This window comes from Corvus brachyrhynchos, unplaced genomic scaffold, assembly GCF_000691975.1.
Source record: "Corvus brachyrhynchos isolate BGI_N302 unplaced genomic scaffold, ASM69197v1 scaffold18, whole genome shotgun sequence".
Taxonomy (NCBI): Eukaryota; Metazoa; Chordata; class Aves; order Passeriformes; family Corvidae; genus Corvus; species Corvus brachyrhynchos.
The window spans coordinates 2,499,138-2,571,226 of NW_008246064.1; the positions used below are offsets into that span (position 1 = coordinate 2,499,138).

Here is a 72,089-nt window from a genome sequence, read left to right on the forward strand (position 1 = left end):
TGAAATTGCATCTACAGTTGGGAATGTCTGTGGGGATGAAGCCTCCAGGACTTGGTTGTAGGTTGGGTCTGGGAGGGAACTGGGCATATCCAATGCAAGAAAGTGTCATCGGAGAGCTGAAGTTGGCAAGTTTTCCTTGCAGTGTGTGCTTAAGGGTTTATTTCCTTTTCCCCTAAAGCCTTATACTTTGCCTTAATTATGCAAGCTTTCAAAGGCTTGTCTAAAACAAAATTGGAGCTGTGTTCCTGTCACTTTTAATCAGCTCATTGCAGAGGATGAAGCTCTAGACTGGTAAACGAACACTTGTAAATGTATTTATCATGGGCAAATCTCATACTTTTTCCTAAACTCATTTCAGAAGCTACAGAATCTCAAGAACTGCAAGATTTCCCTGCAGAGGTGTGACATGGAAAAATTTCACCCCGTACTGTTAAATCTACTTTTTCAGTCCGTAAAGTTATGAAAAAAAGCTGGTAAGAGAAATTAAACCTACAAAGTTTTAATTCACCATCACACATACCTTCAAAATAATGTTTGGTGACAGGATTCAGTTCTTACCTGCATTTTCTTGATTACCTTGTTGTCCCATTTGAGGAGAGTGTAAATATTCAGGTTGTGCTGAATTTAAAGTGCTTTCAGTAGTGAAACTACAACAGGGAGTTTTAGCTGTCTTACAAACATTTAATATTGTTATTACCCTTGAAAATTTTATAAAACCATCGTGACCAGTGCTGTCATCACAAGCTTGTGCTTCAGATACATTCAGATACAATCAGATAAATTCAGATACATTCTCTCTCCCCTCCCTCCCAAAGAGATTGCATATTTAAGAAAAAATTTTGGCTGAGCATCTGTCAGGTTTTTTTATCAGTGCTTAAAGGTTAATAACCTTTAGGCTGTCCCACAAATTGTCTACTGATCATGCACCCCACAGCCATTCCCACTGGTGTTTGACAAAGGATCATAAACAGATCCCGTTCCAGAGGAGCAACACCTCCCATTCCACAGGGATGAACTTTTTTGGTCCATGTATTAGAAAAATAACCTGCCTCTGAGTAAGCTTCTGGTGTCCACATTAGAATTTTCCATTTCAGCCACCACATCTGAACCTTCCATGTGTTTATTCAGTGCTGTTGAAGTCATGCCTATACAAACCTCAGAAGGCACTGCCTGCCACTTTTCATCCTACCAGGGAACACAAAGCCCAGTGTAAGATATCTCAAAAGGTTTTCATTTTTCAGGCAGAGTGAATATTGGTATGAAGGGGTCTTATGCTGAAATCCACCATATAGGAACTCTGATCACCATGGATCATTTTGGAAAATCTGGCTTTTCTGTATTTTCAGCCTTATTCTGCCACTCTCCAGAGCAGACATTCCATTAAAATGAGTTCCTTCCTACTGTCGCTGTTGTGTGCAAATTTCCAGCTGTTTGTGGTTAAGGAGAAGGACACATCTAAAAGAAAATAATGGGCTTATGGGTCCTTTTTTTTATTATTATTCCATCAAAATTACTTTTTTTTTTTTTACATTTAAACAAAAAAGTTTCCACAATAACCAACAGGACTTTGAGCTGCTTAGTTTCACCATAAAAGCACATCTGAAGGACCAGTTTTCCACAGGCACAAACTTCTCACTTCCTACCAGTCCTTGAATACCACCACCTCTGCAAGCCTGCTCCCACACTCCTCCTGAGCAGAGGCAGGCACGTAGTAGATCAGTAAGTACTACATCTTCTCTCCGCTCATCACCTCCACCATCAACACACTCCCTGTTCCAGCAGCTCCTCTGCCAAGTTTTCTAGTGGTGGCAGTTTGCCTTCAGGATGGCAGAGCTGCAGAGGAGACACTGGATATGCAGTAAAAGGAGCTGCTTTTCCTGCCATGAGCTTTCCAAAGGTGAAAACCTGACATTTTCACAGCTCTCTCAAGGATTCTCTTGCAGCTTTTTGAGGAATGGTTTTAGATTGTGTTAAAAGTTTGTGTAGTTTATGAGACACCGGCTGATTTCACAACAACTTGTTGCTTCCTCCCAGCCCTGCCACCCTTGTTTCTTCACTCTTCTCCTTACACATGGAGCAGCATCCCAAAATTTATAGAAACCTCTTGAGTTTTTTCTGCCACTTTTTCTCCCTCTATAAGACCCCTCCATTGTCATAGACTCACAGAAAGGTTTGGCTTGGAAGGGACCTTAGAGATCACCAGGTTGCTGCAAGCCCCATCTAAGGTGGACTTCAATACTTCCAGGAATGGGTTTTCCAGAATTTCTCTGGGGAAGCTCTTGTACTTACAAAGGTATTTACACATAGATTAATCCACAGTTGAAATGTTCAAGGCCAGGCTGAACAGGGCTTGGAGCAAGCTGGGATAGTGGAAGGTGTCCCTGCCCATGGCAGGGGATGGAAATGGATGGTCTTTTAGGTTCCTTTGAATCTAAACCAGTCCATGATTCATTATTTTAGTTGTATTATGATGATGGAAAGATGGAGGAAACCTTAATACTCTAAATTATTATTTCACAATTTAACTAAAAAAGGCATTAACAACTTATTTCATTGACATATAAACCCCATGGATCTTCCAAAGCTAAAAGCAAACAATTTGAGTTAAATAGTTATAGCTTCTGAGATGACATTGCTGCAGCTTCATATTTCCCAAGGAACATGCCCCAAAAAAGGTATTAGAATTCAACATTGAGAAAAAAAGCTACAGGTGGCGTTTTTCTTGAAGTCATTAATTCAACTAGCAGAGTCCAAAGTGAGAATGGAGCCAGGAATGCTTCTGTGGGCTACCAAGGTCACCCCCATGGGCACAGACTGCTGTGGTGAAATTTGTAACACTGGGGGCAAATCTACAGAGAAATAAAATGAAATGTCAGTCTCCACCATTGTCTTACAGAGCCTCTTATTGCCATGACAGCTCTTTAATACTATTGAAATTTAGAGGGAAGGTGTGGGAGGGGAGGGGAGGAGGAAGGCTGGACCTAAGTCATTTAACCACAGCTCCAAGAATAGGCAGTTTTGTTGTGCAGACGTGACAGATGAATGTTTCATTTCTGAGGAAAAAAGGAAATGTTTGAAACTTTACACAACCCAGAGCTTAAAGAAGTTTTATAAATGAGGCCTTGAATTACCATTTTTAAGTTTAAAAATATGCATAGTGGTAATCAAACAGTCAAATTAATTCTTCATTTCAGTGTAAGAGTTGATCGTTTTACTCATATCATGTATGAAATGAGCTAATGGATTTCAACTGAAGCTGTCCAAACAGTGCAAAACGTAGAGCATTAACTCTTTATCAAGTGAAATTAAATCTCTTTAAGCACTTGTACATTGGGGGTTTGTACCAGTGTGCTTGACTGATTTTATTTCCACTGGGATAATTTTCCACTTTGGCAGCAAGGCTATAGCACAGCCACTTGACCACACAGCGCTCTAGCAATTCTTCCCCCTACCATTTCAACTTCTTTTGGGCTGCTTTCTCCCTGCCACAGCTATTTGTGGGCATTGCTGGGAACTGGAGCAGGGAGCTGATCCAGACTAGAAATAAACCTTCATTTTCCCCAGTAGAACCAGTTCCCCAGGACACCTTGTAAGTGCAGGCATTGGAAGAGAGAAGGCAGCCCCTGGTAGGGGAGAGGGGCCAGTCTTAGGAGAGGGCAGGTGCCCATCAGGTGATGTTTCCAGACACACGACTTTGGCATTTGAGTTCTTCATTTAACACTTCTCTTAAGGGGGTAAAGAAAAAACCAGAAGTTTTTGGATGCAGAAATATTGGAAGATGATTACTGTGTGGTCCAAAATCTTTCTCTCTGTTCTCTTTTAATTAGTTGTTCATTAGGACCTTGCAAGTTCTAAAAATGGTCCTTAAATTCATAAATCATCATTATCTGCTAGTCATCCTCAACCAGTGCTTTACATCAGAGAAAGAAAGTAATTCACTTTCTACATTAATAATTTCAGGATAAACTATGACAGAAACAGCTGCAAAAATCAACAGGCCTCCAAAAAAGCACCCAATGGTTGAGGTGGCTACACAAGGTGACTAAATGATGTCAGTGCTGTCTCAATACTAGAGAAAGGAAGGACAAAATTATTGGGTGTATAAATGAGGGAATTAATTATTTCCTGCATAAAGCAATACTTATGATGGTAAGCTGTTGGAGTGCTAGGTTTAGCTTAGCAAGATGCAGCTTTCTCTGAGAGCTCAGCGGAGTTGCTCAGAGCAGTGCGGCCATTTCACCCTCCCGTAGGCCATTTTGGACGGCTCCGTGGTTTTACTCTGGCAGCCAGCAGTGCCACAACACAGTGACAGAGAAGGAGGCGAGAAGGGTCTCCCCATGAGGGTTTCAGAGGACCTTTTATGGTTACATCTTGTCCTGGTGACCCCCAGAGGCAGAGAGACCTCCTTATCTGGGAACAGGGAGGTTTTGTCAGGGGCTCAGGGGCGGTACATGGGCGGAGTTGGGGTACAGGAACCAATAGGGAGAGCCCGAGGGAGTGGCCAGGGCTAGGGGCAGGGGAAAGTGGGGGGGAACCATGTGGGATAAGAAAAGCAATGGGCAAACAGTTCACCACAGTAAGCGCTCAAACTACCAGAGCAACTTGACCAGTCTAAGACGGCGTCTATTTAGGAAGTGGTTTTCAAGAAAGCTTTGGATCTACTGGAAATAATCCAGAGGCAAGCAGAGAGTTTGAGGAGATGCCAGGAAAATGCAGAGTAAGGGGAAAGGTCGTAAGGAAAGCGATGGTTTTGCCAAAAGAGATGAAGGAGCTACATCACAGAACCACAAGGTCATGGAATGCTTTGGGTTGGAAGGGACATTAAAGATCATCTAGTTCCAACCCCCTGCAGCGGCAGGGACACCTTCCACTACACCACAGTGTCATGACACCTCTTGTATTATAGAAGACTTTTGGAAAGGAAACAGGAATAATTTTGCTGTGTCAGATCGGGCAAAAAAGACACTGGCTAAAGGCGCAAGAGGAAAGTTGTGGATCAGATGTCTGGAAAAATCTTTGTGTCAGTAAAAATTGTTAAAACCTTTAATAAATTAAGAGAAGAAAGTGTAGAATCTCCGTCACTGGATGGGTATTTAAAAATATCAGACAAACACCATAGGAGTGATGACTGAGACTGCCTTGGGGCTGGAGAGTGGATTGGTTGATGTCTTGAAGTCTCTTCGAGCCATGTTCCTGTATTTTGTTGGATTTCCATCAGTCACAGAGGATCTGTCCTTGAAGTGCACTGCCAACAGAACTGTCTTCAGGTGTGGGCAAAGCAAGTAGCCTTTGAAACAAAGGAGAATTTGAGAGGAGAAAAGAGTTTATAAAAGTGTCGTATTTTCTCTTCCATCCAGGTATTCATTTCCTAGTCAAACTGGCAAGAAAAACAGATCTAATTCTTACACTATATTTTTAAGAAGTTCAGAAACTAATCAAAGAGAAGACAATTTTTCTGCCCATTTTTCTTCTAGAAAACCGATTGAAACTGTCACTACCTCTCATGTCTCGGAGATTAACTTCAGGATGAGCTCCACTGTGCAAATGTTCCAAACCTTGTAAAATCACAAAACATTTTTACTGAAGGAATGAGTAGGAATAAGATATAAAAGAGATATTATTTTTCTAAATTAATGGAACCATTCCTGGCAAAAAAAGGTATTAGTCAGTGGAAACAGGAATTTGCCATGCTTTCAGTGAGGAGCAAACCCATGTGTGCTTGATACACCATACAGAAAATCACATTTAGCACTAGAATATTAATAATAAACTAAAGAGACCCACTGAAGCAGTGATTAGGTGCCTTTATCTTTACATTGAATAGGGTAGGAACGAGGGGTTTTTTCCGAACTGTTCTCTAATAAACTGCTTCTATCCTGACCAGGGACTAAGCAAAATTCACTCATGAAGCAACATTTGTATTTAATTAAGCAGGTGGATAGCAATTTCATTGCTTAAATTATAACCCTGTTCTTTTACAAAATTACATTTATTTCTTTCGAGCCATTGCACTGCCAAATTTTACTTTGGGAAGGGCACTGATTGTTCTTTTAATAATATTATTGGCCAAAGGTTAAGATAATCAGTAAATCCCTGAACATCACAATCATGGGAGAGGTTGAGAAAAAGTGGACTGATGACAGACACCACTGAGACATTTTTTTGGTATTTTTTTCCACCTGACTAAAGGCAAAACTTGACTACTATGCGTTCAAAAATGGAATTGATTAACCGTGGATGCTGGAGAAGTCAGGACTCTGTGGTTCTGCTTCACTCTCTGTGCTGCCCATTAACAAATCCAATTCTTTTTAATGCAAGAACACAGAGTGCTGCTGTCTCATGACCTGAGGTGAGCAGCAGTGTGATAGGACCTATAAGGGATGGGATGAATATCTTTCTTTTGGCAGCAACGTTTTTTTACCTTCCTAATGGAAAATTGCCTCCTGGTCCTTGTGGACTTCAATGTGCATCCAGACATCTGGAACAGGATTCAATTACCTGAACATTTGTGGCTGTTGATACCTGAACTGTTCTGGTTCATCCTGCTTTGCTTCCAGATGGTCAGGAATAGCTCAGGTGTTCCCTGAATCCATCAACATGGGTGTCTTCAATAACCTGGCATTTCTCAAATGTCCACAGGGACATGTTAGGACAAGGACATTAAGTGCCTAGGTCATAAATTTCTCACTCAGCATACATATGTTTAGATGCTGAAAATAAGGTGTCCAGATTTCAGTCTGGATCTTGTCCCTGACTCTCCTGGGTCTGGCTGAGGTGGAATTAATTTTCCACAGAGCAGCTGAGCTGTGTGTTGGTGGCTAGAAAGGTGTTAGGGACACGAGTATTTTGGCCACTGCTGAGCATCAACATGTTGGAGTGAGTCCAGAGGAGGCACCAGGATGATCAGAGGGATGGAGCAGCTCTGCTGGGAGGAAAGGCTGTGAGAAATGGGATTGTTCAGCCTGGAAAAGAGAAGCTTCAGGGTGACCTAACTGTGGCCTTTCAGTACCTGCAGGGAGCCTGCAGGAAAGATGGAGAGAGCTTATGTACAAAATCATGAAGTGACAGGACAAGGGGGAATGGCTTCAAACTGATAGAGGAAAGGTTTAGATTGGATTTTAGGAAGAAAATCTTCCCTGTGAGGGTAGTGAGTGACTAGAAAATGTTGTCCAAGAATGCTGTGGCTACCCCATCCCTGGAAGTGTCCAAGGCCAGGCTGGACAGGGTTTTGAGCAACCTGGGATAGTGGAAGGTGTCCCTGCCCATGGCAGGGGGTTTGGAATTAGATGAACTTTAAGCTCTCTTTAACCCAAACCATTCTGTGATTCTGTGATTTTCTCCAACATTTCTCTCTCACCACTAGGCTGGGTTTGGGCAAGATCTTGGGAAAGGACACAGTCAGGACAACTGATCCAAACCTTACTTACAGGATATTCTGGGATGGAAAGGACCCACAAGAATCATCAAGTCCAACTTTGAAAATAATGGCCCATACGGGGATTGAATCCACAACCTTGGTGTTACTAGCACCTGAGCAGAGGGATGTTCCACACCATCACATGTGCTCAGCAATAAAAGTTAAGAGAAGGGGCTGGGAGGGGCATTTGTTATCACAGAGTTTGTCTTCCAGAGCAGCCACTGAGCACACTGCAGCCCTGCTTCCCAGGAAGTGGCTGAACAGCCCCTTCTGACATGGAGTAGAGAATAAATCTTTTTGTTTTCCTTTGCTTCTGCATGAGGCCTTTGCTTTCATGAGCAGACTTTATCTTGACCCGTAAGATTTATCCATTTTATTTCCTTCCCTTTCCTATCCTGCTGAGGAGGGAAGTGATAGGGTGGCTTGGTGGGAACCTCACATCCAGACAGGGTTGACCCATCACATTAATTTAAGAGTTCTTGTGACATGCTGCTTCTAGAAAAACTGGACCGAAGAAGGGTCAAAATTTGGGTAAGTGACCAACCTCTTGCTCAGAGATCTTAATTTCTACAGACTCAGTAATTATCAGACACGTTCACACAACACCCATCAGAATGGGAGCTCAGCCTGGAAGGAAGACAAGCCCGATAATGTGATCGTGGCATTAATTACGAGTGGCACGAGATGAGTTAAGTCAGCTCTTCACTCTTGGTGGCCTGTGGGCCACAGATAAACCCATGCCTGTGGTTATTCTGCAGATGGTTTCACACTGTCACATTCTGGGTTCTGCTTGCACTGGTTACAGTAGTGATGAGGAAAGTAAGAAACATATTATTATTTTGATTGCACAGTAGTAGCTGTGTAATTACACAACGTGTTGATTCAGGAATGACTAAGGAGAAAAGAGAACCCTAATTAACTCCTCTACCTTGCAACACAGACCCTTATTTGAGGAAATGACATAATAACGTGGAAGTGCTCTCTCCTTACAAACTTAAGGGCCATAGAAATAGTTCTCAGCTTAGACAAATTGTTCACCTTAGGAAAAAACTGCAATAAAAGCTTCTGAAGGGAAACAGCAAGAATTATGTACAAATGAAAGTATAGATGAGTGTTTACATGGCTAAACCCTGATTATTCTGATACATTTTCAAGTTTGGGGGAAGAATAAATTCTGACTCTTTTCCAACAAGTTACCAGATTCAATGTCTTTTCATGCACGGGTTTGAACTGCCCTTCTAGAAAGATCAGGCAATATTTTAATTTTGAAGACTGCAACTTGTACTTGTGAACAAAAGCACCTGCACTGAGATAGGCAAATGCTGAAGCAGCTGTAATTTAATGAGAAGTTTGAACAGGGAGAGATGGAAGCGATGAGGACTCTTACTCCACATGGAAAGGGGAAGACCTCAGTTCCTAGAGATGCTCCCAGAGATAGTCCTAAAGATGAAGATGAGGAGGACCCTTTGCTCCCAGAGAAGGAGGAGGGCCTCTGTTCTTAGAGATGAAATGCTCCCAGAGATGGGTGAAGAGAACTTTTATTTCTGAACGGCTCAACCTTAAAATTGTACCCCAGTAGCTCAAGATTGGACCCTCAAAAGCAGTTGTGGGGAAAGCTGCAAGTCGGGGAAGGGACTCACATGATGCGAGCAGAGAACCAACCCGGGCGGCTGCCTCGTTGTGATAATGTTTTCATAGCATGGACAACAGAGACTCCTCTTCCTAAATGGACTGAACAAGGTTATTATGGAAGTGATAAACAGACTGAACATCTCAAGGGTTGTCTTTTTACATTGTCAGTGGGAGAAGGGAGAAAGGTGGGGGGAGGAGAACTGTTCTGAAGGTGTGGTATGATTTTATTTTTCCTTTTTCCTTATTTTAGGTCTATTAATAAACTTCTTTATATTCTTTCAAGTTTGGTGCTTGCTTTGCTTTTCTCCTAATTCTTATCTCACAGAAGGTAAACAGTAATGAGTGTTTTGGACCAAACCACTACAATTTCAAATCCTGGAACCATCTTCAGGGCTTAGTAGAAAGAAAAAAGATGAGATTAACCCAATAAGCCAAGCTTCTGTTTTAGCCCTTCCAGCCTCTTCAAAGAGATCAGGATATCCATGATTGCTATATTTTAGCTGACCCTTGAGTAGCTCCATAATTTAGCAGGAGTTTACAAAGACTCAAGGTCTTTCTCTATGAGAAATTCTGGGTTTTTTTCCACAAATTCTTTATTGTCCCAGTCTTAAGCACTATCTTTAAAAATCAGAATTGATCACTCTCTTTTTGCTTACTCCCCAAACTTCTGGTACCCTCCACAAGTTTGTATCTTCCTGAACTAAAGCCATGTGTAAGGGTAAAAACCATCAAAGCTTGCAGCAGAGAAGAAAGGAAGAGACAGCTTTCAAATTTTAATATAATTTAATGATTCTATGATAAACAGAGAAGGGGCAGCTCACCATGAGTTTTTTTTCCACTGCCATTTAGACTAAGGCATATCTGCACCTCCTCTCCTTACAATCGGGTATCAGCTTATTCACCTTCCTGCAATGCAAACAGATTTTGGTGGTTTACTGAAAGAACCACGAGGTACGTTCCCCACCTATCCCATTATATTTGCCATATTTTGATGATTTCCTGTGATGGATAAATAGGAGGAAAAGCAAAGCAAAATGTAGCAGTTGTTTTATTACACAATCCTTCATAGACATAGGGTATAGCAAAAGGGGGGAAGAAAAACAAAACCTGAAAATAACACGAAAAAAACAGGTTTTAATTGGATTATCCATAATTATGAATAAGTATGAATAGTTATGCAAGACTCTCTCTAGCTCCAATAACAGCAACAACTACGTATTTTAACCTTAATCTAACACTACAAAGGAGATTTAATTCTGCAACAGATGGCTGTTCAACTACAAAGATCTTCACTGACAGTGATTCACATCCTCCCCTTGGCAACCAAATCCACTGCCTGGTTTTCCTTGTAGTTATGAAGATTCTTTTTGTAGTTGTGATGTTTTCCCTAATATTTGATCTAATTCCTCCCTGCTGTCTTGTAAACCCATTTCTCCCACCCATAATGATGAGAAGGAATAACTGATGCTTGTCTCTTATGTAACATCTATTTTAGCCATCCTCAGTTAATCACGAATCTTCCTTGCCCTCTGGAATCACACTCCCAGTTCTTTAAGGTTTCTTCTGGATCTTACTCAGCTTCTCCATTCTTGCAGCTTTGTCTGAGCTCACTCTGGTCCCTCTGCTTTATTTAATAGCAGAGTTGCAGTGTTTATAAGTATATTGTGACAAGAAAAAAGAAAATATAACAAAATTTTAAAGATTCTTTTGAATACTTCTTCATGTAAAAGCTAATGCTGTGCCAAAGGCTTTACTTCCAACCTTAATGTGACCAAAAGGACCACGACAATTCTGGCAAAGACTGGCTAAAGAGAGTAAGAAATAACTTGGAGAATTTTCCACCTATTCTGCATCTTCCCAGTCCCTCCTGCTCACAGAATTGGACAGTTTTCACAGAACTATGGGATTTCCACATCAATGGGTTGTCTGAAGGGTTTGACATTTTCATTGTAAAGAAAGTGGCTCTACCCTTATTTTCTCCCAGCTGATCACAAGCCTGCAGGAAGTTAAACTGCAGGGAGCATCTCAGGTTTTGTGGTTTTCTGAGCTTTGTTCCTCATAAAGACAAAAGGAGAGGGTTGAGAATGACTGGGCCATCACACTGGAAATGGACAGTGTGACCCACTGACTTCTGAAACAGCAAAAGTCATCAAGCTTCCCGTTTGTTCTCTGCTCAGAACAGGGGAAGTGTAGTAATTTCCCACTCTCATTCCCCTCTTGCTGTGTCAGGACAGCCACATACTATCAAATCACCATTTCCATGCCTGGGTGGGGAGAGGCTTGTTACAGGAAGAAATCAACTGCAAACAAAGCCGAGTTGTAAACTTATCCAAGAAGCCTTGTCAGAAGCAGGAAAGCATTTATAAATCTGCTTCACTTCTGGGAAGTTGGTGGTATGGGATGGAGGGAGGGCAGAACCTGTGCAACAGCAGTTCTCCTCTGGCATGCTCCTGGAGGATGAGCAAGTAGGCTCAAAAACTTCCTTATTTTTCATATGACAGGTAGCAATGAGGTGTAGTGATCAGTGTGAACGTGCATTCCTTGTGTAAGAGCAATACAAATGAGCAGTGAAATGTATTGTTTTGCCTTGATGAGTGCAAAGAAACACCCCTTTTCCCCCTTCCCCCATGAACAGTAAGAAAAAAGCAGCAATCTGCCTCCCAAACTGATTCAGCATTTCAGCCAATGCCCCTGTTCGGAGCTCACTTCCCAGGAAGTTCCAAGCAGTGAAATCATTCCTGACACCTTGGCCCTGCCCAAGAACTACGTGGGATTTTCACACCAAAGTGACTCCACAATGTGAAGTTTGGATGAGGATAAGAGCAAAGTGTCGGGAACAGCTTGATTTGTGTGACACAGGACACAAGAATGTCCCAGCTGGAATTTCTGTCTCCGGAGCTGCAGCCTTGATGTTGACAGCAGGCATCTCACCATGGTTGTTAGATCACTGCTTGCCTCTGATCACACCCATCAATGTGGGGTTCCTGAAACTCTGAATATCAGTCCAGAAAGAAGTGGTGTCCTGTGGATAAAACCCAGAATATATATTTTTATCAAGATTTAACTCTGGTTGACAAATAAATACAACACAGCCCTTCTATCTCTTTCCTTCCTCCAATGGATTGGAGAGGACAATCAAGAAAGAAAAGAATGTAGAACTCATGGTTTAAGATAAGAACATTTCAATAATTAAGTAAAAGATAATGATAATGATAATTATTATAAAAAGGAGAGGGAGAGAGTGCCATAAAACCCAAAAAGACAAGTGATGCACAATGCAGTTGCTCACCACCCAGTGATTGATGCCAAACCCATCCCCTGGCTGTGATTAGCCCCACCTTCCCCCAGTTTATACACTGGGCATGGTTTCCCATGTTATGGAACATCCCTTTGGCCAGTTCAGGTCAGTGTCCTGGCCATGCTTCCCTCCAGCTTCTCATGTAGCTTCTCACTAGCAGAGCATGAGGCACTGAAAAGTCCTTGATTTAGGGTGAGCACAGCTTAGCAACAACCAAAACATCAGTGTGGTGTCAACATTGTCCTCCTGCTAAATCCAAAACACAGCACTGAACCAGCCACTAAAAAGAAAATTAGCTCTATTGGAGCCAAACCCAGGAGATTTTTGAAAACCTTTTAGATGAAGAATTTGTTTTTGATTTTGGTGTTGTGTTGTTTCTCCCCTTTCGGTACACATATAATCACTTTTATTTAGGTCATGAGGGATGACTTTTGATTATTTTTTTTTTTTAAGGAAATATTTTATTTTCCCTGAGTGTTACTATTGTGTGCATTGTCCATACTCCTATATAAACCTTTTTCCAAAAATTTTGTGACTAATTTTGGTTGGGGTTTTTTGTTTTCAGGTCAGTTTTCTTCTTGCTATAGAATAAACATCTTTTTCCTTTTCCTTTTTTTTTAGATTTTTCTTGTCTCTTCTAGAACCTCATTTGACCAGAAAGACCCAGCTATGAGTGTGAGGTAACTCACATCTCTGTGAGCATCTCATTCACACTGACAGAGCATGTACAGGTCATCCATCACCACTGGTTGGGTGACGATTTTGCAGCCCTGGAAGTTTCACAGGAACTGTGTCTGATTGTGAGTAAGTCCCTTACTACTGGGTCTATCTTCTGTGAGTTTGAAAAGGTCAGCAGTTCATTCCACTTGACCCGGACAAAAAGGCAGGCTTGTGGCTAAAGATGAGAGTTTGAGCAATAATTCTGCAGAGGGTGAAGAGGAACAGTTATGAAGGAAGAGAGGGAGCTGTTTATAAAACAATTTTATTTGTAAACCATCAGTGACATCAGAGAAGTATCAGCAAACAAAGTGCACAAGTGAGTTGAAAACTGTATTAAAAAATAACAAAACTTCATCCAGTAGCACCTTCATCTCCTCTGAAGCAAATGTAAAATAAAAAAAAAGAGTGATTAAAAAATCTTCAAAAGGCTCCAAGAAGGCAGAAGTACCAGATCACAGTGTTATCAGAGACAGTCAGGCTCTAAATAGTGAAAATATAGTGTTTATTGGTGTTTATTTATTTTCTATCCTTCCAGCTTGGACAAGAAAATTGGAATAACTCATCTCAAAGCAAGATTTTCTTGTTTCTTCTTTTTTCTTCCTTAATAGCTCTCTAGAGAAGAGCTGGTACAATATTCAGAGAGTACATGTTGTGGTGCTTTATTTATAGTCACTACAAGGAACATATTTTGAGTAATGAAAAAGTAAAGGACATCTGAATTAAAAAAAAATAATAATTCTGCACAATGTGGAGAAGAAAGAAAAAATACCAAATCTAGTGGGACACCAGAGTATACTTTTAACTACTCACACATTTTATTGTTTGATGTAGATCTTTATTTTTTGATGTAGATCTTGCTAAGGCCTTGCCCTCCCTTTTTAAAATATTAAAAAAACCCCACTCTTAGCACTACAGTGCAGCAAGGACCAGATTTAAACCCTCAAACCCAAACAAATAGTTATTAAGCTAGAAATATTTGCTATAACTTCATCCTGTGTAATTATGTCCATTAAAAAAATGGCAATAAATATATGAAAACTGTAACTCAGAGTATTTGCAAGTCTTAAGTAATTAAAGTTCACAGGAACTTTGTCTGGTACTAAAATGTCACTTTTGCAGTTTTAATATTAAAATACTGAGACAGAGCTTGCTGCTAGTGATAGAGTTGATGCAAAAATACAATTAATTTTCACACACAACCCCTGTTTCAGAACAGAAGTTCTGTCCCAGTCAGAGGTAGGAAAACAGAGGCAACAACATCGCAGGCATTCAGAAATGTGAGTGAATTAGACCAGAAGTACCCAGAAAATAATGTTGAGATCTGAGTTCCTAATTCAGTCCAATATCTTCAAAAATCTCACCTAAGAGGAAGAAAAGGACTATTTGTGTGTTTGTCATCTACGTCATTTTAGGTGCAGGTTACCTGAATACTCTGAAGTCCTGCAAACATCCTGGGAGTTTTTGGGGGGTTGTTACCAGCTTTTACTTGGACATTGCTTCTCTTTTCTTCAGGATAACAAATATTGCCTAATATGATTTGTCTGAGACATGAATGGAATTGGTGGCTGGACCAGGAGCAAAGTCCTTCCTCCACTCTCATTTTCTAGACATTAGCTCATGTTCTTTGAAAGCTGCATGCTGCAACTTCACTGCTATCACAGTCTGCACTCAGCTTCAATTTGGGATGACTTGGCTTCTGCTGTGCTTAACTTGACCTCTTATCACAACCCAAGGAGGAGCTCTCGTTGTGTGTTTTCCCAGAACACAACAATATTGGCCCAGCCCCAAGCTGGCACTCTGCACCCTAGGCCCTGGCTAGGAAATGAGATCTGTAACACCCCCACACAAACACTCCTGTGTGCACACTCACACCCGTGCTCTGCTTCAGGCTCCGAGATGTGACAGTGACAGAGACACTGGAAAATCTCCAGAAGAGCTGCAAATTTATTTGAGATGTAAAAAAATCCCACCTTGATCCAGTGGGAAACATCAGTTCCCACTCTTGGTGGTTGTGAGGTCATTGAAGCCTTTCAGAAACCAGTGTTTGGTGAGTCCATATGGAAGAGTTGCTCCAAATTTTTAAATAAAGTTTAAGAAATCACTATTTTTCCTTTAACTGGACAGCATCCCTGGTGGTACCCCTTCCTTTCCCAGCTCCTTTCATTGCTGGCTATATTTATTAAAGGCAGACACCCAAGTCTTTGTGAGTAGGGATGGAGAAAACACACTGGGCATCCCACCCATCTGAACCTCCTGGCAAGACACTTGGGTCTCACTGTCTCCTTATTCTGCTGGTTTGAAGGATCTATTTTTCTTTTTCTTTAAAGAGCAGAGTCCTTCAGACTGGTCAGTAACAAGCCCTGTCTCTGGATGCCAAGGGGACAACACAGAGCCACTTTGTGAAGAAGAGAGAGTGGTCTAACTAAGAAGTGCACTTGGACGGTGCTGAAAGACATCTGTCAAGCTGTCAAAGGGTCCCTGCATCTCATTGGAGCCAGCCTTGGGAGAGAGAGCAGGGAAATCTCCATCCCCAAACTGTCTCTGTCACACTGGGAGGTTAAGAATTGGCCTTTGTCCTTGGTAAGAGCCAGGCAGGGGACAGGCAGCTCCTGGGAGAAACCTCTCTGTGTGCAATGTACTTGGGCCAAAATCGTGGCGATTTCCCTTGGCAAGCTGCACTGATCTTATCACCTCCCAGTATCTTCAGGCTGTGTTTTGATTGTCTTCAAAGGGCATTTCTCTTGCTAAATCATGGTGTGTTCTGTTCATCCCTCTTTCCCAGTCAGTGAAAAGGATGCTGTGCAAGAAGCACCCAAAGGAACTCAATGTATTAACTCCCTGTGGCACAGGAGGGCTCTGATATGGCTGAGAACCCTGAAGACAATGTGCTTTCCACTACAGCAGGCCTTGGCTTGGCAAAGCTTTTCCATCAAGTGACTTATCTGCGTGGGCAGCAACACTTCCCTCTCCCACCTCAGCCATTGTCAACCTTCCAGTCACAACTGTAACCCAGTCTAGCAGCCGTCATTTATTTTGGCCCCCCCTCAGACTGTTTTAAGCTGTCTGACAAAGCCTTGAAATGACTTAATCCATGGAGAAAATGCTTAAAGATTACATTTGCTGGAGTAAATGCTGGGTTTAGATTTCCTGTCTCTCCCTTGCATCAGGGGAGGAGGTGTGTTCCTTGGTGACATAATGCCAGCAAACACAGGCTGGATAATATACCCACCACAGGATTTGTGCCTTTCTGCTGCTCTGATTGCACTGATACCTCTCTGCAAAAGGCTCAGAGGCCTCAAGTCCTGCCCTGACACATCAGGGATGTGGTTTCTTTGTTCAACACAAATGTTCTTCAGAACTCCATCACCGAAGGATGACACATGTCCTTCACCACTGCAATGTCACTGAATGTTTCCTCCTCACTGGAAGAGATGTGAGCTTTGCCTTCAGGTATTTAAGCCTGTGGTATGTCCCTATTTGTTTATCAGCCTAATTTTTATTGTCATTTCAATTTCTAACAAGGTGGCTGGGTAAAGGCAAGAAATCAAGCAGGACATCCAGATATTTTCAGCCAGCTGTGAGACAGTAACTTCTGCAGCATTTTATGGAAATTCTCTAGACACAAATTAAGAAGGAAAGCTGGGTCTGTAAAATGCTTTAGAGCATCTTTTTCAAACCTGATATATTTAAGAAAAGTGTCTATATTCTGTGGGAAAAAATATAAAGGATTTCAAGACAAAGAGCATAATAGAAACAAAAGAAAGGGTCCATCATTCACAGTCCAAGTCAAAGTTGCTCAACTGGGAATGCTACTAGATATTTTAGCAGGGAAAATGAAAGAAGAAACTCCTAATTTTACCTACGCCAAAACATGGATGTCCTGGGTACATACATGGATGTGCCAGAAGTCCTGTGAGAAGGTGGGAGCAGAGCAGCCTAGTGCTGTTTGCCTGGGGTGCTGATGGGTGAAGGACATCAGCTTTGAAAGTCAACGAGGGAAGATGCTCCAGAAATGAGAGAACAAATTCCTACTAAAGCAGTGACAAAGGTGTGAAATGCATCATCGTCATCATCATCATCATCATCATCATCACGGACAGGTGCTAAGCAAAGAAAGGTACCAAGACCAGAGAGTTTGTGGATGTCTCATCCCTGGAACTGTTCAAGGCCAGGTAGAATTGGTGGCTGAGCAACCTGGTCTAACAAAATACGTCCTGGCCCGTGGCACGAGGTTGGAATGAGATGATCTTTAAGTTCCTTTTCAACCCAAACCAGTCTATGATTCTAAAATTGGGGCTGGCCCAATGACATATTCCAGTGTGAAGCAGAGGAGAAATCATGTCAGGTTAAAAGTTAAGGAAGAATATCTGAGATAAAAGATGATGGAAATATTATGAGGTGTGGAAGAAAGGGAGGGATGCAAAAGCAATGCAGCATTTTGATGTTCTCTGTAGTGCAGCCAGCCCAGTCCCATCTCCAGTCTGCTTGGCTGAAGGAACAAAGCAGGGCAACCTTCCTGAAAGAGTCTGAAAAGAATCAGAGAACAGCTCCTGCTGTGGCTCATTTTTCAGTCTCCAGTTCTCCAGTTCAAACACAACAGGGGCTGTTTGTTCCCACAGTGCAGCCCTGACCTTAAAATCATTCACGAGCTTTTGCAAACTGCAGCCCAGCTGGTTGCAGGGCTCCAGCCATTTGCTTCTATTTTTAAATCTCCAGGTTGCAGACGGTTTTCTTTAGTTACCACTCCTCTGGGATTGCCTTAAACAGAAATGCACGGAGCAGCAAGGCCCCTGTTAGCATCCCAGGGATCCTGAGGGATTGAAGTGCAGCAGGAAAGGCAGCAGGGCTGATCTTGTACAAATGAGGGCATTTAAGAGAGCATCCATTCCTATGAAATTTCAACTCTGGCAGGGTTGGGAAGCTTCAGGCTTCCACATGTAACCATCAGACAGAAGTTGGGCCAGCTGAGTGAACTACCAGCTGGATTTGGAGAAGGAAAAATGGAACTGTCAGAGATTTCTTGGCTTTAGGTGGCTGTTGAACACCACAGACATGGACAGAGAAAGTTTTATATACAGAAATTTCACTTGCCCTCCTGTTAGAAACATTACTTTATATATCCAAATTCAAGGTTTCTCCAACAGCCTGGCACCCCATAGCCTGTCCTTCCTACTTCCATCTCCATTAGATCGGGTTTTGGCTCCAAAAATTCCCAGGGAATGTCTCCAGTTCTGTCCCATGTCCCATTGAGGTCCTGACAATCTCTGCAGAACAGCCAAACTGCCTCCACCAGCCTGAGGCACAGATTAATCAGACAACTGTGTGCTAATATTTTAGTGTTCTACTGGATTTCTATTTCAGTAGAGGCAAATAATTTCTGTCTATATCTAAATGTGATTGAGAGGCAGTTGACACAGTTGAATATAAAATCCTTCTTTTTCACGAGACAAGGCTACATTTAAAGTCTTCTTCGGTGGTTGTCATTTTGTCAAGGAACTACATTTTATATTTGATAATTTATATATTTGCCTTTTAGATGTCAAACGTAGCTATAAGATGAAAACTGGAGTGTAAAGATCCATGTCAAATATTGCAAATGCTTTTATTTTTGTTGAAAATTGTATGATTTTTTAAAAAATATTCTATTCAGAACTACAGATCCTGTCTTGGTGTCCTGATTGCATAAATCTGTATAGGCATATACAAGGGACACAGGTTTCTATTAGAGTCTATCAGGATCCCATCAATATTGTCAGGGAAGTCTCCAGTTATTCAGTTAAACCTAATTTTGTCATTTGAAGAGTTTCACGTTTCACTAAGCGAATCCAGTAGACTTGCAGTGACTTTAATGGGCCTTTAGAAAATCAGCTCACATGTGAACACCTGCCTTGCCAACATCTAAATTTTGAAGTCTTGTCTTGCAAGTCAAAATACATTTTCCCTGGAATTATACAGTGTCCTAATATTATTAAAAATAATAATCTGCTTCAGAACACTCACAGAATGCTGTATGAAAAGATAATGTTTCCCTCCCACATTAAAAAAAACCTTATAATTAAAAAAAAAAAATCCAAAACCAAAAGCTATGCAAATCATGTTGATGAATTTAATATGAGCTGCCACCTGTGTCTCCATCAAAACTCATCCAAGAGTTGTTTCATATCTTCACTGGGATAACAGGAGTTGGAGGTGTGTGTTCCACACAGGCTCATCAGTAATTTTACATAACTCTGGCCCACATCTGTGCTTTTCCATATGTCAGACTCCACGTACAAAATTCTGTACACCTACATGCCCACTTTTTACCGAATCACACGGAAGTCATACTCCAGTCTGGGAATCCAGCTTGGCAGAGTGTGGGATCCCACTGGTTTCCATACCTCAGCTACCACGAAATCCCATACATTGCCAATTAATTAAACCTGCAGACTTTGCAGCTCTTCCATTTCTATTCCGTTTTCTTTATTCATGCAAAACATCGAAGTGACTTTACTAAGCAAAGCTTATAGGACTGGCAACTATTTAAATCATTTATGCTGGTTTATATTTGGAATAAATGCATAGTGGTGAAGCCCTACAGTTCTTCTGAGGCCATTATTAAAATTTAACAATGAATTCAATGTCTGAATGGGTTCAGGAAACAGCTATTATGTATCAAGGAGCCAAAGTCAAGGCTTTTTAACAATATTGGTCAAAAGCAGTTAATTGGAATTCATGCAGTGGAAACCACAGCATAATAATTAACCACTCTGGATGTTTTGACAAAAGGTCAGATGCAATAGAAGCACAAAGTGCTTGAAAATCCGTGTGAGAAGTCCTCATGTGACAAGCCAACATACTTGAAAAGGACTTAAACAGAACTCAAACATGTGAATCTTAAATACCCAAATCACTTAAGTGTTCACACAGGGACCAGGTTTTCTTTAGGGCCCCTCAATGCCAAAAGTTCAAGTTGTGGGCAGATTCACAGCTTCACTGCTGCCAAAGCTTGAGCAGGAGACAGAAATCAGTCATTTCTCCAAGTTCTCTGAAAATTGCCACTCCCTGACTGCACATTACAAGAGGACCAAAGGTGTCCCTCACCTTGTTGGAGTCCAGTTTTGGAAAAGCTCATTTCTGTGCACATACTGGGCAGAGAGAGGTGACAACTGAGAGTGATTCCCTCCTAAAATGTTACCGAGATGTATTGTTTCAGGATATGTTTGTGTTAGTAAATATAATTGTCGAGTTCTTGTCTGCTGCTCCCAAGAACAAGTAGTATGATCTGATAAAACACATAAACAACTGAAAAATAAAACAATAAACTCTACCCCTCCCATTCCAAGGTGGCTTCATCCAAACTGCATATGGCAAACCTTGAAAACTCTCGAGGAGGTGGTCTCTTAATTTTTTTTCAGTAGTAAAGTGCAACTCTCCCATTCCTTCCAGTCTTTTACCTACAAGCCATGAAAATGGAAATGTGAACCTAGATTCATAAAGCATTTTCTGTGCATTCTCTAGGCAAAGGATAATTAAAAATGATGTAAATCTGGCAGCCTCAGCAATGACACAAATGGAAAAAAAAGTCCTTAGGGCAAAATACCCACCTGTTGCAAATAAATCGCAGTCTATCAGTTCAGGTCTCCTTTATCAATAATATTCACAAAGAAACACTCATTGAAGCACACTTTGAAGATTAACAGAACTGGAATGACATGGATTAGCAAGGAATATGTGTGAAATTGGCTCATCACAGGTCTTTTGGCTTTCACAGATTGAAATAGGTGTTTGAGATTCACTCCCTTGGCTGGATTGAGTCTTGACCAGGCGGAGCTGAGGTCAGGTCTCCTACAGCCCACATGAAAGCATTAATGGCCTCTCCCTAATATCACAAAAAAACCATTTCACATTGCCATGACAACACAAAACACTGTAAAGCCAGATAGGAATATAATTTAGTTCCTCTTTCACTCCTTGAACAATGTTAAATAATTCTGAGTAAATCAGATCTGGCTCCGAGACAGAAAACACAGTGACACTCTTCCCACACAGCCCTGATAGGTTATAGCATCAGGCAGGCCCATCATTTCTCTCTCTGCTTTATTTCATGCCAGGTTCTTCTTGATTAAATAATGCAAAATGGTAAAACAAAGAAAAAAGTTTGGAGATCCCCAAAGGAAACCAAGTGTGTGCCGCAGCTCGCTGTTTTTATAGTAACATCTGTCTTTTGGACAGATTGGTACCTCCAAGTGCTCCATTTACTTTTCAGGGAAAAAAAAAAATGAAATAAAAACTATGACTGTTTCCAGCAATTGCACTTAACAGCCACTTTTAGTCAAGAGTTGCTGTTTGGCTCCCATGCTTCCAGGAAACATTGTTCTGTTTGCTTTCAATGGCAAAGAAAAAAACGAAGTAATAAACAGTCCCTCCAGGTTTTTGTCTAGGAGCAAGGATACACCCTTTAGAGCAGGGAAATGAGCACGAGATGAAGGGAGGAGAGATTAAATGGAGGGATCAGCTCTAAATGGTACTTGTCCTTCTCATGACCTTGAAAATGAAGCGTAAAGGAAAGGACAAGAAAGGTAAGAATTTTCTAGAAATATTACAAAAAATGGGCCAATATTATCACTACACTGATCATTTTCCACCAGCTTCTCAATTCCTGCCCTAAGACAAGAATAGAAACAAAACAGAGGAAAAAGGCACAATGAGGGCAATTCATGGCAAACTTTAGACCATGACAGATCAGGAAGTCCAGGAAATCATGAGCAGGGGAGTGTATTGAGTTTCTGGGGTTCTTTTTTATCCAAACCTATAAACCTCGTAACAAAATGATTGAAAAAGGTGAAAACCTCTCATTCAAACCGGTATGGCTCCAGGGCAGTGGGGCACAGAGTTCAACCAAGGTGAAAGGAGAATGAATCCTTCTGAATGCTACTAAAATCCACAAAGCAGTCACCTTGTGTGCCCTGTGTCACTTCCCTCCATCCATTCTGTGTTCCTGTGTTTATTTTGTACTCTGCCCTTACCAAATTCTGGACTATACAGTAATTTATCACAGCATTACAGGCAGCAGGCCTGTAGAGCAACAGGAATGGCCATGGGCCGGCATCCATGGGTGCTTGGGAGTGGTCAGGAGTATAGGTCCCTGGGAAGTTTTACTTTCCAACAGCAAAAGGCAACCTTGAATTCAACAAAGATTTTGCCTTCTGAGGAACATCATTCATAGTCCTACATGGCAAATTAATTTCAAGAACCTAAAGCGAAGTGATCTCATAGATGGCTAATGTCTAATTCGTAATTAATCTATTTAAACAGAAGGTCTGTTTCATGATTCGGCTTTGGAAAGTCTATTAAATGATGCATTTGCCCCCAGATGGAATTCTGGGCTAATTTAGGTAATATCCGACAACTGTGTGCAAAAAATTTGGTACTTTCAAGGACATCCAGCTTGAACAAAGCCCAGAACCATTCTTGGCACAAATGTTTGCACAAAGATGTTTACACAAGCCCAGACTTCAGCTGAATCATAACATCGATATTCTTAATATAATTTATTGTGTGACACTTGGCACGTCCAAACTTCAGCTGGGTAAAAGCAGGGAAAACACTGAAATGCAATGAGAAACTCTGTATTTGTATTATTTTGTTATCCTAATTTTTGAAAACATTAAGCTATGAATTGTTACTGGTGCAGCTGGTGGATATGGAAGGACAATGGAAGCTTCCTGGAGTGTCGGCTGTCATTATGTTAGGTTTCAATTGCCTTTCTTTCCTTGCACGTGTTAAAAGTCTACATAGAGTCGAGCAACATGAAATCTAAAATTAAATTACCACAATTACAATGGGGAGGCAGAGTATGTGTTTAGCTCTAAAGATGGGTGGATAAAGTCAGGGCCCATATCTCCATAGATTGTTTATAGTCAGTGGAACAACAGGGGTTTCTCAGTCATGAATCCAAAGCGCCTTCCTCAGCCTTCTTGCAAATTGTCTTGTGCTGGAACATCCAGTGAGCAGAGGATGCCTTGTCAGTTGTGCAAACCACAGAGTGAGAACACCTGCACACCCCTGGGATGACAATGGTCCTTGGACAAAGCAAAATGGATCATCTTTGCACTGGTCAGCTGTGCCCAGGAAAAGTTTGGGAGATTTGGGACAGCCCGTACAGCACTGACACCCATGTTCCTGGACTTGGGAATATTTCCTTGTGCTTTTTCCTTTACAGAGAGAGTTTTTGGGATGCTGTGGGGTACCTGATGCATGGTATTGAGACCATTGTAAGTGATCCCTGGATAATCTAGGGAAGCATCCACCCTTTATCATCTTAGGCAGTGAGGCCCTGGCACAGATTTCCCAGTGAAGCTGTGGCTGCCCCATCCCCGGAGGTGTCTAAGGCCAAGTTGGATGGGGATTGGAGCAACCTGGGATAGTGGAAGGTGTCCCTAGGTGTTCCTAGGGTTTGGAACTAGATGATATTTAATTTCCCTTCCAATCCAAATCATTCCAGGATTCTATGGCCTTTTCCTGTTAGAATGTGTGATAAATACAGAGGTTTGTGCCTGGGAGTCGCCAGGGCACAGACAACCCCCATTAGTCCATGGATCAGGAGCTCTCAGTGCATACATCACAGGAGCTGTTTGAACAGCCGTGTCCCAGGCTTGCTTTGTCAGGGACATTTTGTTGAGTTTCTGGGTGATCACATTTGCCCACTTGACATTTGTTAGCAGGTTTTGATACTTGCTGCTTCATGCCTTTAATTCCCATGCTGGGTATGTTTCAACTATTTTAATGAGCTGATGATAACTTTGAAGGGTGCTTGTCTAGCACAAAGTAAAACCATTTGTGCCAGGAGTGGGGGAACCATTAGCAGCCATGGCCTGAATTCCTGCTCTCAGTTCAGGGTCTAAGTACTACAAAAGCACTTTAAAATACACCATTAAGCTTTTTCTTCTTTAAGAAGAAAGGAGAGGTTTAATCCTGGAATTCACCTTAAATCCTTTTTTTTTTTTCATTTAATTTTCTTAAGAGCTTTACTGAAAATTGGTTTAACATTATCATTGTGAATACAGGATCTACTGGAAGTAGCCCCTGCCCATGGCAGGAGATTGGAAATAGATGATCTTTAAAGTCCCTTCCAACACAAAGCTTTCAATGATTCTGATTCTACGAAATACAGCAGCAAATCACTATTTGTTTATTTTGATTTGGGTATTTTTGTTTATTTCTTCACTAGTGAAATAATTATTGTACCTCTTTAATCTTTTATTTATTCTTTAGTGCTCATAAGCTAAAGCAGCCAACACGGCACAGTCCTATTACACACCAAATGGAAAGACAGTGTTGTTTGTCTTCACAGTTTTGGACTTCAAAGCATAAAAAAATAAGCCAAGCTCTTTGCAAAGTGTAGACTAAGGAAAAAATTGTGAATCTCACATTTTCTGCACCACTAACTCTTAAGTTACCTCAAGCTTATCAAAACAAACTATTTACTGTGGGTGAGTTCTGCAACTGCTCTGGCTCAGAGACTCTTTAAGGCAAAAAGGGTTAATTTGGAGTCAATGGAGGCAGTGGGAAAACAGCAGGTAAAGTTGGAAAGATATTCTAGAAAGTGGTCCCAAGGTCCTGGTACTCTGCTTCATTTCTAAGTATAATTTGGAAGAGTTCACTTGCAGGTGAGGGCCTGCTTTGCCTGCCATAAAAAAGAACATTCCTTTCCCTAAATGGCAGCATCAAGTGAAGAGTGGAAAAGCAGAAATTGGCTCAGTCTTACAGGTGGGCACATGAAGAATGGTGCAGAAAATTAAATTGCATTACATGGCAAATTAAAAATGAAGAATCATGAACAGTTCGTATGTTAGCACAACTGATTTTGTTTATTTTTAAACCACCCCAAAATCCAATCATGCTCTATGTACATAGGCAATACACGGGATAGCACACCAAATGTAGACAAGAAAGATAAAATATATTCTGTTTTATTTTGCTGGTGATTTTCCTTTTTATTCCTTTTTTTCATTGTACATCTGCTCAATTTGATGAAATGATCCAACCCATACAGATTCCTATGCCAATCCTACCTCAACTCCCAGCCCCACACTGTCTCTCAGAGAAGAGAATCCATCCCATTACCTCTGGGGGGTTTTTCTGAATGCTGGAATGTGCTGATTTTCTGTCAGTTCTTCTGGGCCTCATTTCTTATGGAAAACTGTTTAGTGCAGAACAAGTATATCAGCATGGATCTGCTTTGACTATATTCTATAGTTAGTAGGTAAGACCAGGTAATGCTTTGGGTTACTCAGGAAATCATAAGTAGCACACACACACACAAATGAAAACAGAAAATAATCTTCCACGTCATTTAGAGTGTTAAATTTCTTTCTCGTTTCCAGTGTCATTTATTTCTCTAAGTACTGCTCCAATTCTTTCCACGTGTCTTTATGCTCTTATTTTCTTACAAAACAGTATACTAGGCTTTCTGTATAAAACATATATATAAACATTTATATATATATATATATATATATAAAAACAAAGCAACCACCCCCAAAATGGACTTCCAGGTATGAATGTATTTGTCCCTCATTAGAAAATATACTGTGTGTACATCTATTTGTGGTCCCTGAATGCCACAGTGCTGGCAATTAGAATGGGGTCAGAGAGAAAGGGGACTTCTTTGCTCCTTGTTTGCCTTTAAATCACACAGATAAATTACAAAAGGTATACAAAAGCAGAGTAGCCACGGGAACAATCAGATCCTGTTTACACATTGGCACCACGTTGTTCTTGTTGTCATTGTTATTACTACTCTCCAATTTGACTTCTAGCTATTACTTCCCAGGAATTAATACATCTATATATCTTTTGTCACGTGTATTCTCCCCTCACAATCAGCTGGATGCAGGTTGAGGGAGAATGAAACACTAGAAATTCTGAAAGATCCTGTGACTCTGGAAATTCTTACCCTGCTTTTCTGGCCCTCTTTCTCAAAGATGATCAATCATTTAGGAAATGATGGTTAATTCTATGTAACAACTAATTTTTAATAGCCTTTTCTTCCAAAAGGAGCTTTTGGACACTGATTTGAGATTGGTTTTTTCCCCGTTTGTTGCTGGCATTAGATTCCAGCCTTGCATTTTTGTATAAATACTGTTTTCTCAGGTGTAAGGCCCCCCGTTATTGGTACAGATGGTTCTCTGTCCTCTATTCTTTCAGGAAACAGACTGCTCTTTTGAACTACTTATCATTACTGAGTGATGTGGTTGGAGAACCCCCCCCACTAAATACACCTCAAAATTGGGTGGTAGCAAGAGAGGGGTTAAACTTCAGCCCAATTTATTTAGGTCACGACTTCTTGACCTGAAGACTCTGTAATTGAAAAACCCCAGATATAAAAAATGTTATGAAGATATGGGGGCAAAAAAAAAAAAAAAAAGGAAAACTGTATTGAATTAAAAAAACAAGGTACTGATTGCTGGTTTGCAAAGAGTCTATAACACTGATAAAATCTTCGGAAACCAATGTGCTGCTTTTTTTTTTGCCTTTTTTTTTTTTTCACTCTCCATGCCCTTCTTTATTTTGGCTTCATTTCAACCCGGGAGTTCATATCATCCCCTTCCAGGTCATACTCTTCTACTTGGCCACTGGTCCACACCTTCATGCGGTCGGTGAGGTCACTGGTTCTGGGTGCCAGGATGAAGTCGTAAATCAGGGCAGCACTTGCTCCTCCAATGATTGGGCCAACCCAGAAGATCTGAAATACAGGTCCAAGTAATTGCATCAAGTATTTCTGGCATTTGAAGATCCTCTGAGGATTCACACCATGAAATTTACAGCCTATCCACCTGAATGTTTTCTTAACCACATGGCATAAAACCAGGAATTTCTCACCATGAATTGGTGATAGACCCAGAGGTGAATAACTGTGACTATGTTGCCAAGTTGTGATGTTTAAAATCAGTCTTTTACGGCTAAAACATCTCTGCTACTCCAGATAGAGTGGGCAGGGGAGCATAATTTCTAAAACAACAGGCCATTAGATGCTATTTTTCAGTTAACTTCCAGTAAAAGGTGAATTTGAAAGTAATAGTCATCTAATACTAGATGCTACTTAGCTGGTGATATTGCTGTAATTGAACTGGCCTAACCACTTAAGAAAATTGAAGTTTAGAAGCAGAAGTAATAAAAGGGTTTTAGTAGACAGATTGATTTTGTTAGAAATAACAGATGATATTGAAGGCTTTGCATGGCCAAAGTGCTACCGAGTCTGAAAACTCTTTCTTTTATTCAGCAATATCAGTAGTTTAACACAAATTATTACCTCTATCTTCTTCTGTCTCTACAAAGGATAATAATTTTCCTGTTAAATTCTGAAAACACCAGCTCCTCACTTAGTTATGTCCCCTTTGTGGCCTAATAATAATGTTCAAGTGGGAGATACTGCCAAAATTTCCCCAGTGTCCTCCGTTTTTGTTTTACTCTTTAAATTAAAATGGAATCCATATCCAAAATTTTCACAACCCCATTGTATTACCATTAAATTTCCACCTGTGCCTATGCAACTGGCTGCCAAAATTGAGAGTAGGAGAGCTGGAACAAGCCTCATTTTATACATATTCAAGAACACATGCTCAATTACAACTTTTATTTCAGCATTTATTGAGCTTTGGTGAAATAAGTAAATTTTTGTGAAGTTCCTCATTTTAACCACATTTAAATACAGGGAATAATCTAAAATTTATAGTGTTTCCAGAGCCCTTATCCTTGCAAACACATAAGCAGACACTCAGCTTTAAGACACTGAACATTTTATTAGCTCTTAAATATTGGATGATCCATTTCAGTTTATAAACCTGCTTAAGAATCTTTCTAAGTTGGGTTTTGCCAGATTAAGCAGTAGCACTTCACAAACTTAAATTAAATAATAAATTCACAATACAGGATTCTGTGTAATAAGGATTAAACTTTTAAAATGTTTGAAATAAAGAAATATAAAGGGGAATAACCAAAGAAAATCTGCTGTATTACTTTGAGCACAGAGACTGCATGAGCCTGAGGACTTTCTGTTTGCCTGAGGACTTTCTGTTTGCCTGAGGCTGGTCAGGACTGAAAGGAGAATATTCTCTGTTAAATGAAATGGAAACACCAACTCACTGACTTGACCCGAATGATAAGTGTTCAAACGTTTCTGATCTTGTAGGTTATGTGTATTCAGAGCCTCTTGTAAGCTAAACAAATTTACTCAACTTACCCAGTGATTTTCAAAGTTGTTGGCGATGAGCGCTGAGCCGAAAGATCTGGCTGGGTTAATTCCACAGCCGGTGTAGTCAATCTAGGAGGTGGAAAGAGGACCAGAGGTGAGGCACTGATGAAGCTTCCCCATCATCTCCCTGCTTTCACTGGCCCACCCTGAGTTGGGGCATGGCAGATACAAACTGTGAGGGCTAAAACTTACAGCAAGAAGATGTCCCAAGGCAACGGAGAGACCAATGGCCAAAGGTGCCGATCCCGAGACGTCGTTCCTTCTCCGGTCTGTGGTGGCCAGGACACACAGCACCAGCTGGAAGGTGGCAATGATTTCAATACCCAGCCCTTGGCCTGCATTGATTCCCTCTGAAAGCTGCATGGAGACAAGAAGGAAAATGTCACTTCATATTTCTACCTGACTTCGACCAGTGTAACAAAGTTCTGCAGTCTATTTCCTCAATAGAAAAACATAGACCTGCACATCTATTTCCCCCCTGGGGTTCCTTTTGCTTAACGGGGGAAAAAATAGGAAGAAAGAGAAAAAAATTGAATAAAAATTAGCTTTGAAAAACTCCCTGCTGTACTCAAGCCTAGGCATAAGCAGCTTTTTTTGGTGATCCAAAGTGAACACTCAGCCACTGGACACAATGAGAGTGTAATTGATCTACGTGTGAGAAACAAATGAGCCAGAGAGTTGCCTTCAGCAGAGTTTACTTTTCCAGAAGTGAACTGTGGTGCCTTAGGACAGTCACTCATTGTTTCCACATTAATATTAAGATAGTAATATTCCGCTTATACTGTGAATTAATTGCCTGAAAAAATGCCTCTAATGCCACATGAAATATCCTGACATGTCCACAGAGTTCATGTGGGACTGGTAGATGTGAAAGAAGACCAAAAGTACCTAAAACATCTCTAGGTACACAATATTTAGGCATTGTGTCTCTAATTTGCACAGATAATGGATGTAGTCAGTGGAGATGACATCCATTCACAGGATGAAATGTAGGTGATCATTTGAAAGCTGTTTTGGTTTTTTTTAAAAGATCTCATTTGACTACAAGGAGCTTAGACACCTAACTCACAGGTAAACTACTTTTTGGTGTCTTAAAACTAAATCTCATTCGACTTCTTTGAGGTACATAAAAAAAAAAGCCCCAGTTAAGGAATCCCAAGGGGCTGATGGGAGGAGTGCTTCAATTTCTTACTGAAGTAAAGTAGATTATCTAGAAAAACTCAAACTGTCAGACGTAAATATTCCAATGGTATTATTAGTCATGACATCAGCAGAGTTTCTTGTAAATGCTGTAGAACATATTGAAACCATGGTGATTCACATAAATGGACATTACAGAGCAGAAATGCTGTCATATTTCAGGAGTACTGCTAAAAACTTGTGCCTAGCAAGAAACCATGGAGCTAAACCATTTGATGTTATAAAAGTTTTGGGTTCTGCTTTTGATTGCTGTATTCAGCGATGTCTCCGTTAAGTCAAGGCAAGTCTGTTACTGAGCTGAATAACTTGACGTTAAGTAGAAATAACTCACTTCCATGGATGGGATGAAACATGAGCTTGGCCACAAGCCAAAGAACTGAGAATGTGACTCAGAGTAGGGAGCAAACTCTGCAAAACTTTTTTTCATTTGTGCTATCGGTAGGTTATCACATCTGTCAGAGCCCCTGCATTAAAAATTGCTGGGTCATACATGGCAAAAAACATAATTCCATGTTATTCTGACCTGTCCAGAACAATGAAACTATGGGAAATCCTGCTATTAATCTGATTTTGTGGTTTATGCCCTAATTTCCCCAAAGCTAATATTTTAATAACCTTAAAACATAACGATGGTTAACTGAACAATTTCACTTTCCACGTGTGCTATTCACATTTCTTGTTTCTTCTCTGTAACAAAGTAGCATGATATCTGATTCCAAAGCACTGAAAAAAAGTCATGAGTCTTTAGTTGACATAAATCTGATTTCTAAATCCTGCTTATCTGAAACACTAATAATGTATTTTTATATCCAGTTCTTTAATATGCAGGAGTGGTATCCTCTGAGTTGGAAGCAGTTTATCCACAAATAGAAGGGAATTCTGGTTGAAAGGATGGGTATTTTGGTTCCTTCAGCATCCATAGAGTAGAAACTGAAATCCATTAATGAGCCTTCATCATTATTAGGACTTACATGTGAGAAGTATGAGTCTGAAATAAATACATCCATATGAGATGCACTGAAAGTTGCATGATCCAGATCTTCGTGCTTGATATTTCTGAATTAATATTATATTGCTTTTGTAAGTTTCAAAAATAAACACATTTTTTTTCACTGTAGAGCCAGTGGGATTTGTCGCTCTCAACAAATTAGGCTTCCGATGCATTTCCTTTATATCAAAAACAAATTAAGAATCTGAAGTACACACTCTCTGGAAAACCCTCTTACATTTGGAAGGCCAACTGGCCAAACTTAAAAGCTAGGTGTCTTAGCAAATGAGTGACTGATGTGCACGCCCAAAAGCAGGTAAGAAGAAACCAAATTCTTTTCTATATAATCCAGCTCCAGAGAACACAGAGCTGAGGTCTGACGCATCAATGTTAGCATTTGACAGAGCCTTGACATTTTAAAAGATTAAACACTGGCCAACCATTACGCTTTCCCTTCACTTGAAGGGCTTCTACAAAAAGGCAAAAGACAATAAGAACAAAATTATTCTTTAAAAACCTGTGATAATCCTTATCTTCAAGGGGCGGAAGTCATATTCTTCCTTTCCCTCCAGGAAAAACACATCCTACAGCTGACGTGACTTGAGATCATTCTCCCTGCTAATCAACACTTATTGATGGGCTGTGTGGAATCAAAGAAAACCTGGAAATATCATAGGAAACCTTTTGCTTTCCTCTAGCTGGGTAATTTTACGCAGCCTGCCAGGAACATTAAGATTCCACGGTGAGAGCAAGGACTCTGGGCCGTGTTCCAAAATGGGACAAACCCAGGCAAACCTTGGACGTCCTGCCTTGCTGTGGCCTTTGGATCTGCAGTGTGTAAGTGCAGGATAACAGAGTATTTATTTGCCTCCTTATCAGAGCTAAATTATCACTGCAGCAGCAGCCTGGGTCATCCATGGTACACACAGAATAACACCCAGTGTTCACCATCCCAGCCACACTCCAGAAAAAGCCTTAGAAAGGGAGTAGGAAGGTACATTCCCTTGTGTCAAGTTAAAATGTACATGTATACATGCATATTTATACTCATGTAATCCTTATTCAGAGAGGATTAGCAAGTGTTACCCAGAGAACATTTTACACCTTTTGAATCTAATGGTTTAAGCTCTTGACAGAAGCAGGGAGACACAACCAACATGAGTTTGTTGTCCTTTCCTTATAGTATTTTCTGTATGCGATTCGGGTTTCTTAAGGAAAGCTTTTGTTGAATATTTTGTAGAATACCAGGCTCCAGAAGCTTCAGGGTTGTCTAAAGCTTAACCTGAATCTAGCAGGAAGCACTACCACTCATTAGAGACCTGACTGAAAATCAACAGCTGGTCTTAACATCTGGCATTCTGCTACTGAGAATATCCAGAACTCAAGGTGACCAATATCTCTGGTTCCTAAATAAACAGAATAATGCCTTGAAACAAGACACAGCCACCTCTACTGCAGTGTTGGGGTGAAGGGGGCCCTTTCCAGTAACCTATACCCACACTGCAATGCCTTTTTTCCCTGCACTGGTACCTCTTACCAGTTGTCACAGGGTATGTGGGCTGAAACTGCATTGCTCTTGATGTATCTGCTCAGAAATCTTTGACATCTTCTCATGTCAGTCCAATAATCCTCATTAAGGTAACAGAAAAAATGTCAGAGGGCAGAGAACATCAGAGTCACTCCCTGAGCTTTTCATGCTTCAGACTTGGGAGACTTGAGAGGATTCAGTGCTTTGAGGAGCCAAACATACTCTAAGGGACTAAATGAAACACACAAGCCCATATTCATCTCCAAGAGAGTCTGCACAGACTTCTTTTCCTTTTTTGTTCACAAGAATAATTTCACCAAACTTCATTTCTAAGTCAGTGTTTTGACAGAAGAAGCACCAGAAACAGACACAAGAAATGGGCTGAATCACTGGCAAGATGTGAGAGCTATCTGTGGACACATTTATCTGATCAGCTGAATCAATCTTGGCTGCATTAGCTTGAAGTGAGTAATTCCCCTTCGACTATCACAACTCCCAGACAAGAAGCAGAAGCCTACATGTAGACACCCCAAGGGAGGTCTAGCCTTCTGTGAGCTGAATTCCACCATTTTCAACCTTCACAATCCCATGATTAATATTTTCCCCCCAGTTCACTGTGAATCTGAACAAAGTCATGGAATAAAAATCAACTGGGATTCAGTAAATGTACAGAAATCACATCTTATCCAGAAAACTCCTGAGATGCAGCTGAATGGAACCTAAGGAAGCACTAAAGGCACAGTGACTCACGAGACATTTGAATGAGGAGTGTTAAACCTCAAAAAGCATTATCTAGACATGAACATGAGAGCAATTAGTAGAGAGGACCACCTGTTTTTGTCTTAGGAAATGGGCAGTGGCCATATCGCTTCCAGCTCTCCATAACATCAGACAGGACATGGGAACTAAGGAATTTGTTTCCCAGAAATGCCCTTAACTTCCATGTTTAGCTGACTGACTCCCACAGCAATAATTTGGGAAAATTAATGGTACGTTTTCTTTCCTTTTGATTTTTTTTTTAATTATACTTTTTTTTTGGGACAGGATATTTATGAGTTGTCCGCCTTCAGATGAGAAATGGGGACAGGAAATTAAACTGGCCCAAGGTAAACCCCACTGTGTACTTCTCTAGAAGCTTCATATTTTTCTCATTACGAGTGAAAGTATATCAAGTTCAAACCTGTTTCCCGTTACATGGATAAGACACTTTGTTGTGCAAGGTGGTTTCACCACGTGGTGCTGAGCTCCATCTCATCCAACAAACCCTTAGCTCTGGATTGGGGCTTCCAGGGCCCAGCTTCCTTTAATAGAACAGGGATTAGCTTCTCATTGTTCCAGAAAAAAGAGAGGCCTCTGGAATTGCAGAAGTCTGTTTTCTAGCAGGGGAATGTCAGCTTTCCCCATTCTTACGAAACACCAGTGCAAGCCCTGCTGGCTGGTGTGGTTTTGAGGAGAAAATTTAAGCCACAGCACTTTTAATGGCTGGGACTTCTCTTCCTTGCATATCCTGACCATTCTACCTAAATTATTACCTTTTCTCTGCCATGGCAGGCATTTTTCTTAAAATTAGCATTTTATTCAAGTAAATTCTTGCTGTTTTACAGCATTTTCTTCTTATAGCTTAAAATTTCCCTTCTTTGACTTTCCTTCTTTTACTGAAGAAGGAAAACTCTTCACAATAGTTTAGATGGTTCATTGTCTCTTCTTCATCCCCTCTCGTGAAATATTAATCATTCCTCTTCATGCCAACTAGCTATCATTTAAGTGTTTAGCTGGCAAAGTTCTTTAATGGGATATTCTACAAACGTAATCTCAGAAATTCATCTCCCTACTCCCCTCCAAACCACATCCCACTGCCTTGCCTGTCATTTTGTTTGACTTTTCTCACTCTTTCATCTCCAACTTGGTCATGAAAAGAACTTGATGACTTCCCTATTGATAACATATCTTTATTCTCCTTGAAGTCTATGCCACATCTCCATAGCTATAAACCTTCCCTTGACTGATAGTCAGAGTTGATTCAGAGACTTCGTCCCCAGCTGTTTAACTACAGTTAGTCACTTCTAGCCTTGCTATTTAACGGTATCACTCTGCAATGGATGTTTCTATACCCATTATTTGAGTGCTAGGGATTCAGGGAGTACAAAAGTCTCATTTCTTTAGTAAGGAGAGACAGGAAAAGATCTAAAAAGTTTCACTTAAAATTATACGACAGGAGCACTCAGAAGCTGCTTATGAATTAGCTTTGGATCGTATCCTACATCAACAATGGAAGCATTCAGCAGAACCTGGGGACAAAACATATTGTCCTCTGCTAGATTATCCTTCCTATAAATACAACCTTAAGAGCTCTAAAGGGGACTCATTCAATTCCCAAAGCAGAAATCATATTTTCCGTTCTTTGGACAGCAGACACCCTCCAGGAACAAGGCTAAGCTCTCTCCTCCCACCCTCTCTGCAGGCTGAGGAGAAATTATCCAGGGTTTTATGTCACAGTGCCATGGAGAGAAAGAGAGAATGATTATTGTGTTAAACTAGAACACATAAAATTTGTATGTCAGACGAAGACAGGCAGTAAAACTCAGTTCCTCTACAGGACTTGTATTTAGCACAGCTGGTCAGAGACAGACAATTCTTTTATTTACACTTTTACTTTTTGATGTGCCTCTGGGAAAGTTGCTTTGGGGAATTTTTTTTTTTTTTTGGTTAAATATTGCTGCTTAGAAACAAACAACTTCTATTCAGAGGATGAGGAATTGTGAGGTTCTGTATTTTTTTTCTTTGCCCAGCCAAACCCAAGCAAATAGTTAATTTTCTGTAACAGTTGAAGCACTCATTTATACCACAGAGCTGTTTATTATCTCCTGTATTACCAGCCCAGTAGGAGATAGTGTTTCAGTGGGGAATTTTGGGAATATCTGAAATTTGAGCCTAATAGGATCTTCCTTTCTATGTTGTTACTGGAATAACAACTGGATTTGCACAAACCTCACAGTACGGTTGTTGGCAATTTCACCCAGACAATATTCATTTTCTATTTCTAGAAAAAACTATGAAGTTTTCAGACTTTCAGAGTCTGAGTCAGTTCATACAGTCAGTCTTGTGCACAGCATTGAAGACTTGGCATTTCCATGGAGTTAAAAACCAGCTCTGAGCCTGTGCAATGCATTTCAGGAATTGGGGGAACAATTCCAGCTCCTTCATTTCTCCACCTTGTTCATCAAGCAAGAAGTCCTAACAAAGGAAGGAAAAGGGGCCAAACCTGACCTTACCCATTCCAAATAGAGTCACCAGTGCCTTCAGGAGGAGTTGTGTGTGTATATGTGGAAGGAAACGTGCCACAGTCCTGCTCTGAAAGCATTCATTGACTCCACTTGGCACAGAATTAGTGCCGAGATCCTGGAAAAGTTTAGTTTTAGGGACACCTCCCAGTGGTTCCTAGAGAGGGGATGCACGGGACTCGTCCAGGGAAGCACACAGACGATTTCTTTACTCCTTTCTAGTCTATGAGTTATGCCTTGCAGAGCTCTTAGGCCATGTTTTCGCCCTCCTGCTGTTTATAGTTTCCTGCAGGATGCCTGTCAGGCCCTGTATATTTGATTTAACAGGTTGTTGTTGTGCCTCAGCCTCAGATCTCCTCAGCTTCAATGAAGCTGCAGCAGTCAAACGCCAGCGCCGGCTCTGGATGCCAGGAAAATCAGCACTTTCCCATCAGGTTACACATTAAAAAATACCCAGGGCTGCAAAATGCTCCCAGCCAGGCCAGGAAAACCTCCAGGAGACAATTGTGGTACCAGGTAAAGACCTCACTGTTGTTGAATTCTCTTGATTAAGCTGGAGAATGGACAAATAAGCAAAAATGTACTACTGCCCTAAAGAAAACAGGCAATTTCCTTTGGAGACAAACAGGAAATTTTTCAAGGGCTGTCTTTTCTTCCTTTAGTACTTGTGATGTGCTTTGCTATCCTTGCTTTAAAAATGCTTCTCTTAAAAATATCTGTACAACCCAAATAGTGGTATTTTTTAGGATTCTCTTATTAAAGAAATGTATTCTTGACTCCCTAAAGGTTCACATTATCTGGTAAAACCTGTGAGCCCTGCTACAAAAAATTTACATGTTTTTTTTCTTACAATTTCACAGATTTAACCAGAATTGATCCACAATATTCATTCTCTTGTTGTGAAAATTACCATTTGTTCTCAGGCTGTGGTTCTTCCCATGCCAGATCTTGGTTTGGAACCAACACCTACTAATAGACATTTTTTAAAGCTTTCCAATTAATTTAAATTAAAAATTGAAATTTGGGCTTATCTCATCTGAAGACTCTTTCTGTCCATCTGTCTCTGATGTGTGAGTGTGTTTGGGGGTGTACACACACATACACACCAAAAAACTAAATATATTTGGTATAGGTCATCCAGTGCTATGGAAAGGAAACCAATTTTAACTATTTATTCACAACTCAGGAAGGGTGGTGGCAAAATGAATTTTACTTATAATTAGTACTTAATCCTGCTTAGTTTGACAGAAGAGAAAAAAATCATTCTCTGAAAATCCCAACATGATTCCACTTGCATTGCAGTATTACCTAATCTACCAAATTAATAGTGGTTTTAGATGTATGGCAACTCATTGTTTTAAACCCCCCTGTGCACCCCTTTCAGGAATTTCTACCATTTCTAAGTAGAAATAAATGAAGAGAACCTTTAGTTTGAGGCCTGCAGAGCATTTTCCAGATAGTCATCGTTGGATCCACTGGCACAAAACCCACTCTGATCTCCTCTGTTCTAGCACAAAAGGACTGGACTGCAGGAGGATGAGCACCAAGGGCCTCTCCTTGTGCCAGAAATGGCCTTGCTGCTGCATCCCTCCGTGCTCCCTGCTGAAATCCCGGGATACGGCTCTATTATCAGAGAGGCGCTAAGCAAATCTTTGTAGAAATGGAAATCAGCTAATAAGCTCTGAGATCTGAGATAAGGATTAAAGCCACAGCCCCAAATTCTCTGGGGGATGGGTGATAACCATCAGGTTTATGTCTCAGCCCAGATGTTTCTGCTGTCACTGTGTGAACTCATTAGAAACAGGCCAAGACCGTGGCCAGTTTTGAGCAGGTGCCTTTCCTGTGTCCCACCTGCCCTGCCTGGGGCCTCTCAATACAATGCTGGCAAGCTTTAAAAGCCCTCTCCTGCAAAAGCTGACAGTGAACAATGAGCTATTGTTGTGACAGTCTTTGTTAAGAAATAAAAATCCCAGATTAATGTCATGTACCGGAACCATTTTGCTCATTTTCAAAATGCAGCAGCTTCTGATCCCTTGTGAAAGTTCGAGTGCTCAAGCCCACAGATGTCCCAGCAGAGGCAAGATTGGCTGGAGAAGCCTAAACTGGATCAAAAATAGGCAGGGTAAAGGGCAGAGACAGGAAGAATGAAGCTCCTCACTGTCCTAGACTTGAGAAAGGCACAGTATATAATCTGCATTGAAAGAAAGAAAAGGCATCCAAGGATTTTTCAATAAGCCCTAAAGGTCAGGAACTCAGCTGCATGTCTTGTCCATCCAGCAGCACCTCTGGAACTGCAATTTTCCACAGTGACTCAGAGGAAAAGCAGCATCACTTACTCAATTGTCCCCTCACACTGTCAAGCTCTCAGTTTATTTTGGATGTTCTTCCAACTCAAGCCGGCTTTGTTTAATTGGAACGGGCTCATAGGGCACGGGCACGAGGAGACAAGGAAATCACAAGGCAAACACTGACTCATCCAGGGTAACCAGGCAAGTCCTGCTCCCCATGGTGAGAAGACCACTGGTGTGGACCAAATGTGGGGAGGGTGGTGACTCCCATCGGGAATCCCCTCTGAGATAAGTTTCTAAAGGATGGGAAACATCCAAAGGGGAATATCAGGATAAAAACTTCAGTGCTGACCCACGAACACCATTAAAAGGTGTGACAGGTCTCAACTACATGAAAGGGAATTCCCAGTGCTGGTGCAACATTATGTTTGCACTGGAAGTGCATACTGGAAATTTGTTGGGAGAAAATTCACCAGCACTGATGGTCTAGAGATAAGATCATCTGCAGAAGATAAGGATCCATATATCTTATCATATTCTATACTCCACTCTCCTTGAGGCAAGAGATTGTTCATCTTCCCCAAGTAGCAGAATAAGGCTGGAGCTGGGGACATGTAGGCAGTGAAGGAAAAAAATTAAAATCTTCAGCACTGAGGTTCCAAGTTGCTCTGTTGCTGCTGGATCACAGTCCAGCTGAGTGGGAGTAGCTATGGAAAGAGGACTCATTCCCATCCCTGGAAGTGTCCAAGGCCAGGTTGGAGGAGGCTTGAAGCAACCTGGTCTTGTGGAAGGTGTCCCTGCCTATGGCGGGGGGTGGAACTGGGTGATCTTTAAGGTGTTTTCCAACCCAAACCATCCCATGATTATGGTTCTGTGGTGTGATTTTGGAGAGGTTGGAAGTTGCCTCAAAGTAGCAGATACTGCCCTGGTATGAAGAATCAAAGAGAGTGAAGGCCTCCTTTTTCCCTGTCCTTGAGAAATCTGGAGCTGGACACTGGGTGTTTATCCCCAAAGGACATTGTCCCCCTGTGTGCACCAATTCTGCCACGGCTGATCCCGATTAGGGAAGCCCCACAGCGCAGCAGTGGCAGAGACACAGCCGTCACAGCCGAAACCCGAAGGGTGTTCCAGCAACAAGTAACTTTCCATACTCCAGGAATAGTATCCATGTGAATATTCACCTGTCTTAAAATGACCTCCGAATCCACTGACCACAGATCTCTTCTGGCTTTTCCAGAAAGCTCTTTAGTTGCACAAACAACATTTATCAGTCCACTGGGTGTTTTCTAAACCCAAGCCCTCCTATTTGTTATTCTTGATTGTTTTTCTTTTCCCTTTATCTACCCGAGCAACGTTACCTTCAGGTCTGTTTTTCTTGCCTACAATTTTTGATCCACTTACAACATTTAAAATAATATCTTTCATCATGAACTCAAAGGCAGAGTTTTCAAATAGTTTCCAAATTATAGCCCCGAGACTTAGGGGACATATTTCCTGACACTCTCATCAGTATGCCAAAATACAGATACTATGAAATCATGAAAATTGTGAAGCAGTGTCTGGATTTGTCACAAAATTCTAATTATTTACACATATCTATATCTATCTTTAGCTCAGGTTATTTTATATAGATAGATAGATAGAGAGAGAGATAGAGAGATAGATAGATAAAGATATAGATATAAAATAACCTGAGCTAAAGAAATTTTCCCAGCATGTTTTTAAAAGTTTGCTAAAAGTTCTCCAGATAAACATTGTTTAACAGCAAATAATGTGTTACCTTACAGCACAGAAGCCTCCTCCCACCCCTCTTTCCTGCTCCAGCTCTTTGTTGGTCATTAACTGCCTGTGCTGAGTAGTTTGTTCCATTATCCAAGCTCCAGATCTGTCTTCACCAGACAATAGCCAGCTCTGCTGGCAGATGAGTGCATTTTGAATCTGGTATTCTCTATTCTTACGGCTTTACCTAATGGAAATTTGTAACATGTAGTAATCCAACTTCCAAAAAAAGATACAAGATGATGTAAGGAAAAATATTTAAATTTTTAGAAGAGCAAACACACTGCATACTCTTCTTCCAGCTTCTCCAATTCTCAAAGTTTTTATTTTGGAACCCACACCACTACTAAAATACATTGGAAGTTAAGTGTCTTTAAAGGATTCAGTAATCTAAATACATCTCTGTGTGTTGTCCAAAATGTCTTACTCAGGACCAGCCAAAGTAACTAAAAATATATCTGTTGACTTAAGCAACGTTTGGATCAAAATCCTAATGTGTGACTGGTTTGCTTGTCTTAGTGTAAACCAGACCTTAATGCTGAACATGTTAAAGGAGCATCCTGCATTTTCAGTCTCCCTTCTTTCTCCTCAGCCTTTTACTGTCCATGGCTGGGTGCTGTGCCTCATGTGCTTGTGTTTCTTTTTTTCCCTTTGGGCAACGAGAAAGACACGGATTTATCCCACTGAATTTTGGATACTTAGCAGAGGCTCCCAAGCCTGGAGCCTCAGCAAGGCAAAGAGGAGCTGGGTGTCTCTGGGGGCAACTCAACAGATCTAGAGGTTGAAGTGCCTCTCTTCATCTCTCACTCTCTGCAGGTTAGAGAGGAGCCAATGGAAATGGGTTCTCAGCTTGGTCCCCCAGTGTAGAACCTGCAGCCAGGCAGGATAAATCCAAGTTCAGGCATGCAACCCCACCCAGTATCCACTGGGAACACTGGATGGCCACTCACTCCATTACACTGCCTCCACCACATTTTCCTGTAAAAGACACCTCTCTAAGAGCACAGCAGGGTCAGAACAGAGGACAAAGCCCCACACATCCAGACCTTCTTCCCACCCTTGTCAAACAAGCAGCACTCTCTTTCTTTCTATTCCTTTTCTTAGCAGGGAATCCATACCTCGTTATCCACAAGAAGGGCCAGAAGACAGCACAGCTGGCAGGGATGCCAGCTCCGAGCCTCCCCTCCTTGTCCTCAGGTTAAAAACCATAACATAAAAGCAACCCTGTGGTTTCTCCTTGTCAGCTCTTTGCTGAAAGAGGCACCTTGGTGCTGAGCTGTGGTTTCAGGATGTGCCCCATCGAGATCGACTCTGCACAAGCACAACCCCTCTGCTGCTGCTCCCCCCTGCCTTGGGCTCAGACCCAGCTCCCCCTCGACTCTCCCCTCCCCAGGCACTCCAGGCTTGTCACTGGGAAATGAATGGATTTGCTTGCCTTTCCTTTCCTCTCTAGCTCTTTCTTGCAAGGGAGAAGAACAGCTGCTGCCCTCCCTGTCCCCAGGGGGGTCTCCCCACTGCGCCTCGGGCCAGAACATTTATAGCTGGATGTGAAAGAGAAAAGAAACAAAATTCTGAATATTTTCCAATGACAGACAGTGAGACCAGAGCTTTTAGAAACTATATTCCCTGTTATTCCACTGCACAGAAATTGCAGATCGATTTGTAAAATTTATATGATGGAGACTTAACCCTGCCTGCTTTTGCCTTTGTAGCTTGGGGAGCTACTGACCGAGGGGCAAAAGGACCTTCACCCCCCTTCGTACATGACCAATTTCAGGGCTTTTGGTTAGGGGAAGGAACCAGTCATCAGGATTTTATGGAATCAAAAGGGAAAAAGCAACCTTAAGTGCTACCAAAACCAGACCTCCCGTGTTTAATGGCAGTTGGACCTCTCGAGGAAACCACTTGGGCGGACACCCTGTCCCATGCGGTTGAGCTGTTCCCTCTGTCAGTGGTTTCAGAGGAAAAGATCATGTATCACACTTGCAGCCAGAGCCTTCTGGAGTCAATAAAATTATTTGCTCCTCTTCCCCAAAATGTTTTGAGTCAAGCCATCAAAATTTCCAAAGTGCTGGCAGGATGGAATAGCTTCAGGCACCAGGAGAGAGGGAGGTGAGCAGCCAACTCACAGAGTGCCACGAGGGTGGATGATACTGAGCTGCCCAGGAATCACCTTAATATCAGATTTTATTCTGTTTTGAAAATCTGACTCATGTTCTGAAAATACTGTAATGTCAAGTAACAGTATACAAAACCATATTGCTAATTTGCCTAAATTATTTCAGAAGAGATGTTGCATTTGCAGCTTTATGTCCCAAATACCTTTGTGACTTCAAATGGGCAGGAGATTTCAAATTAGATCAATTCACAAACTGCAGTCAGGAATATTCTGCAAGAAAGGGGCCACAGAAAATACGTGAAATACTTGTTCTTAAGAGATCAGGTTGAATAAGTGACCAGAAGGAATTTCCATTTACAGCACTGTGTGTCCTTTAGTGGCTGTAGCACTGCCGCAGACAGTGGGATGGTTTCAAGTTTAAAAGTGTATTTATCCTTTTTTTTCTCCTATTATGCTGCAACAACAACAGCAAAATGACATTTTGAGGAGGAGGAGTTGTGGCCAGGCAGTTTTTAGGCAGCATGATGTGAACATGATGTGGCTGGGAGAGAGCTGGAACCTGCACCCCAGTTACCTGTAGCTGCCTCACATCTTCCTCCAGTTTCCACCTGAGAATTCAGGATTTGTCCAGTTTTTGCCCAGAAATGCACAGAAAGGGCCACTGGGATTCTGTCAGGCAGGATCTGAGCACTCTGCCTAATGCAACAGGTGCTGCTTACACCTTTGGGGATGGGATTTCTCTTGCTACACATCTCTCTCTGCTCCCATGGGTTTTCATCGCAGCCATCACCAGGATACACAAACCATTAATTAAGTAGTGAAAATGAACCACACTCACAGAAGCCAAAACAACACTGGTATATGCACGTTAATCAGCATGGCACCTTAGAGACCCTCCGAACCATGAAAGGTCATGAAACTGCCAGTGTTAAACTGGCGTCAAATCCACCTTTCAGCAGCTTGGATATACAAAACTGAACATAAGCAAAACTCATCACGACCAGAACGTCCTAAAGCTCCAAAACAGGGGTGGGGAGGAAGGACCATCCCTGTGACATCCTGGTTATCAGTCAGGACTGGATTCTCTGCTACAATAAACAGCCAGCTGCCCAAGGTCACCAACAGCACACCCACATCTTTAGTAGATTACAGGTGCTACATTTCTACTAAAAAAAAAAAAAAAAAAAAGAAAAAAAAGGGAGGAAAGGAATTAAAAGTTTCTACTTACAGCATTAAGCCCCAGGGAGTTTCCTGGGAGAGAGGAGGTGACTCCAGAGAGAATGGCTGTGGCCACCACTGCCCCCAGGCACTGGGCGAGGATGTACATGAGTGCCTTGAAGATGCTGATCTGGCAGCTGAGCAGCAGCCCCAGGGTGACAGCCGGGTTCAGGTGTGCCCCGCTGATGTGGCCCACGCTCTGCGCCATGGTAGCGATGGATAACCCAAAAGCCAGCGACACCTTCACGTTGTCCTGAGACCTCGTTGATGTTTTGTTGGCCACCACGGGGAAGTTGAAGCCCAGAGCTGAGCCAATGCTGATAAAAATAAAAAGGCTCATGGCCAGGAACTCAGCCACCACTGCCCTCCAGAACATTTTCTTTTTGAATTCACTAGCCATCTTCCCTCTTTCTCTCTCTCTCCCCTCCTCACTTTCCCTTCTTCCTCTCTCCCTTCCTTTGCCTGATATTTTTCCTTTGAGGTCTGAAGAGAAATCTGGAGGAAAAATACAGTCCTTGGATTATTTATAGGGCTTTGGGTGGTCTGTAGGAGGGAAGGGGTGTTGCACAAAAGGAGGAAAGAACATCTACATAGATGCTGACTGCTAGATTGATGTAAGACACTGTTTGCCTGCCAAAGTTTTTTCTTCCTTTTTTTTTTTTCCCCTCCCTTAACAGCGTTCGATCTCTGCCGCCGTTTTTAAGAGGCTTTTTAAAACGCTTGGAAAAATCTTTAGAAGAGCCTCAGGAATTTCAGCCTCATTTCTTGAACTCCTGTGTCATCCTTCAGCACATGGATCGGAATGAAAGCTTTGATGGGATTTCTGTCTGGAGCTGAAACAGAAAGCAAAGTTATCCGTGCAGGCTGGTAAGTTATTCACGCGCAGCTTCAGCGGCAGCAGATAACAGCTGAAAGTAGTAAATAAGACTGACAACTAAATCCACACTCTAGAGGCTTCAGTAGCTCCGTTTCTGTATTTGAAAAAAAGAGTGGAAATGTCCCTTCTGCCGGCTCCGTGGACTCGGAGCTGTTTGGATGCCAAGCCTGGCGGCTGCACAGACACACTTGGATTTACACAGCTCACACGAGCTGGTGTTCACTGGTGAGGGATCAGTTTTAATCTCTCTGTAAATCTGCCATAACACTGTGGTAAGATGGAAGCTTTAAATACATGTAATTTGGATGCTGAGGATGATTTTTTTTTTTTTTTTTTTTAATTTATAGAATTTCTTCGCTTTTTTTCTTCCAAACACAAAGGTGTCTCGGGGTTTCCCAGCCTTCCCCTTCTGACTGGCAGGAAAAAAGCCAATTTGGGGGCTTCCTAGCCCATGTCCTGCAGTGAAAGCCCATCTCTCACCACCCTGTTGAAGGTCAGCTCAGCTGTCCTGGCTGTCACCAGGGAAACTCTGCTGCTGCTGAGCCACAGGACTGGCCAGACACAGAGACAGAGGGGAGAGCAAGGGAGAAGGGAAATTACATGCTTGGGTTTGCAGACAAAATGAACCTCCAGGCAGTGCCAGAGCCTCTCGGAGCAAAAGGTCTCGGTGCCTGGTTTTACCTCCGCGGGGCTCAGACACTCAGATTAACCCCTGTGCTCTCAGATCCCTGCCTGCTCCAGCAGCTGGGGCTGTCTCCAGCTGTAAATCCCGGTGCTTGCTCTGACTTCAAACCAAGAAAAATCTGTTCCAGAGGCAGGAACTAATTCCCCAGGCACAACTCTTGAAGCATAAGTATTTAAAATCAGCCTACTTCTCTGCCTCCTCTTTGTTCTCTTCTTTCTTTAATGCACTGGTAACATCTTCTGAATTCTACTTAAATAAATTCAAGGCTTTTTCATTTGGACAATATGTCAGTAAGAGGGGAAAAATCAAATACACACCTGGATAGTATTAGACAGTCAATAAAGGTTTTTTTTAAATATATTTGGTTTTCAAAAGATGATGCAGTGACAAAGCTGAAAACTATTTAAATAAAAACCCAGATGTCTGCAGCTTGTCATACCCAAGTTCTTATTCTTTCTAGGCATCAGATATCCTTCATTTTTCACATAGCCAATTTTATTTCCTTTTTGTTTTATAATACACTTACACAACAGGAGTGTACCGGTGAAAAAGGAAAAAGTAAAGAAACAGAAACGAATTAATTACTGGGTTTACTCTTCTAATTACAGCGGGATTTCAATGAGGGACCACGTGACAAACAAATCAAAAATCAAATTTAGCCAAACAGTGGAACATAGCGGAATTTTAATATAAAATACAGTTGATTCTAGTTGTGTCCTGTCCAGCAGAACTTTTTATTTACTGCAAACACTATCTGAGACTTGAAGATCTTCAGTGACCAGCTGGTGCTTCCAAGAGGATGCCCAAGACCCAGGCAGGGCATGTATCACACACCTCAGGGAACTGGAGAAAGCTCTGGGAATAGTTTGAAAGAGTTTCCATGGGTCCCAAATTGGCCTCTGCAGGATGGAGCTGCCCAGAGAGTCACCCATATCCACAGGAAACTCCCTCTTTACTCACCTCTTCCTACAATTAGGAACTGGATCACCAAGCCACCTCTGTATCAGTACTGATAAGGTGAGAAAGATCCCCTCCAAGGAAAACTTTCAGAAAGTGGGAAAATAGACTGGGGAAGTATTGCAGAATGCTTCCCTGGTTTCTGCAGTCTCCTCTAGGTATCCCTGACTGGCCTGTGCCAGAGACAGGACACCAGGAAAGCCAGACCTTTATGTGAACAACACAAACATGAAATGTACCTCAAGAGTAGCAGGTTGGGCACCACCTTGGTGTTGAGCCCGTTGGTCACCTCACACTTGCATTTTCATCCTGGGACTCTTCTTTTGTCTTTTCATTAATGTTACCCAACCTGTCATTTTATATTTTGGAACTTGATGCCACAGTAACTCAACAAAACGATCACTCAGACAGAAAAGAAAAAAAGAAATCTGAAATAAATTAAAGGCAATTAAGGGGAATACACACGAATAAAAGAGCAGAGACAGACTTGTCCTGTGCATAGAAAGACCACCAAGTGGGGAAACAGAAGGGAATAGCAGCAAAAGAACAAATATTCTGCACAAGTAGAGGGAATTGTGGACAAATTAAATTGTGCAATAACAGAAGTGTAATAAGGAAAAAGGGGAGAGAAAATGTGAGTAGAGAAAGCACACATCAGTTGGACTTCTTCAGAAATGTCCACCACAACGCAGATCTAATGGGTGCCCAACTCACTATGTCACTTTTCCAAAAACCCAGCTCCATCCCATGTTCTCAGGCTGATAGCAAAGATCCCAGTGTTTGGCCAAGCAAACAAATTACACTCAGACCCCAAAACCACCAGAAGCCAAAATAAAGGCCAAAGCCCTGTTTCCTGCATATCAGATAAGCTGGGGTTTGTGCAGTTTTCTGAGCATGGCTGTAGCTTATGCACCACAATTGAAGGTGGGTTTGGATTTTTCTAGAAATGGAGAAGATTGCCAACCTTATGCTGGTGTTTAGGACAGGCAATTAAGAACAGATCTGTTGGGAACAAGAAGGAAAAAGGAGCTTTTTATCTGAGGGGTGTTTCTTCACAGATGATTTAGACCAGTGTACTCCCAACCACTCTGATTTGGTTACACTAGAGACAGCTGAGTGAAAAATCAAGCTCCCAGGAACGGGTATTTCATTGCCAAGATCTCAGGACTGACTCATTTTTTGTGTGAAACAAATCAGGTTTTGCAGGGCTGTGGCACAAAACTCCCTTAACATTTCATTCAGAAAACAAATGTACTTGTTGTTGAAGTGGTAAGCTTTGTTCTGTGATCCCACACGTCAGATTGCTCAGGATTTCTGCTTTTTGAACAGAAACAAATGTCAGTGACTTCAAACTTGGTCTTGGCTAACACAAAATCTCTGGGAATTTCCCTCTTAGGTGAAGGAACAGTCAAAGTCTAAGGGCAGAAGGAACGAACGTCAGTCCAGGAGTCAAAAAATTGGAAGAACCAGGGGAAGTTCAGCAAACTACAATTACTCCTCTCTCGAGAAGAATTAGTTATGCTGTGACCCTGCCAGAGGAGTCTTTTAGCAGGCAAGCAGCAATTCTAGGAAAACTCTTCTACCTCCAGTTTCAGAAACAGAAATTCCCACTTCTGCCCATGGACTTTCACCCCTCTGAGCCATCACCAACTGTCACCACCATGGAGAACAGCAAAGCCATGGAGCAGGAAGAGCCAGGGTATCTGTGCATCCTTCCCAAAACACCTCAGAAATGGGAAGGAGTTGAGCACTGGTGGCTGGAATGAAAACATACAGAAAGTTGTAGCTCACAGGTGGAGTTTCCCATAAGAATAATTCCACAAAGATTAACACCAATACTCAGGAGCTGCCTCCTGGGCTCAAATCACTTTCTGGATAGAAGGAGAACCTCCCCATGTTGCTGATGTAAAAAGTACGGGGTGGAAATTGAGTCAAGGTAAGGATGCTTGGAAATTTCTCTGCAGGAGCTGCCTGATCACAGCGAACCCCTGTCAGTGGGAGCAAAGTGTCTGAGAACTTGGGCAGGCTTTAGATTGAATCTCTGACTTAATGCTCCTAAATCCAGGAAAGATGGACTATTTCACACACTTCCCCCTCTCCAAGGGATTTGCTACCAGCCAGTCTAAGCATCCACGTGCTCCATATGCCAGCTGATGAAAATTCCCTCCTCAGCTGCTCAGCTGGCTTTGGTCCCTGTATGGAAAACTCAGAGCCTGCCATACCCCCATGGAGCTGGACACTGAAATCCCTGTGTGAAGCTGGACCTGAGTTCTCACAAACTCCTCTAAGGCGACCAACAGTTATTTATCAACCATGAGTCACCTGCTGTTTTGGGAGGCAAGATGGGATGTCACCCTCTAACGAGCAAAATTCAAAGGCATGAAGTTCTCATGATTAATTTTCATTTAGGTACTTCATGATTCAGTGATATCAGAACAGGTTCTGAAGACTGACCAAGTTTTTCCTTTTGTTGTAAACAAAAAGTATCTGTGCATTCCTCCATGTTCACCTAGATAACACAGTCCTCTTTTGATGGACTTTTTTTTTTTAGTTTTTCACTAAGTGTGCATATGCTGAGTCTCCTTGCTACAGCATTTCCCTGTTTCTTGTCTTCATTCTCCTTTTTTCTTTTTCCCTCCAGACCATAATAAAACAATAGAAGATAAAAGCTTATCAGTGAATGTATAACTGGACAAAATCTGGGGTTGTACAATTAAATTAAAGAAACTCAGTATTAGCAGAGGCTGATATTGACATCACTGAGCAATAGATTGATAGAAAAGATCATTTAAGATTTGTTTTCTCTTGAAGGAGATTCTGAAGACATCGGAATAGAAAATCACTCATGAATGTCCTTGGGGAGTTTGCTTCCAATTTCAAGTTTTTCTGTCTTCTGAGAGCAGAAGACCCGACTGAACTTCCTGAAAACACCTATAATGCAGTGAGAAATGTGTCAGCACAGCAGAGTTTTTCATCACAAGTACAACAAAGCCACATGGGTGGCATTTGTCCCCCCGAATTGTAGGTGTCTATGTTGAAAATGGCTCCAGCTGCTCTGATGTCCTGTGTCTGCCCCGCAGTGAATGCTCTTTGTGACCATTTTCAGAGCGTGATCACAGCTCTCAATTTGAGACATTTGCACTGTACTGCCTCCATTTAACCAAATTTTTAGGCTGTCTGGGCTGCCCAGCTCCAGATTCAGCACTTACCTTTCTCTGGAAATGCTGATTCTCTGGCCGTGAGAGCTGCACAGCTGCCAGACAGTGACAGGACTGCTATTATCCTTTTTTTGACACTTGTGGGAAATGAAATAATGAAGATGACTATCTTCCAATACAGACACAAAAGGGAATTTCCCAGACAACTGCTAAACCAGCCTGCATCAGGAAGCAGATTTTTTTTCACTTTCGATTCCCTTGTGCCACCAAGTTTGATGGCAGCATCTCTCCAGAGGATGCAGCAGTGTGGACCATGAAGTCTCCACCACTGCCTGTTCTCCTGACACACAGCATGGAGTGCCAGGGAAAAGGAACCACAAAGTTGGCTCTCATCAGGAACATCTTTTGTCTGAAGGCAAAATTCAGACAAATTCTCCCAAATCAGGCATTTCTTCTCCCCAAGCTTATGCTGGAGAAAGAAGCCACAGACTCTGCTGATAGCAGCCAACTTCCAGCAGCATTAATATATTAGTAAAAGCCCCTCTCATAGCAGTGATGGATATTAACCAAACAAACATCAGTGCGCTCTGAGGAAAAGCCATTTTTGTGAGAAATTTATAAAATGAACCCTTACCATGAAATAGGAGAAAATCTTTCCTCTTTCTCCAAACAAACCTTCTCAAATACTTTTTATTTAAACCCAATTCTCTTGTGAAATACTTTGTTTCTCAATCTCAGAAAATGCCACCACATTGAGGGTTAAACTCCAAATATTATTCATTTTCCTGAGTGTACATATTTAGCAACAATTGTCCTTTTGAATTTCCTGTGCCCAGTGCATCACTGGGAGGTTGACCAATTTTTTTTCTTTTTTTTTTTTCCTTTTTTTCACCCTGCACATTGTGTTACAAAAAATAGTAATTCTGCCAGCAATACAGAGCACGACACACCAGTGACTGTGCTAATGAAAGCCTTGGTAGTTCGTTACAAACACAGGAGGTGAATAAACCATTGTTATTGCTGTAGGAATAGTTTCAGTATGGATCAGGGTTCGCCTGGTTTTTTAAAGCACAGTCCAAGCTGCTGCTGCCCTTAGCTGCAAAGCACCACCAGAGCAATGCTGATGATTTGGTTGTTTCCAGGGAGGTTTTTTATGTGATTTCCATGGGTTTTGTCACCAGATTTGATCACTGTGTGTGCTCTGTGCTCTGTTTCCCCCCGGCTCAGCTGTTCAGGCTCACAGCTTGTCTTTGGCACAGTCCGAGGTGCTGATTCAACATCAGAGACTTCTTCAGAATAATGAATTTCTTTTAACTGCCAAGTGTTATAGGGCACTGGATGTTGAACTGATAGGGAAAATAAAAAGGAGACCTCGAGGTGAAACTTGTGACCTATTTCTCAAGCAGAAAAAAGCCTTGAGGTGAACTTTGTCAGGTTTATCACACAGCCACAGCCTCAGAAGTGTCAGCCGGAATTGTCAAATCTGTGAGATCACACTGCAGCAGCAAAGGAATCCAGCATTTGATACAGGCTGCAGAAAGGAGGCAATAAAACAAAGACAGCATAGGCAGAGAAGTTGTATCACTTACAGAAAGCTGTGCCAGAACTTCATAGTAAATGGATCATCCTTGGGAGTTCCTGAGTCTTCCCTGCATTTCCAATTACACTTAATCCTCCTGACAGCAGTTTTTCTGGGCTGTCTTCCTCGAGGATGGGGATTCCTGTTCTCCTTTAGAAGTTCAATTCCAGTGCTTACATCCAAATTTTCCAAATCTCCCTTGTAATTAAAGCCAAACAACATGGATCTCAGAAAAGATTTATTCCCTTCCTCTCAAAAATTTGGGATCTTTTTAACGGTTACGCATCTTATTTTTTATAGACTGATCAATGTATTTCCTTGCAAAATTTCCTCTTTTGTTCCTCTTAACTTCTGTTAATGTAGTTCTTTATCTGATGTTTTATGATTATAACATCGTAAATTTTCTCTATACTGTACTTCAGGCCAGTTTTACAATCCTCAAGGTTCATCTTAATTCTAACCTTGCACCTCCAGAGTACTGCTGCCCCTTCTAACTCAATAATGCTTGTGACTTTTACTCCTGCTCACTGCTCCATCATTCCAGACATAAACCTGTGGATACAAAAATGCTGCTAGGAAGAATTTTCTTGTTATTTTCTAAGTCTGTGAGAGACTTTTCTCTCTCACTGAAGAGGTAGCAGAATTATGTAAACAGCCAAACCACCTGCAACCTTGAGAAGCCTTGTTTATAGTATAGTAGAAAAATATTTTGACAGTGGATGTTTTAGGATTTTAGCCAATCACCCCAAGGGGTGGCTGATCCTTTGTCCAATTAGACTATGAAGAAAAAAGTCTATAAAGGAGTTTGTAAAATAGTTAAATAAATCAATCTTGCTGCAAAATTCCTGCCTGCTGGATCTTCTCTCCTCCTCCCTACGGCTGCGGGACACAGTGATATACCCTAGGGCATTTTAATATAAACCTGTGGGAAATACCACACCAGAATGAGATCCCAGCAAGGCCCCTATCTCCATAACATCCTCAGTATTGATCATAAACCATCGATAATTATTTCTTAGGTGTAGCTTTCCAACTTGCTGCAAATTCATAATCCTGGCTGGTTTTGTCCTTCCTTGCTTACAAGAGCAGGAAACTCAAAGCTTGACTAAGACCAAGGTATAACTATTGAAAACAACTCAAAAAAAAGAGAAAATCCATAGAAACAGTAGCATTCACCCCATTTAACTTAAGACACTTCCTATAAGGTTAGTTTTACTTGTTTCCCTTGCAGTCAGTGGAAAGAAACAGGCACTCTTGGCACTTGACTTTGGATGCTCAAAACCAGAGACACCATCGACCACATTGACCAGGTCTTTATTTCAAAGTAAACTTTGATGCACAAAACCACAATGCTTGCTTGTGACACAAATTTTTAGCAGGACTTACCCCATTTCTTCAGGAACAAGTGGGGAATGGATTAATTATTCCTTACAGAAGTATTTCTAAGTAAATCATAAATTCACACTCACAATACGCAGTTTTATAGGAAGCACCATTTTCCTTCCTTGCAGAAAAGCATCAATGTGCAGCACCATGGAGTACAGAAAGTTTGCCAAAAACCAGATAAGCTCAGTTGATGCAGAAGCAGTCTGAGATGCACAACTGAATAAAAAAGAAGAAGAAGAAAAAAAGTCTATAAATTGCATTAGGCCCCAGCTTTCTGTAAGAGAAGCAAAGCTGAGATCTAGGAAGCTTTAAAAGTTTTGGCCTTTTCAAAATCATCTCTGTTTTGTTCTCATCTCAACATTAGCAAATGGTGCCTATAAAATTCCCTTCTATTTTTCCATCTCTTCCTGATGTCATAAGGAAATAAGACTCCAGTGTTAAGTACTTATGGATTTGTGCTCTGTAAGGGTGAGGTAGCACCTCCCTGAGAGTGTTCACACTGATTCTGCCTCAGGACATAAAACAGTGATCCTGTCATAAAATGAGCTCTTGTAGAGCTTTCTGTGGTGGTTTAAGACCTCTTTGTGCCATCCCTGCACTGCAGTCCCCATCCCACAGGTAAATTGGGGTCAGGGTCTGTGTCCAGGGGAAACTCAAACTGCCCACAAGGCAGTGAATTAAAATAAACCCTTTGGCTGGACCAGAAATAGATTTTGGATGTGCACATGGTGTGGTGGTGTGTCTCAGCCAGCTGGGAAGAAACTTTCCTCTAACAAATGGCAAAAGAGAGTCGGAGAGGAGCCCACGATGGCTAATGTGGCACGGAGAGAGCTGGGTCACACCCTCATTTTGTGCATTCATTCCCTTCAACCACTGAAGGCTGGGATAATTACACCCCCCACCAGGGTTTGCAGAGCTCTCAGTAATTCCAGACTCAGTATTTATATTCTGCTGTAGGAATGTGTGTGTGTGTATGACACCGTTTTCCAAGCTTTTTCTTCCAGTGAGACTGTCAGAATATCCGTGAGTAGATCAAAACCTTTGTCTGTGCTCATTACTGTTAGAATAGAGCCACGTAAGGGTTGCATTGATCTGTCCAATCCCCAGAAAAAGAATTAAAACTAAAAACAAAAACATTGCCATTTGCCATAAGATTGGTTTAAAAGAAAGAAGAGATTCTGAGAAACAAGGCTCACAAGGCAAAGCCTAAGGACAATCGAGTCAGCCTAGGCACAGGAATTTAAACTCTGAAGTGAAGAGGGAGGATGGCTTCAATTGGCTGCTTTGGAGAGGGCTGCAGGAGTCTGTGGGCTTTAGAGACTCATCCCTGCTCTGTGTTCCCACTTTGTCCCATGGATTATGTGGTAGGAGGACTTGTGTGTCTTCAGGAAGGGTAGAAAAGTGGAAGGCAGGGTGGTACTCAATGGCAAAGATAAACAAGGAAGAAAAAGGAAAAACCAGGCAGTTGTCTGGCTTGACTCAACTAGCAGTCCTTTCCCTCCCACAGCTCTCACTCCAGAAAGATTTCTCCCATAATTTGGGGTAGTGTATCCACCAGCTCCAGAGCAAGGAGCAAAGGTTGAAAATCGTGTCAACATTCATTTCATGTAACAGAGGAACAGTTCACTCGCATGAGAGCTGGGTCAGCAAATCGTGGAATTAGATGGTGGAATTTCTTCCCTTGCACTGGCCTTGCATCTCTTTTTTACCTTTGCACGGCAGCAGAGGAGATAGGAATCTCCTCCCCAGATCCTTCAGCTGGCCTGAAAGCGAGGGGAAAAGCTCCCAACTCTGATGGCATCCAGCAAAACTCCTCAGGTTGGGCTCTCAGCTTCCAAGGGATTTCCAAGGCAAACTTTTAGCCTTTTGCCCCCTAAATTGCTCGAATTTGTGGGTGAAGGAGACATCTAAGATGGAAAAATGTATAATTAGCAGGGATTTCAGAATTTGCTCTGGGAGAAATGTGTGTCCTGGAAGGATGTGTGTCTGCTCAGCTGGAGAACAACAAGGGCTAAAGAGTGTTCCATAAATTAAGTCTGTCCTAGAAATTAATTCACTTTTCAATAATGACTGGATCACTGGAGGTGGGAGGAAAAGAAGAGTGAGTCTGGATGATTTTCCCTGTTCTGGAAGACAAGACAAATAACAGGATTTGGCAGGTTTGAGCAAGGACGTAGCTCAGACAACATTTACAGCATGAATGTAAAGAGCAGCTATGGGGGCTTCAGCTGTCCTGGAATTCACAGCCTCCGAAGCTTCTTAAGGCACAGCTGGACTCCTTAAAATCAGGGACAGTTGCCACTGCCACAGAGGAGGGACATTTCTATCAGCAAAGCATCTGCAGAGCTGGATTAGGGTGTAATCCTGTTTCCTTTGATTATCCACCACCATTGATCTGGACAAACAAGAGCTAGGAAGGGAAAGTTAATAATCAAACAAATTATTATTAAACAAACCAAAGTTTGGCTCAACTATGTATGTTTCAGCTGAGAATTATGCTTGGATTATGGTGGAAGGAAAAATGTCAGTTTATCTGAGAGAGGGAAGCTCAAGGGAAATAAAAAAGGAACAGCTGGACACTGTTGCCAGCACGTGCAGGAGTTTGGCTGACATTGCTGCACAAATTATCTGAGATCTGGACATTAACTGAAGCTCAGCTGGGCTTCCTAAATATCTGCTTTCAAAATCAGGAATTGGCCCTCTGGGAATACCAAACCACCTTCCAGCCTGCAGTCCTTGTAGTGCCACAGAGGTGAAAGACCAACCATGGCTTGGGTCTCCACCACTCTGCAGTCATGTAGAGGTCATCAAATTGTTACAATCATTTTGGCTTTCATGGCAGAGGAATTGCAGTGGCTGAAAAGAGCATTTCCCCTTGCCCAGCTGACACATGGTGGCAGGACTGGGACTGTGATGTAAGTTATTCCAATTAAAAGTTTTACCAAATGTAACCCTCAGTCGTTTTAACTCTCTCTCTCTCTGTGCAAGGTGAGGAGTCTGAAATGGGACTCAGATAGGCAGTAAATATGCAAATTGAGTAAAATTACACCAATTAAATGCAGGTTCATTTCAGATTTTCCAATGGATTGGCAGTTTGAAATATTTTATTTTTATTTGATATTCCTAGTCCTAAAAAGCAGTGACAGCAGGGACATATTGTGGTCACGGAAAGAAGTAAGGTGGGTGGTTATCTCTAGAATATCTCCTGCCACCTGGACATCCAATAACATGTAAGACTTGGATGGAAACTTCTTGTGCCTCATCCTACCCCAAAATATAGATGGACACAAATTCTTCAAGGTGTTAATGTGGCAGTGTTTGTTTTCATTTTCTATTTTAAGCTGCTGGAAAGCCACATATAAAGCCTGCTACAACATTTTCCAGCCTTCTCAAAGAGATGGGGATGACAGTTCCAGGTAGAGCCATTAAGGTGGTAAGCCAGGAGCTGTTTTCATGGGATGACATTGTTCCTTAGACTTCCTTACTGAAAAAATTAAGCTTCTTAGGCTTCATAGTGAAAGATTTGCTTTCCTGCCCTGGACTGTGTCTGCAGTTCTCCTTTGAACTCTCTCTGTTGTTTAGATGTCTTTTCTGAAATGTGCTGCAGAGCTGGACACATCATTTAACAAGTTGTAAATGGAGCAGTTTATAGAGGCAAGGTCACTTCCCATCTTCTACTGAATGTTCTCCATGGACATCCAAAAGTTCCACTGGTTTTCATTTTGCAACAGTTCCCATTGAGAGAGTTATCAGTGCCTCATTTGCCACTTGCCAGGTAAATTCATCCCCTCCCACCCACAGAACTTGCAGTCTTGTCTCTCAGACATTTTAGCCTCAGTTTAGCCTTGATTGGACTGTGAATAATTAATCATTCCTTTCCTATTGATTATTTATTACCTTGCCTTTCTTGTGATACCAGAAAACTGAGCTCACAGAGATATTAGGTTATCATGGGATGGTTCCTAATTATTAGACAGCATTGAACCAACATTAACTTTAGTTTTTCCTCTCTTCAGTGCTTTCCTGGAGCCCAGAGAACTTGAAAGATCTCTGGAACACTTGATGGCATAAAATCATTGGCTGACAGGATAAACCACTTCCAAAAGGGTCTCTTCTGCTGACCACATGGTGTTATTTATTCTTGATGCAGGGTCCTTCATTTTCTCATCAGGGGAACAGACAACTGTGCTGCCGTTGGCTCATTGAAAAACATTCTGTCCAGTCTTTCCAATTTTTAAAATACAATCTTCATTATTTTAGTAGAAGACTCATCTGTCTTTCTGGTTTAAACAGTTCTATTAAAAAAAAATGAGGCCTTTTTAGTGTCAGGTTTCTACTGAGTTTAAACTAAACTATTTCTCAGTTCTCTGTGTCCGTGCCTGTAACTTTTTCTGTGGCAGATTCTTACAGACTGCTCTCTATTTTATTTATTGCTTTGGGTTTTGAAGATACACTTTGGTTTTTCCAGCTCCAGGTTTTCTAGTGTTTATTAGGTTCTCTGTCTGCCCTTCTCTCTTGACCCTTTTGCACTCAGGTGCAATCTGCAGCCACACCAGGAAAATCAAAGGAACTCCTCATCACCCCTTCACACCCTTTGCAATGTGGCCAGCAGTTCATGGACAACTGGATTTTTTGGTTCCTGGAGGATTATCAACACAACGAGAAACTCTTTAACCCACACAAAACTTTCCAAAGTTTTCTTTCTGAATGTGTATGCCAAGGGCTATTGTTACAAACAAAAGTTAAATAAGAAGTAACTGGTGAAATTACTTCTGTGACTCGCTGCACTGTGTCTGCACGGCCTGGAGAGTGGGTGAGGACTGCCTGGGGCTCAAGGCTCACACTTCTGTCCTTCCATGTGCTCAGCAAAACTGCAGAACTCTCCAGTGTTACTGTTTGCCCTCACAGTGAGGACAGGAATCAGAGCTCTTGAGAGGTTGGGGTTCAGGGTCTCACAGTGTAGCTGAGGCTCAGCTGTTGGTCTTCTACAGGCTCATTTGCACTGACCTTTGCAGGATAAACACTTTGAATGACTCACTCTAATCACAGAATCCGTGAAAGAAGGGGACAAGAAGCCCTAATGCAGAGTCCTAAATGATAAAGATATTTTGTAGGAACTTCTGCTTGCACAGTAGTGGGTACTAAATTGCCCAGAGAGCACATGTATTGCCAGTAACTAAGTCTTGCTATCTTTGGCAGGATCACATAAATGTTTCTCCTAGAATAACATGTTCTTGAACTGTTTCTCCAGTGTATTCTCTGCACATATGCTTCCCATTAGCAGCAGACAGGGAAGTCTTACCCAAGAGCATTTGTATATCCAATTTACAGAGGTGAAAAGGAGAAGACAGAGAGGTTTCTAACACCATTTTAGGGTCTGGTTTGAAAACTTTTTGATCTGCCCCATGTTTCTTTACATCTGTGCATGTGCTAAAGGACATGAAGCCTGGGCAAGACTTTAGATGCTTTAGCACCACTTCCCATAATTGTGATCTCTGTGATAATTTTGCAGGTTAGGGGTGAAGCAGAATGTTAAACACAATTATCATGGTAACAGTACTATAAAATAAAACAAAGAATCCCTCGAGGGACTGAGGCTGAGAGAATTGGGGTTGTTCAGCCTGGAGAAGTGGAAGGATGACATTTTTGTAGCCTGAAGGTACTGAAAGATGGAAATGCACCCTGTCCCAGTACAGCATCCAAGAGAGGTGATGCAAACTATTCCCTGGAAGTACCAATCTCTCCCTGGGAAAGAACTGCTCCTTCATTTTCAGATGGCTAAAGGTGAGGTGCATCCTGAGCTTTTCCTCACCCTCAGTGCACATTTTTCCAGTCCTGTTTCTCTTCCTGGGAGAGGATGGAATGTAACTCATCCGTAGGCAATCACTTCAGCCTCACGTAATTCCCTTTGGAAGCCTCTTTGACGCACACACAGGCTCATGCCAGCACTTTCCACCTTGACAAACATGCAGGACTGACACAATCTCACTCCAAGGTTGGAAACATAATTAATGGTGTGTCAGAATGACTCACAGCATCCCTTACCTCATGTTTCCCCTTCTACATCTCAACTCTGCCTCATTTTCCAGCTCCTGCCCCTGTGCAGGTGGCACACAGACCTGTCCACTCGGGGTTGTCACCCTGCTCAGTGTGGCTTCTTCTCTTCACCTCCCTTCAAGGATCTAGAGATGAGCTGCAAAATTCCATAGTTTTCAAGGTTTCTGTGTTACCAGGAAAGACTTTCATGTCATGAGCCATCCCACCTCATTCCACGTAATATATTACTTTATATTACTATTCCTGTCCATCTACAGAAGGGCAGATCTCATTTGGGCTCTTATAATCTCTTCTCTTTTATTTCAGATCTAAAGCTACACATCCTTGTCTTGTTATCTTGGTTACCTTGCTTTGGGAATGTAGGAACCCAGAGTGCCGAGAATATTTCTCTGCCTGTTTTTAAGGGTTCTTACCCCCCTGAACAACACTGTTTTAACCTCCAACCTTGGAAAAAATTACCAAAAATCAGACAAGAACTAGAAAATACAGTGGTGTGAACTAGGTGATAGACTACTATGTAAGATTGCCACAGGGTGAAAAATTTAGAGGTTTTGGGCTTCTCTTTGTGGTAAATAGATAAGAGTAAAAAATATCAAAATGGAGGATTGTTGTTGTTCTCTAAACCTTCTCCTCCTTCCTCTACTACTCCATGTTCTGCAGTAAAAGTAGTTTGGAATGATTGGATAGAGAATTCCGCAGATCCTGGTCATGTTACTGAATAATTGGTAGGAAAGTGAAAATAATGTAGGTTTTTAGTAACTATTGGTTAAAATATCTTTAAAAGGCTGTGTAAATCTCAATAGAGAGCCTTCACTCCTGCTTTTCTGTGCTCTATGCTGTACCTGGGTCACACTAGTGGCTCTGTTCCTCTGATAAGACTTAATAAACAACTATCTGGAAGCATTGAAACTCAAGGAAAAGTCTCAGTTTATTTTTGAAACTCCTTGCAAGGACTTTCAGAAAATTCTCTCCCATCAGGAGGGACTTGATTTACAGTACGGTTCAGTGTCAGGGAAAATCCAAATCCAAAATTCTCCGTGTTTCCTTAACTGGGAGTTATTGATCTGTCATCTTCCTCCTCTGATCCTTCGCCTCATTCCCTTCCTATCATATGAAAAAACCCTGCTTGTTTTCTATCTCAGGGACTTTCATTATCTTCTTTTCAATCAGTATTCACAAGCTGATAGGAAACTCTAAGCAGGCAAACATCTTCTATTTGTTCCATTTTCTCATAATCTCAGTCTTTTTCCCAGGTTTTACAAACCAAAAATTATTTGTTTGTATGTTCTGAAGAATTTTATTGTTCTGCACTCTGCTCATTCACAGAGTGACAGAGTGGTTGATGCTGGAATGGACCTCTGGAGGGGATCTGGTCCATCCCTGCTCCATGGGATGATGGTTCAAATCTCTGTGACAATAAAATCAACAAGACAAATCTCAGTATTTTCTTTTCGCTACACATTTCAGAGGGTCAGTAACTTCCAGAAGCCCAGGTAATTTGATCCCTCACAGTCTCACTTCATGTGATACACCCTCAGATTCCACACGAGATAATATTTGGGGGTAAAACAGTGAAGTATTGTGATTGAAATATGTCTCCATGACTTTGTTTTTTCCTGAAGTACTATATTTTCCTGCTATTGGAAGTTCTGTAATCTCTCTTCCAAGACCAGCTAGGAAATGATAAATGTTCACATCTTAAACTAAATAATCCACGAATTCTGACAAAAGAAACAAACCTACATGCTGAAAAGCTTGTTACCTATGTGAAAGTGTATGAACTTGTTAGGAGCACCATGATTTATACATTTCTTTTTTTTTTTTTTTTAATTAATGATGGTTTCTGGTGGCATTCAGCTCAAAAAATCAGAGGTCTCAGTGTTTATATCTACATGTGAACTAAGAGTCTATGATCCCCCTGGTGAGTTGAGATCTGGGATTTAATTCAGTTACCTTAATATATGTATCAGGGCACCATATTTTTGTGTCGAGGGATTTGTGCATTTGGGATTCCATTGCCCATCTGATAACCAGTTGCTGGTCCATGAGTTTGTAGATCCTGTATAATGGCCACCTTTTCCATAGAGGTTTACCCCAAATGCCACCAGACCCCATCTTCAGACCACTCAATCAAGGGGTAAAACTGCTGGAGCTTAGGGAGTTGTGAAGATTGCATTGAGGAAAATGCACGTTTGATCAGTTTAATTGTTCTCTGGACTCCATGGATTACATGGCTGGAGATCCCCAGACTGCAGTGGGAAATGGGACACAATTCCATGTAAAAACACCTAAATATAATTATCTTAATCTCCTGGGTGAAACCCATCATGTATTTCTAGACAACCTGTTTCCAATTTCGCTGTCTCCAACCCATTATATTTCTTGACAAGGCAGAGTTTCAAGTAACAGCTGGAAAAAACACATGTTGAAGAAAAATACCAAATATTTTGAGGGTTGTTGGTTGGGGTTTTTTTAAGCAGAAGGTTTGGAGACCTTCCAAGGAAAGTGAAATCAGTATATGTTAGGATTTGTTCAACAGCCAAATGCTGCGGACAATTCCAATTACATACAAAACTGAAAGAGTCACATGGAAAGGGCCAGTTTATTTCTCATTCCAAGAAACTTCCCCAAAATAATATGTGGATGCATACACTGAAAAAGGAAATGCATTCAGTTCAAACCATTATCGGTGTCTTTTAATTGCAGTGTTTATGTATCGATTGTCTTTTAGGTGTAACATTTATGTATCGATTGTACACTTGCTTATTGTTATACTCCTTTTTATAAGAGTATTTTTATGTTCCTCTATCCAACTTGAATTTAGATCTCTTCATTGTGAAAAGTTATTTACTACCCTTGGAAAACTGGTCCAGGAAATGACAGATCTCACGATTCTAAAGCTGTTTATTTCATTAAGTTTAAATTACCTTTTTTTTCTTTCACGTTGTTTTATCCTCCTGGTGATATTCATAGAGTCCTAGAATGGTTTGGGTTGGAAGGGATATCAAGGATCATCCAGTTCCAACTCCTCTGCATTAATAGCACTGAGTCCCTTTTTCTCTGTTGTACTTATCTGCCTCATTATTTTAAGATTATTCTTAGGCCCCTCTACCATTGCTGGACTAGGTTATTTATAAAACTTTTTTCTTCAACAATTTTAGCCTTTTTATACTCTTTGCTGTTTCTCTGGATTCATTCCTGTCTGCCTCCATGTAGAAGTGTTACATCTAGAATAATGTGGTTCACAACAATTTTTCCAGTCACGACATGTCAGATCTAACCATTAAGCATTTAAAAACATCTTTCTGTGAACTGCCTGCTTGTATTTTAGGATTATGATATTGCTGCTTCCAGCACGCTTAGCAACTTTCATAACTGGACAAACATAATAAGTCTCAGTGCGTAAGGTCTGCCTTGCATCATCTTTAAGTCAAGTATTCTCTTCTGTGAGGAGCTGCATCTATTCTGAAGAGAAATGAGGGGTTCTGCATAACCTTTTCCATCATGGATCTTCAGTGCCATTTGCCAAAGCAATATGCCAGCTATTCATGAGGACAAAAACACAGTGAACTCAAAATAACCCTTTTTTTTTTCCCCCTTCTTACCACAGGTTAAAATTAGAATAAAATAATAAACTTGGTGAACTTACAGTTTCCAGCTACATTTTTCCGTCACCACCTGAAAATGTGATGTTTAACTGTCCTGGGTCTAGTTCTGAACCTTTTTACCCAAACGTGAATAAGCAAGAATCCTGTGGAAATGGAGAACTTCCAGAATGTGGGGATAGTAAGTCGGGACCCTTCCGTGATATTATTTGCCAGCACAGATTTTCCCAGGACAATAATTGGAAATGCTCCAGGAGAAGAAAACAATGGTGGTGCACTGTGAAGGAATAATGGAGAAAAAGCACTTTTGGTGGTGAAAACAGCTGGGGCTGTGAGACCACCCTTCTCATGGTATGTTTGTGAGGCTGTAATCAATTCTCTAAAAACCAGAATAATGAAGAATGGGCCATTACACAGCAAGTTATTCCAAGGCCTGGTCCTTTTCCAAGGGATTGTCAGCTTCACCCTGCCTGTGGTGTGAAGATGTTGGCCCTGGGCCTTTGATTCAAGCCTAAAATTGCTCTCCAACGATGCTCCTTCCCAGGGCAGTCCTGCCATGGACTGAAATTGCAGATTCATGGTTGGTTTTTCTGCCACTGACCGCAACAGGCCGTGGCCTACAGCAGAGCCTGTATTCAGAGAGGTTAAACAACATATACAATTTCTTTAGAGCAACATCATGCCATGAAAAATATGCCATAGGCCTTCCTTGCTATGTGGCAAATCCACATTAGCACAGCAGAGCTCTTGTGCAGGGGCACAAGAAAACAGGCTTAAGAAGAAAACTGATTTTTAGGGGCCACACCATTTTTTTCTTTAAATTATTGCTATAACAACTGGCACAGGGTGAAATACACTCTAATTCTGCTGCACTTCTTCTGAACTATCTTTAAAATTTAAGTTACAGCAAAATAGTCTTGATAGCAATTTCCATGATGACAATGCACGGAAATAAAATATGGGATAAGAGAGAAAAAAGAGTCCTAGGAGACGAGAAACAGAAATTGATCGGTGATCCATGGCCTTGTGGACTATGCAGAGTGAAAGCAGATTGCTTGCATTGTTTTGAAGGTTTCAAATAAGGAGAAAATAGCTTATTTCAGGGTTTAACTGGTATTTGGAAGACTTCCAGTGGTCACAGAGTCATTGAGCCTTGTGCTTTAAAATAAAATACAAATGGCTTGACAAACCACTGGGAATTTGTGCAGCCAAGGAAAAGAGGTGGGGAGGGGCTGGCAGAGGCACATTCCTGACTCTCATCTGGATGGGATGTTAGAGTGCACCAGTCCTGGGCTGGTGTCAAGGATTTCTTGTAAAAACAAATCTGGGGGGGCCACAGAGCTCTCAGAGCCTTTCCTGGGTGATCCAAAAGTCCTGGCTTAGTGTCCACTGCTCTGCACACCCACTGTTTCTGTGAAAGCATTCAGAAATTCTGTTTGCATTTTGAGCATGGTAAGTAACAAATGTATAAGGCAGATATTCTTAAATGAGTAAGAATTCCGATGCTATTTTCTGGGATTTATAAATACACTTATTCCATAGAGAGACTTAAAGCCTGAAAAGCTCTTAAAAAGAAAATCACTCAGAGCAATTTAAAACAATTTTTAAAAGAAAGACACAAAGGTAGGATGATGCAGATATTGATCTCAACTGAGTTATCAGTGCCAAGAGACAGATGGCACTCACTGACTCATGGTAATAACCACAGAGATCGGCTTTTAATGCACTGATTGCCAACATGCAGAGAAAAATATGATCAATGATCTATTGCTATTTTCTACTCTCTTCAACCAGTGCTGATGAAAAATAAGGATCATTGGGGCTGTGCTATACACCAGTAGTAGTGAGCGGTCAGTTGAGCACGACCCCACGTGATGACAGAAAATACATTTTTAACTTTTTGTTCCCAATCTTTCTGCGTTCTCCTCCATATTCAGAAGTGACTCTGAGACTACAGAGCCCTGCTAAAACCAAGTGCCTGAAAAAGTATCCACAGCACTTTCAGAGTGTGTGCTGTTCAAAGGGAATAATACGTGAATCACACCAGGCTGAGCTGCTCTACAAATTCAGTGGGGAAACCAAGGCCAAAACAGCAATAGAAATGTAGGTGGATGCCTTCCACCAGCTCAGGTGAGAAATCAGTGAACTCCAGCATCCTATTCTCACAGCTGTTGGTAGAACCTGTAACAACCAGGTTCTCAGCTTCAGTGCTTCAGCCAAGAAGTCTGATGGGTTTAAATCCTTCTCTGGGGTTTCTGAGGAGCTGTCAGCCTACTTTTCCCAGAGAAAAATTTGTGGAGACGACCACACCATGTTAGAGATGATGGATGGTGGAAACTTTGTGACGTAAATGGTTTTCTTCTGGAGACACACTCCAGGCCCTGGACCTGCTCAGTTTTCTCTGAATCTTTCTGTGTACAAACACAGGCAATTTCAGCCCACAGGGAGGATGAGCTGGTGGGATTTCTGGCTGGAACTCCTCTGTGGACTTTCAGCAGGGCTGCTTTCAGTTCAGGCATTAGGATGACATGCAATATTCCCCATTCAAGCCTTTGTGCCACAGCAAGAAGATCAAGACGGCATCAGCAGCAAAAGAAATTATGGATGAACATCTTCAGGGCACACATTTGATTTGGAGGATTTCTGTTACTCCTGCAGTGGAGGGTAGATTACACCGCTCCTGCCCCAAAGGTTTGTTCCTAATACTCCAGGGGAGAAGCTCTGCCCTACTGCACTGTAATAATCTCTCCTCTTTCCTAGTAGGCTACTGTGGTTCTCTATTTCCTCTAGCTGGCTTGGCCATGGGCCTTTTGCATTTTTTCTCTTCCTTTTATGTAACACAAATATCAGGTAGTAAAGATCAAACGGTTTGATGTCTGGCTGATGCATCACCTGGGTTTAATAACTCAGAGAGTCAGTGTGGAGCATTAGAGGGAGATGGGCAGAGACAGGGGTAGGATGGGCATGAGCAATGATTTCCAGATTCTTTCTCTTCCTAATGTGTCCAGAGTTCAAAAGCAACAAATGCCAGAGTCTGCAAAATGCAGACAAAGTTTCTCTGCTTTCCTCTACTTTTGACTTTTCCCTGACACTGGACCAATAGAGCAGTAGTAGTTTACTAGCAGTGTGCTAGCAGTAGTTACTAGGAAATCGTAGAAATATAATCAGGAAGAACTAGAAAAATTCCCATGATGGCAGGAATTGGTTTACATAGTACAGGAGGTAGGAATAAAGGAATTTGGAGTCTTTTCTTACCGTGAAAGTCAACAAAGTCTAATGCAGCTTGAAATCCCTCAGGCACACCGAACAAAGCACCCAAAGAGGAACAGCTGGATTAAATTTGACTTAAAAGCCACCATAAATGGCACTGGCCAGTAGTCTCCAGTATAGGGATGAGCAGGGTGATTTTCAGTGGCATAAATTATAGCCTGGTTCGAGTTTTGACTCCACTATTTCAAATTCATGAGCTGATTGAGAAATTTGCTCTGATCTTGCTGAATGCAATAAATCGGGCCATGAAGGAATAGCCTCACATGTGCATCCCCATAAATTAGACTGAGATAACCACACAGTTTTTTTGAACATAGAGCAGCCTCTTCGTTTGCTGAGAACCACAGACTGATTTCAAAAGCTTTCCTCTGCTGAAATCTTCCATATCCTCTCCTTAATCTCTTAAACCATCTCAACCCTGGAGCACAAATATTAGAGAAAAACAGGGAGATACATTTTCATTCCGTGTGCTTCCTCTGCGTGGATGTGAATGGCATTCACAATCTCTTCGCTGGCCCATGTGGTTTTGTCAGCATCTGTTTCTTGGAAGTGCAGTGAGTTGCATGATCTCTTCCATAATTAAATTGGAATCACTGCTGTTAAAAAGAATCCATATCATATTCTTACTTCAGTAAATGCATAAAGCTCCAGCTCACAGTTACCTCTTCCTCCCCTTCCTCTGTTTCTCCCATTACAAAGCTGTTCCCAAACTTCGGAGCAAGCATGGCCAGGAACATTTCATTTCAAAATACATATATATTACTCTTCAGATAATCCCCACCATTCCCATGCCATGCTTTACCTTAAACAATTCTTCTTCTTCACCCCTCCATCTTCCCTCAAAGTTATTACAAAAAAACCAGCCCAAGCCTTTCTCAATCACTGCTTTTAGGCAAGATTTTATATTTTCTGCTTTGAAGCCAAGATGACCAATTTAAAACAAGACATAGAACAATGCCAGAGAGGAGACCTCTATATATGCAAGATATAAAAACTTTATAAAGGTGAGCTTTGGCTCAAATTAAATTGTATTTCTGCTGAAGTTCATTCTGTATCTTAGGATACCCTTTTAAACTATATAAAATTTCTAGAAATCTCACAGTTATCAAGGATTCCAGCACTGAACTCAAGCAGCCAGCCTGGTTTCTCAGGCTAATCCAGACTACTTCCATATGGAGCATCCTCTGGTATCGTGTGAAGAGCCTGACAAAGTCCTCATGCAGTCTGAATGACCTTTATATTAAATAAAATCATGTTTGGGGGAAAATAATATAATTCTTTTTTTGGTTAATATTCTTCCCAGGAAGCGCTTCCTTCCTTTTTCCCTCCTGCTGCCCATACTCCTGCTTCCAGTAGAGGGGCACCATGTCCAGCCAACCCTTCTTTGCTGGCAGATTCAAAAGGTATTTCTCTCTCTTGTTTTTTACGGACTTGAATTAAATTTTTACCAGTGTCTTTTCTGGCCCCTAACTATCAGGTAACCTGTTTCAGACCTAAGCTTGTACTGCTCGTTGGGATGAGGAATTCAATTCACTTCCACGTGTGCAATATGAGCAAGTCATGGAGCAGATTCCCCCTGGCTCATTTAGGATTTGGGACCTGCACAGTTCAGGCACACTGGGCAGGACAAAGAGGAAGGTGGTGACCCTGGCTAAAATATCCCAATTTCCATGAGGCTTAGGTAGCTTAACCGTGGCAATGCAAGCCTTGCTGCTGCAGCTGATGCCTCCAGACCTCTTTTCTCCTTGGCTTTCAGACCCAGAACACTATTTTAGATGTGCTCTGGGCATTGTCCTTGGACGCTGACCAAGACTGTCCAGCACTTTGCTGCTCTCAGAGACTTTCAGCTCTTCACTCAGGCAAGAGTTTTCCACTGAACAGAGGGAAGCAGGATATTGGAGGCAAGATTAAGTCCCCCCCATTTCCCAGCACTGAATCAAACAAAACCTTCTTCCACCCACACATTGCTGTCTCAGCTTAAGAACAAAAACAGCCTGCCAATCTCTCCCCGCACAGAAACCTTTAGAGTTCTCATCAAAAGTAAAGGAAAGGTACCGCAAAATTTCTCAAGCCCACCAGGCACAAATTGCCGTAATTCCTTTCAAATTATCTGCTGTTATTTTCTTTGAAATCACTGGATGAATCAGATGAGAAGTGAGGGAGTGGGGTATTTCCTGTACCAAAAACATGCCACAAATAAAGACAAGAAAGTTTTGCTCCTCTCTAGAGCAGCACTTGTTGGCCAGAACTGTCAGTGTTTCTGAGCAAAAACTTTAGTCCAGAGAGTCAGGGAGGCAAAAGCAAATGGGAGCCTTTAAATGGCATTGTAAGTATGGGGGAGATTAATTTGGGGAAGGCCACCAGTAAAAAAAAAAAAAAAAAAAAAAATTGAAGAAGAACCTACTGTGAATAGGGACAAGAAAAGAGACGGGAAAAGAACAGAGAGAGATTCAATCTTGATAAAGCTGAGACAGCTGCGAAAAAGAAAAGCAACCAAAATATTTGCACTGACAAGGAATGAAGAGAACTAACAACGAATACTCAGAGTGTGATAGAAAGTATGGCAGAGAAAGAAACTGAATTTAGGTCTTCCCAGACCTGCAGCCACAGGGCTGTGCTGGCTTCTTGCAAAGCAAGCTGGAAAAAAATAATGAATATTAATAAAAGGCTCATGAGAGTGAGTAGTTTATCCAGGCTGTAGGATATACAGAGCTTTGGGGTATCATGATTTAATCATGTGTTAAAAGAACAGAATCAGGAACTTCTTAGAATCATATATATATAAATAATCATATATCACATATAAATTTTTATATATACACCCCTAGGTAGAGAAAATCTAGGATAAATTATCAAGGAGGAGGAGAAGCTTTCCCAACAAGACCTATTGTACAATAACTCCCCTGAGGAAGTGATGAGTACAAAGTTCTTGAAATAATAAACATGAGGTTTTTTCCAAACCAACAAGTGTGCCCTGGAGAGAAAACCTGTGCTGGCCAGGACTTGGAGCATTTAATAGTCCTCTCCCATCTCTGGTTTGTGAAGATCTCTGGGGACTGAAGGAGCCACAGGGATGTTGACAACGCTTTCCAGTAGTTTGCTATCAGTCCAAAGGGAGGAAACAGCTGGAGAGTTCCTAGAGCAGCTCATGGAATTTCCCAAACCAGATAATTCTAATCAGCCTGTCACCCTGGAACATGATGGAGCCAAGAGTGGAAGTGGCTAATGCCATGGAAGATCTGCTCTGCTGTAAAGACCTATGGCCTGTCATTAACAAGGACATTGTTTTTTTCCTAATTATTGTAATTCCTTATGATTTCATGGGGAAAATTCAGAAAAACAAGGAGGAAGATAATCAAAACTGATGAGGCAGAGGAACAACATTTCTTATTTTCCAAGCTCCCTTCCGGTGCATCCCTGCTGACCCACCTATCTCCAGACCCACCTATCTCCAGACCAGAGAGCCAAGGGCAGTGTCTTTGCCCAAGAAAACAAACTTGTGTACCCTCTGCACGTGGGTTTTGCCTATGAATCACCTGCTGGTGTCACTCCAGATATTTCTGTGCATGTATTAAAACCATTCCAAGAGTGGGATGGATATGAGACGAAAGATGTCTTGATAGAAGAAGCTGTAATTTCAGATGGAATTGCTTCGGGACTTATGGGTCTGAGAAATCCGTGCAGATGTGTTTCTGAGCATTAACTTATCGCTGAATTGGCACTGTTTCAACATCATTTATATTTCAGTCTTGGGATTTCCCTGACAACCTCCTCCAAATCATTCCTGTCTGTTAATGTCCTGTCAGATTTAATGATTCTGGCTTCTCTGACAGTTTTATCCTTAATGTGAAATAAATGCCTTCCTGATGCTTCGCTCTGTGTTGCTGATGATGTGATAGATCAACATTTTTATTTATGTTTGTCTTTTGGACTGCAGAGGATAATCAAAGCTGGCCACTGAAGGCTACGAAACGGATCCTGTTGGCTTCACTGGAAGTTAGACCCATCCCCTGACCAGATAGGAATGCAATGGTCACTGATGCAGATACAGAGGGGATCAGCCTCAAAGCAGGGGAATGAATCTCAAAGGAAGCTGCTCCTACTTGCTAACTAAACACAGACAAGTTATTTGAGAGGCAAAATATTTTTGCCAGAGGAAGCAGAAAGAAGGGAAAGTCCTGAGGGTCTTGGGACATCACAGGCACAGGACCAGTTGCATTAAGAACACACCAAAGGAAGGAAAGTTTTTCTTCACTAAAACTTCTTTCACTCCATACAGCCCTACATCCAGGTTTCACAGTGCACACAACCTCCATAACCAACCCTGGTGTTTCACCCACGAGGATTTACTCCAGACACAGAATTTCTTTGCTCAGCCCTTGCAAGAAGTAACATCTTTGACTCTGGGCTGAAATTCTGCTACAGAGAGACTGGGTCCAAGCCAATGCCAGCAGGACAAACTGTCCTCCCTGGGAAGTTGTCATCTTTGCAAAGATTAATCATTTTCTTCAGGTTTTGCCTTTTCTGAGCTGCAGATCCCTGTACCATGGTCCCTCAGAACTGATTATTATGGGAACAGGATCACAGTTACGTGATTTTTCTCCTAGATTGAAAGAGAGGCTTCTCCAGGGGCTGTCACCAAACACATCCCTCTCCTTTGAATAAGTGCATGGAACCTAAACTGCTGACTTTTGTGTCAAGCTTTGGTTCTTAAAATGAGGTGACAGGAACATCTCCCTCCCCACAATATCTGTTCCCTGAATTATGGAGCTTACAGAGGGATGCACATAGTTCTGCAAACATGATAACTGAGAAGTAAGACACTCCAAGGAGCATATTCCCCCTGATAAGACTTGATTCTGACTTATTTAGTTAATTTTTCCGTGCCTGCTTAATGTGACCAAAATATTTTCAGAACAAGTCAATGCAAGAAAACAGGGCGTCCCCGAAGCAAGAAATATGAGGTGGAGAAGAAACTCTTGTCTCTAACACAGCAAATATTTAAAAAAAACATCATTTTTCACTTCACTGTTTCCTCCTCTGATTTTTTAATCTCCATTTTTCCACGGAATAAGCCAGACCAAAAAAAAAAAAAACCCACCAACAACAAAAAACACCATCCCAAAACCCAAAACCCTCTCAAAAGGTCAGAATGATGAACAATATTTCATGCTGCAGGTTGCAGAGTCATTGCATTCCTTTTCAACAACTCCAAAACCACATGAGAAAGTTTGCAAATACCTTTGAAGATAGCAGGGAACGACTCCACTTACAGAGGGCCTCAGTCTCCTATTCAGGCAATACTCAGCCTATAAAACCCAATAACTGGTAACAACTTCCATTATTAGTAGCAAATCCTCTATAGGTAAAATATCCCTTAATCTGCCAGTACCACTGTCAACATTTAATTAATCTGCCTAAAGGCCTGGTGCTGCCTCAGTGGGGTAAAGGAATTTTTTACCATTTATTTCAAGCTAAATCATAACCCAATTGCCATTTTTAGGCACTTGAACACTCTCTGACTTTCCAGATGGGCAACACCATTCTTTTCAGCAGCAGCAGCTGGTTTCTAGATTTTGAAGCCTAATTTCAGGGCTGACAGCATTTTCTTGTAATATATGTGTTGTTTAAATACCAGGCACTTCAGTGATCCTTGGTCATCATTATTTGTCTTCATTCTGCAAATGAATATCCCTGAATTAATTAATCCCAGGGCACGATGGAGGGATAAACTACTTGTGTTCAGTATGCAGTTTATGCATGTGAGAAATTTCAGGTTTACAAGTTGTGCTTCCACTTCTTTTCCAATTCAACCAAACTCCTGGAAGGGGCATTTTTTCCGGGAACAAGTTTGGTATGAAACGTCTTCAGCCCAGAATGTGAAATGCTCTCATGGTGTGTGCTGATGTGTCAGCCCATTTTAATCTTCTAATATAAAGACACCACTGCATGTGGAGTTACTGTTTTCTGATGAAAATAGTCAGGGCTTTTTGGTGGTATCAGCAGCACTTCCAGCAATCACTGTAACAGAGTGTAATAATTTAGGCCCGTTAGGTCTCAGCTTCTTACAAATCCTTTCTCAACGCAATTTCTGGATTCAAATCGTTGTTTCAACAACAACAACAAAAAGTAAAGTTATTATGTTCTGGAATTCTCCAGAAATGCAGAAACAGTGGAAATAACAACAAAATTCCTTAAAAAAAAAAAAAAAATACACGTATATTTGCAAACTCCTCTTTTGGCCAACGCCCACACCCAGCACACCCTGGAGTTCATCCTGCATTCATTTGTTTAAACAAATAAAGAACAATGAAACATTTCTGGACATTCCTGCAATTGCCTTCTATCCATCAGCTCTGGCAGCTGCTTGGCAAGTCTTCCCTCGACCTCCAAAATAAACCCACCCTCTGAAGAAAAGACTGCAAACTTCTAGAGCCAGCCTGCTCTCCTGCAAAGTGATTAATTCGAGTTTGAAACCAAAGCCAGTGTACTGATAATGTCGAGAAAACAGAGGGAGAAAAGTGTTGAAAAGCTCGGAACGAACTGTTCCTGCTTTGCAGGATATTCTTACCAACTTCAGGTTTTCCAGCAGATGAAAAATGAGCACTCTGGGCAAATTTGAAAGGCTTAAGAGGAGATCTTCCTCATTATCCACCTCCTCATCCCCAGGACTGGGGAGACGCCCTTTTCAAACCTCCGTTGAAGTCCTTCATGTTCTCAAGTCTCTGTCAGCTGAAATTCGGGGGCTTCCCTCTCTGGGACACCCCTGAAAATTCCTTCCGTTATTCTACTGATAAAACAGGAATATTTCATAGAATAACATGTACTGATAAGAGGTGAGGGCTGAGATGAAGAGGTGTCTTATGAAACCCAGTTAAGAAACACTTGGGTTGTCTCAACCAGATGTTACTAAACTCACCACAGGAATTACTGGCTTAGAAATGTGGGCCTGGGTTAGGAAGTATTCAAGCCACATGATTAAAACAGTCTCTTTTAGCTTTAAAATCCACCTATCCTTGCAGCTATTGAACTTGCTAACTTCTCTGGAATTCATGGGACAACATCAGTTTCTGCTGGTTTTTTTCAGGAAATTATTTGCACAGAAAGGCTTAAAAAGCATCAAGAGAATAAAAAGTTCCCTATTCCTTTAATAATTCTCAAGTCAATATTGAATTTGGGAATCATCTGCCTCAGGATTTATGAATTATGTGAAAAGTTAGAGTTCTTACCTACTATGGACACTTTTGTCTCATGATCATCCAATTGTTTCTGGGCATGCCCAGCTGTATCCAAGGAAAACTTAATTAATCTTGACTTAAGTCAAAATAAACAATTTAAAGCATTTTAAAATCCTCTCTGGGGCTCAGGGAAAAAAGCAAACAAGCTTCATAACGGAAGACATGATTTCATTTCACAAGCTCTTACTAAGTTTTCTTCAATTTGTTTGAACATCTGTAATGATTTTCCAAAAAAGGAAGCAACAAGTATTACTTGTAGCTACAGAGCTTGAGTTCGTGTCCCATCTGATTTTCCTGACAGTCCTAAAGGTGCTCCTGGGAATGCCCTGGACTTTTTTCTGTTTTATTTTCTTCCCCCCACTCTTAGCGTTCCTTCATGGATAGCAGTGAGTCCTGGGGATTAATGATAGAGGCAAAGGGGTGTCACCTGCTTCTTCCCTTTAACAAAAAGTGTTTCCAGCATCCCAGGTGTGCATGGGGATGGCAGACCTCGGGTTCCTCTAAACACTGAGTCCCTCTTGCCTAAGTGTCCTTTTTGGATGGAGACAAATAGAAATTTTGGTGTAGGTTG

The 72,089-nt window shown here is 41.5% G+C and overlaps 1 protein-coding gene and 1 long non-coding RNA gene across 2 annotated transcripts; one reads left to right on the forward strand and one right to left on the reverse strand.

Moving 5' to 3' along the window:
* Window positions 1-24,896: 24,896 nt before the first annotated feature.
* Window positions 24,897-43,458, reverse strand: AQP1 (aquaporin 1 (Colton blood group)). The gene is made up of 4 exons (XM_008643112.2): window positions 42,717-43,458; window positions 28,498-28,662; window positions 28,294-28,374; window positions 24,897-26,796 (listed from the first exon to the last, which is right to left on the reverse strand). The coding sequence occupies exons 1-4, from the start codon at window positions 43,104-43,106 to the stop codon at window positions 26,617-26,619; spliced, it is 816 nt and encodes a 271-aa protein (XP_008641334.1). The 5' UTR covers window positions 43,107-43,458; the 3' UTR covers window positions 24,897-26,616.
* LOC108449741 lies at window positions 43,446-50,614 on the forward strand. The gene is made up of 2 exons (XR_001866017.1): window positions 43,446-43,573; window positions 46,622-50,614. It is a non-coding gene; the product is annotated as an uncharacterized LOC108449741 (long non-coding RNA).
* Window positions 50,615-72,089: the final 21,475 nt, after the last annotated feature.

Excerpts from the sequence above, each read along its gene's own strand:
- AQP1 (XM_008643112.2), bottom strand. The coding sequence starts at position 43,106 with ATGGCTAGTGAATTCAAAAAGAAAATGTTCTGGAGGGCAGTGGTGGCT. Across the intron at positions 28,375-28,497 it reads CCTTGGGACATCTTCTTGCT|ATTGACTACACCGGCTGTGG; the intron begins GTAAGTTTTAGC and ends TCCACCTCCTAG. Across the intron at positions 26,797-28,293 it reads ACAACTTTGAAAATCACTGG|ATCTTCTGGGTTGGCCCAAT; the intron begins GTAAGTTGAGTA and ends CCTGTATTTCAG.